This window comes from Osmia bicornis, chromosome 13 (assembly GCF_907164935.1).
Source record: "Osmia bicornis bicornis chromosome 13, iOsmBic2.1, whole genome shotgun sequence".
In the NCBI taxonomy this organism is placed as follows: Eukaryota; Metazoa; Arthropoda; class Insecta; order Hymenoptera; family Megachilidae; genus Osmia; species Osmia bicornis.
This window is the reverse complement of record NC_060228.1, coordinates 86582-158670: the sequence shown is the minus strand read 5'-3', so window position 1 is coordinate 158670 and position 72089 is coordinate 86582. Positions and strand designations below refer to the sequence as shown.

At 41.4% G+C, this 72089-nt stretch overlaps 1 protein-coding gene and 1 long non-coding RNA gene across 2 annotated transcripts; one reads left to right on the top strand and one right to left on the bottom strand.

Moving 5' to 3' along the window:
• The first annotated feature begins 20227 nt into the window (after positions 1-20227).
• Positions 20228-29588, top strand: LOC123988397. Its single transcript, XR_006829989.1, has 3 exons — positions 20228-20256; positions 29257-29310; positions 29455-29588. It is a non-coding gene; the product is annotated as an uncharacterized LOC123988397 (long non-coding RNA).
• A 14138-nt stretch (positions 29589-43726) lies between these two features.
• Positions 43727-47451, bottom strand: LOC123988411. The gene is made up of 2 exons (XM_046288431.1): positions 46063-47451; positions 43727-44125 (listed from the first exon to the last, which is right to left on the bottom strand). Exons 1-2 carry the CDS (start codon positions 47449-47451, stop codon positions 43727-43729), a joined length of 1788 nt encoding a protein of 595 aa, XP_046144387.1.
• Positions 47452-72089: the final 24638 nt, after the last annotated feature.

Here is a 72089-nt window from a genome sequence, read left to right as displayed (position 1 = left end):
GTGTAGGATACTGATGTGTGGTTTTTCTCCTTGTAATACTTCTTTCAGATTCGGAGGAAGTATCTCTTCGTCGTGTAATGTATTGATGTGATTGTTTCTTCCTTTTGTTTCTTTATCTGCGTCTTGTTGGATGTTGATGGGTTTCCTTTTCCTTTTTGATCTCTCTGGAACTTGAAGATGTTGTTGGCGTTGGTCTTATAGGATGTTGATGCCACTCCTTCTTTTTTTTGTATTCCCTAGAATCGGATGTCGTCGATGGTCTAGGACGTGTAGAATATTGATGCCATTCCTTTTTTCTTTTTGTTATTTTCTTGGATTCTGTGGTTGAAGTAGTATTTCTTGGACGAGTTGGATATTAATACCATTGTCTTTTTTCTTAATACTGGTGCCATTGTTTCTTCTTTTTTACTTCCTTTGAATCTGTGGTAGTGTTTCTGTTTTGCTTGAATCGGTAATGTTACGATCTTTTGAACAGGATTCCGGGATAGTGCGTCGGCGTTCATATTTTGTTTTCCGGGTTTATATTTGATTTTATATTCGTGTTCGCTCAACTTTAGTTTCCATCGCATTAATCTTGATGCAGGGTCTGTTAGATTATGTAACCACGTTAATGGTTTGTGGTCGGTTATTAAATAGAATTTTCTTCCGTAAATATAAGGTCTGAAGTGAGTTACAGCGTATACGACTGCTAGTAATTCTCTTTCAGCAACAGAGTATTGGGTTTCTGCTTTGTTTAAAACTCTTGAAGTGTATGATACTGGTTGATCTTTCCCAATTACTCCTTGGCTAAGTACTGCTCCAACGGCGATTCCAGATGCATCCGTGGTGATGTTGAAAGGTTGTGTGAAGTCTGGATACTGTAGAATTGGTTCCTCGCATAGTTTGTCTCTGAGGATAGTAAAGGCTTGTTGTTGTTGTTGTGTCCATTCAAATTTTTGTTCTTTTTTTGTTAAATCGGATAAAGGTTTCGTGATTTTTGAAAAATTTTTTATGAATCTTCTGTAATATTCGCATAGCCCAAGGAATTGCCTAATATTTTTAACTGTTTTGGGAACTGGAAACTCTTTGACCGCTTCTATTTTCTTTGGGTCAGGTTTCACTCCATCTTCCGTGATAATGTGTCCCAAGTAGGCTACTTCCTTTTTTAGTAGCTCGCATTTTTCTGGTTGGAGATATAAATTCGCTTCTCTCAGTCTTGCCATGAGTCTATTAAATTTTGTTTCGTGTTCTTCGATTGAACTAGCATATATTACTATGTCGTCAATGTACACGAATACTTCGACCCCTTGTAGACCATCCAGAACGTTATTCATAAGCCTCTGGAATGAACCCGCAGCGTTCTTTAATCCAAATGGCATTCTCTTAAATTGGAAGTGTCCAAATGGTGTCGAAAAAGCGGTCTTGTGCTTATCGTCTGGATGCATGGGTATTTGGTGGAAGCTAGACTTCAAGTCGAATATTGGGAAGTATTTTGCGCTTCCCAGTTCATCTAAAATGTCGACTATATTTGACAAGAGATATGCGTCGCTAATGGTCTTTTCGTTCAGCTTTCTAAAATCGATGCCTAATCTCCATGATTTGTTCCCCGTATGTCTTCCTTTTTAGGGACAATTCAGATTGGAGAGTTGTAAGGTGATGATGAATATTCTATTATATCTTTTCCTAATAATTCATTTACTTGCCGATTGACTTCTTCTTTCAATGCTTGTGGATATCTATATTGTTTTACGTTGACTGGAATTTCATCAGTTGTAATTATTCGAAGAAAAATTTTACTGTTGCTCCAAGTTTATCTTCGTTTAAATAGAATCTGTCAGCGTTGTTTATAATTAAATTTTTTATGCTTATTTTTTCTTCTTTATTTAAATGCTCCAAGCAAAGTGGCGTGATTAGTGTAGTGATGCGTTTGGTAGGTTGTGTAAAGTCGCGAAGTTCTCCCTCTCACCGAGTTCTCCGCGTACTTTTGTATAATTCAATCGAGACTGTTGATTTGGTAGAGGTTCTTACTTACCTTTCGCTGAGCGAGGATACCTGTAGAGATGAGTCGTCCTAGTGATTGGAGACAGTAGGGTAGATGTTCGAGTGAAGATCACACACTTCCGAGCACAACAAATGTTTATTGGTTTTAAGTACAATCCTTAACTTGCGCGCGTTTTACAAATGACGATTTGCTCTGTTGGATCTCTGAGTTCCGTAGCAGAGTCGTACTTCGCGGATTTCTGTACGCGTATTAGAATTGAATCCCGGATTTGCGTTAGACGGACTGGCCGATTCTGAACGAATTTTGCGGAAGTGATCTGGTCACGATGAATTCTGAGGTTGCACTCAGTTATGCTGTTTTATCTACACTGGTTCTGTACTGTTTCTGGGCGATAATTGATCTGGTCTGTTTATGCACTATAATTGATCTGATCGCGGGCGGCTTGGTCGCGTTATTATATATTGATAAACGAGGTCGACTTTTGATTTGGCAATTCGGGTGAACCACCTCGTCCGGATCGTCAGCGTTCTCGCCGTACGACGACCCGGCTGAGTTGCTCACTCAGAATTTTTGCGGAACGATGAATTTGGATGGTGCAATAGCAGTTCAAAGAATTTGGATGGCGAAATAAAGGTTTAAAGAATTTGGGTGGCGAAATAGAAGTTTTAAAGAATGCGTCACAGGACGTGACAGTTGATTTGCCGGTTGTTGAAAAGCCGGAGGTTGTCCAGTACCTTGGCGTTGACTTGTTGAATTTCGACCTGTATTGTGACGCTGGTTCACCGGGGTTTGGTTTGGTAGAACCCGGTTTGGTTGTGCCCATTGACTCCTTTGTTGGTTGAAATTGTTGTAATTATTGTTGTTATAGTTGTTGTTGTTGAAATTATTGTTATTGTTGAACCAGCAATTCTGAATAGTGTGTCCCTGGCGCTGGCAATGCTGGCAATATCTTGGCTGCCATTCGATCGAAGATACCTGCTGTTGTTGGAAAGAACGGCTACTACAGGTATTAGTACTATGGCCGTATCCAAAACAGTTGCTGCACTGAACGGCCTGGGTATATCCCTCGGTTAACAGTATTCTCATCATATTTTCCTTATGTTCTGCTTCGCCTCTAATAGCTGCATTAATTGCTTCGTCCAAGGTGTTGAGCTCGCAATTTCACATTCGACTGAAGATTTCTGGTTTTATCCCAGTCAAAAATGCTTTGACAGCATTGGCTTCTGCAGATATATTATATTACTGCGTGTGTTCAGGAACTTCAATTTCGTTGCAGTTCTGAATTAGCAGCAGAATGCTGGAGACTCGGCTACTGTAGTCGACGACTGCTTCGTTCGGCATTTGAGCCAATTTTGACATGTCTCCATACAGTTGTATTGATGAGTATAATGGAACAAATCGTGATTTCAATACCGTAATCAGCTGATCGATAGTATTGTAGTCTCCGCTCAATACTACTCTCGAAGCTTGTCCATACAGTTTATTTTTATCCGACTTCGAAAAGGAGGATACTCATTTCGATGAGTATATTTTTTTTTTTTTTCTGCCTTTGTTCACCGATTACTCCGAGATGGATGGACCAATCGGAATGAAATCTTTTGCATCTTGTAGGATATGTCTTCCGATTGGTCCCGTTATAAAAACATTTCGCATTTTTTTATTTCGAACGGTTTTCATTATTGCAAAATACGTTCTGGTTCAAGGAATGCACCGATTGCGATGAAAGATTTCACATTTCGTAGATCATTCCGCAATGATCCGATTTCCCAAAATTTATGTAACTGCTTATTGTTAATAACTATTGTTATTATAATAAAAAGCCTATTCTTTAGGGTTACCCTCCAAGGAATATACCGATCGCGATTTTTAAAATTTGTCCCTGCAAGTAAACTTCGAATACTGCTCGTTCCACTAAAACGTGTGAAATAAAATAATTTTTAACAAAAAAAAAATCCGACTTCAAAATGTACTAAAAAGTATAAAATAATTTCCATTTCATTTATATCTGTATTCCACAGCTATTAACACAATCTACTTAATCATTAAATAGGATACTAAATATATTTCAAAGTTTTCGGAGGCGGCGCAAAATTAAAAATACCCGAACAAACGGTGCTGCCAATAACGATTTGATTGTGGTATGGCAAACTTGGTAATTAATAAGTCGTAAGAGAAAAATTGTAGGTCCGGTTGAAAACATTTGTAATTGTAACGATTGTATGAGAAATTGTCAGCACTCCTGATGGACATGCACTATACTGCAGTTTACAAGAGACCATACTTAACTCGCGCCGCTCACTAGGTCTAGAGAGATTTTTAATGACGTGTGTTATTCCCCTCTCCAGCTTGCTTCTTATTATACTTTGCGATCATATAAATGGTGGGCAGAAATATATGACGTACGATAACTGAAAACCGGTGATGATATTGTAAAGTTTCACGATGCAATGAAAATTCTATTATTTTCCGGAAAAAAATGATGTGAACGCAAAGTAAGAAGCAAGCTGTAAAGGGGAATCACATGCACTATTAAAAATCTCCCTAGACCTCAGTAGGTCACTAGCTGTGCGAGTTAAGTGCGGTCACTCGTGAACTGCAGTATAGTTAATTCGTAATGGGTAAATTGATTCCCATTGAATATTGTTTACTTGAAATTATCAAATGGGTCATTTGTCACTGGTTGCCGACACCTGAACTAGGATCTTCCTAGTAGAGGAAAAGTTTTTAATTTTGCGCCGCCTCCGAAAACTTTGAAATATATTTAGTATCCTATTTAATGATTAAGTAGATTGTATTAATAGCTGTGGAATACAGATATAAATGAAACGGAAATTATTTTATACTTTTTAGTGCATTTTGAAGTCGGATTTTTTTTTTGTCAAAAATTATTTTTTAATTTGTTGGACTAGACCGTATTCGGTGTTCGGTGAAATCACGCTCCTTGCATTAACACAATTCTTCGTGAATTGGTACATGGAAATGTTGTGGCCATCGAAAGGAGGCACTATATCCGCAGCATCCCTTATACTAATTGGTTGGTTGCCCTCGGCTGGTACGTTGATATTGTCATTCACCTTGATATTGCTTATTATTATTATTTTTTTTATTATTATATATACAGTGGCGAACATATAAATAGGGAAATAGGTCCGTCAATACATATTACATTGTTTTACAGTTGCAGTTATTATGTCTGTTTTTTTCTTTGCACATATGAAGAGTATAATTCTTAAGCTCACTATGGCATAAAGTTTCGATAATTAACTCAGTTTAATTGTCAGTAAAAAAATACGAAACCTAAAATAAGGAAATATTTGGGGAGCATATAAATAGGGAAATATAGATTTATGTACAAAGTGTATTTTGTTTTTCACTGTAATCGATATAAACAACAGGATTAACATAAGTAACTAATACTTCGTTGGGCCACCTTTCTTTTTGATGACTTCAGCACAGCGACGAGGCATAGAATCAATAAGTCGAATGCAACGCTCGATTGAAATATTATTCCACGCATCTTCGATTAATTTGTATGAATTGTTTACATTTGAAGGTTTTGTCATTTTAATTTCTTTATCCACATCATTCCAAAAATGCTCGATTGGATTTAAATCGGGCGACTGTGATGGCCAACGCATAACATTATCATTATGTTCTTCCAGAAATCGCTTTGACTTTCGGGACGTGTGTTTGGGATCGTTATCAGCCTGAAATATCCACTCTTCCGGCATCTTTTCTTGAGTGAAAGGGATTAAATGTCTGTCCAAGATGTCAACATAGAGATGCTGGTCCATAATACCATTAATACGGCAAATTGGACCAGGACTGTTAATAGTCATACCAGCCCAAACCATAACAGAACCTCCTCTTCCTTTAACGGTCGACTTCTGAAAGACGATGTATTATTCTGTCGAATCGTGGCATTGTTTTTCGTGGTTTTTCACTCAGGTACGTATTTTGTTATTAATACTGTTATTCACTTTGATATGCTTCAATGCCTGATGGACAGCATTAATTGAAATTTTAAGACGCTCAGAAATTGCACGAAGTGTTAACTTCTCCTTTCGAAGACAGTGAATTTCTGCACGCTTTGTCGCCGTAATATGTTTTCCACGACCAATTTCTATGTGTAAACAGTAATATTATTAACCACATTTTTCAACTACTACCTCTATCTGCACTTTATAATTACATAAACTTACCGAAATATGCTCTTGAAATGAAAAATTCAGTTTTCCCTATTTAGATGCTCATTAAGAATGTTACCACTAATAAGACTTGAGCTCTACTGAGTGCTCGTAAACAAATGAGCATGCAATGTTTTGATACTACATTGTAGCTTGGACTAAGAGTAACTAAAGCTCAAAGAATGACAAGGAAATACAGTTAGAAACACGAAATTATATTGTGTTAAATACTGATGGACCTATTTCCCTATTTATATGCTCGCCACTTCTTTTCTTTTCTTAACTATTTTCTTTTCTTCTTCTTTCTTGCTCTGTAACGTGGTGACACCCGTGCCCCCCCCCCCCCCCCCGTTACAATCGCTGCGCTTCTCCCACCTCAAGATAACCCCTAACTCTTCCCTCACCTTACCCCTTTTCCCTGCCCACCGGTGTTGGGCAGATGGAGGCGACGAACAGAGTCGACAAGGACTACCCTCAGCAGGAGCTTCGAGGCCGGCTACAGACACTCAACCCTTCCGCGAAAAAGGAGTAACGTGAGACTTCAAAAAACCCCGATGAAGCTGCCCAGACGTTTGCGAAGACGCCCACCCGGAGCCATCTGTCGCCGAGCCCGAAGACCTTAGCCCATCGACCCCGATCACCGGTAAATCGAAGATCGATAATCGATCCATCCCATCGGACCCCTAGTCCCATCCCCTCCCCAAAAATATCCCGCGACGGTCTTGTCGTCGCAGCAGCAACGACGAGCCATCATTGAGCCTTAGGCTATCGTTGTGTTAAGATTTTCGTGGTATAAAGATTTTAAGAGAGCGTTAGACAGAGATTGAGATAAGCCATTTGCGGAGTTGTGAGTTGGCGTGTGAAGTTTTGGGTGAGTCCCTTACGACATTAATTGTGTACGGTTTGAGCTCTGGCAACGGCGAACTTCGTCCGCGTATTGTTTTGACTATCCAGTACTACGTTTTGCGAAACCCCTTCGTCCTACCCCTATCATCCCCGTCTACGATAATCCTCCTACGCGTAACCTATACGAACTTCCTGAGGACCCTTCCCTACCCTGAGATCTCTCCCAGCCCTAAACAGTCCTCCCCTGCGTACTCCCCCGTGAAATATTGTACGGACGTAAGTGCCCGAGATCCATCCCCTGTAATTACCCTTAACTCCTTTTTCCCTTTTGAGTTTGATTGCCACGAGACCTGGCTGGCGCCCAACGTTTATAATAGAGTGTTGTGAAGTAAAACCTTGTACACCGAGTTTATGTAATATAGAGTGAACCCCCGAAAGGGTCACAGCTTATATATATATATTTTTTTCCTTTTGTTTATTATATTTTTTTTTTCTTTCCTTTTTTTTATTTTTTTTTTATTTATCGATATTTATTCGGTTAATTATATCTATACTTTGTGACCCTTTCGGGAGTTCACTCTATATGTTCACTCTACCGCCTTCACGCGGACCGCGGCAGCACTCTGCAGCGCGACCGGCAGCCACCTTGGATGCCGGTCAGGCCGACCAATCAGCACGCGCTACGTCAGCGAGAAGAAAGCCAACGGTTCTCGCTGCGACGAAGCCGGTTGAGCGGCCATTATCGTTCTGTTTTCGCATACGAAGCACACGTGCAAATTTCAGTTCAGAAACTAAGTACCTTCTCAAGCTCGAATTTATCTAAAATCGACTCTCGCAACGCGGACTAGAGTGCCAACGGCCAACGCGAATTCGCGAATAGATTAGTTTGTGCAAATCCACGAAATTAATAAAATTTCGTGGTGACCACGTGTTGAACCAACACGTGGTTTGTCTACAGCTCAATCTCTTCTCCACCGCGACGCGTGTGCGAGCATAATCTTGATCAACGATCAATACACTGTAAATACTGTAAATAGCTGCATACTGTACATAACATTCTCGTTCTTGTGTTCGAAATACACGTTTGTGTCTGTGAATTCACTTGTGCATTTCTTTAACCGTCTCACTGCCAATTCCGTTAACCGAACCGGTCGTCTCGAGTAACATCGTGGACAGTTTTCATTTCAATTTCAAACACTATAATATACAATTTGGTTACAAAACTCGTTACAATCGCTGGGCGCCAGCTACTCGTGTTGGCAATCGAAATCGAAAAAAGGAAAGGGGTATCGGAGGCGCTTACAGGAGATGGGTTTTGGAGCACTTTCGTCCGTACAGTACTTCACGGGGGAGTACGCAGTGGAGGACAGTCTAGGGTAGGGAAAAATCTCAGGGTGGGGAAAAGGTTCGCAGGGAAGTTCGTGTACGTTGCGCGTCGAAAGGAATTGCAAAAGGGGAATCTTAAAAGGGGGACTGGGAAAAGGGGAGGTTTATCGAAATCGCGGAATATAATGCGCGGGCGGAGAAGATTGCCGTTGCCGGTACTCAGAATATACACAATTATGATAATATAAGGGACTCACCGGTGCATTCCACACACACACTATCTCACTATTATTCGCTATTATAACTCTTTCTATTAATCTTAAAATCGCTATCGTCGCTTCTCAATGAATCGCTATACAAAATCTCAAAATCTCTATCCGCTAGTGTAGCCTAAGGCTGATTGACGGCTCGTCGTCGCCGCTGCGATGACGAGACCGTCGCGGGATAATTTCGGGGAGGGGGATGGGACTAGGATGGGGGGCCTCTTCCGGCAACGGGATAGATCGATTATCGACTTATCGATTTACCGGTGATCGGGGTCGATGGGGCTGGCGGATGTCCTGTGGTGACGGGTGTGGGCTGAGGTCTTCGGGCTCGGCGACAGATGGCTCCTGGTGGGCTCGTTTCCGACGTAGTCTGGGCTGCTTCGACTGATGGTTTTGAGGTCCGACGTTGTTCCCTTTCTTGGAAGGGGTTGGGGATCTGTCGCCGGCCTCGAAGCTCCTTCTGGGGTTGTCCTCGTCCTTTCCGTCGCCTCCATTGGCCCGACACTGGTGGGCAGGGAGAAAGGGGTAAGGTGAGGGAAGGGTTAGGGGTTATCTTGGTGTGGGAGTGGGAGTGGGAGGTGAGAGAAGCACAGCGATTGAAACGAGGGGGGGGGGGGCACACGTGACGTCACGTTACAACTTATTTTCTAATTTGTTTTAAGAAAGGTATTAACGTCCGTTAAGAATTGTATTCTTTTACCATACTGTCGAACAGAAAACTCGAATGACCCGAATTATCATGAACAACGACTCGACGAATCCTACCCGTTACAGCGACTCGACCAATCCCACCGCTCTCACCAAATTTTTTTATATATTATATTACACGTGTAACGTTCCAGAATGTTACGTTACTGCACCGATGCGTAGGGAGAGCAGTTCCCTATATGAAGGCGACTCGTATCCGAATAATAATTTTTGAAGGGATTATAGGTTCGGGTGGTGCGCGGTAAAGGAGTGAAATCCAACGTTAATTCCTTTCTAAAAAAATTATTATGTGTTTATTAAGAAAAAGTAGTTGTTTGTAGTATATAAAAAAAGGTAAGTGAAAGTAAATAATGAATAAGATAATTATTTGATTGGTGTATAAAAGTTTTCGCCCTGTGTTTGAAATGCAAAAAGAAAATAATTGTATTAGTAGTGTACAGTGGAGTACGTCCTTGATAAAAATATACAAAGAAAATAAACAGATTAAAATGACAGTCGCGTTTGAGCTAGAATGAAATACAATAAAAGAAAATCAAATTATTAATTACAAAGAAATTCGTCCTAAATAAAAATACAAAGAAAGATAATTAAATAATGAACGCGGCTCGAGGAATCTAGATCCGATTATCAAAACTTTAACTCTACAATTTGAATTTATAAGATAATATAATATAATTTAATAATCAATTGTCGGCAATTAGCTAGGATCCGTCCTGACTCTGTAGGAGGTAGCTCGATCGGCCGCAGAACGATTTCTAGATACCTTAGCCGTAACTGATAGGCCGCTTCCAAGGAGCTTCTGGTTACGCTCGCTCGTTAAGCTTGGTAGCGAACACTGCAGGACGGTGTTGTCGCTCTAGAGCCAGTGTACTAGTAGGCCGCATCCAAGGAGCTTCTGCTTTCGCTTGCTCGTTAAGCTTGGTTGCGAACCTGACACGTATGAGAACCGCTGCGAACCGGTGGTCGAGCGCTCCGGGTCCGACGCGGAACCCTTACCGCCTTACCGACAAAACAATCTACGCTACTGAAAACCTATGCGATAATCGTACCATAGACCCGTGTCGGACTACGATCAGAATCGAAGTGAAATAGCTCTGTGCGGCACGCTCGTATTTATACCAGAAAATTGCTGATGTAGCAGTTTTTTCTACATGCACTTTTGATACCGGAAGTGTTTGGACTTTGACCTGCGCGTACGTGACTCCGCGCGTATCGCTATCTCTGTCTACGCATAGCTGCTATCTCTTTCTATTCTGCGCTCTGTTGCTATCTCTTTCTACGCGCTGTTGCTATCTCTATCTATTCCGCGCTCTGTGTCGATCTTTTATCGACGCGATAATACTATCGACGGGACAATTATCGATCCACATTTTTGGAGTATAAATATTAATAAATACAAGATTCTTCTTAGTTACCAAATACAAAGATAATTATTATTATGGTAAATCACGAAAGATACAAAAATAAATAAATGAATTGCTACAAAATTTAATTATATAAAAACGAAAAAATAAATAAATGTTTTAATAAATACTAATAATAAAATTCTTTTTATTTATTCCTCTTCTTGCGGGATAATACACTATGATAAATCACCCATTTGATAGTTTCAAGTAAACAATATTCAACGGGAATCAACATACCTATTGCGAATTAACTATACTGCACTTCACGAGTGACCGCACTTAACTCGCGCATCTCACTAAGTCTAGGGAGATTTTTAATAGCCTGTGTGATTCCCCTTTACAGCTTGCTTCTTACTTTTCGTTCACATGATTTTTTTTTCGAAAAATAATAGGAATTTCATTGTATCGTGAAACTTTACAATATCATCACCGGTTATCAGTTATCGTACGTCATATATTTCTGCCCACCATTCATATGATCGTAAAGTATAATAAGAAGCAAGCTGTAGAGGGGAATAACGTAGTATTAAAAATCTCTCTAGACCAAGTGAGCTGCGCGAGTTAAGTATGGCCTCTTGTGAACTGCAGTATAGTGCATGTATATCAGGAGTGTCGTCAATTTCTGATATAATCATTACGATTACAAATGTTTTCGGCCGGACCTATAACGTTCCGCTTTTTCCCTTACGACTTATTAATTACCGAGTTTGCCATTGGATAGCAATCAAATCGTTATTGGCAGCATCATTTGTTCGGGTATTTTTAATTTTGCACCGCCTCCGAAAACTTTGAGATGTATTTGGTGTCCTATTCAACGATTAAGTACATATTATTAATAGCTATGGAATATTGGTACAAATGAAATAGAAATTATTTTACACTTTTTAGTGCATTTCGAAGTCGGATTTGTTTTTTGTTAAAAATTATTTTTATCCTAAAAATATGCACAGTAAATAATAATATAAACTTCTTATTTCATAAAATAAGGAAGACACGAATGTATGTGCGTCTTGAAGGTACTTACCATCTTTGAACTATTTCATTTTTATACATTATTGTGCTAATTGTGTGAATATGGAACGAAAAGAAGAAAGTGAAAATATAAGAAGCAGAAAGCATTTGAAATGGAATAAGAAAATTCGGAGTTATACCACATTTGCAAAGCGTGTATCTAAAGATAAAAAGCGGCAAGGAAGGTAAGTTACGTTTTATATTATAGATTTGCATGAAGTCATTAGTTTGCGGTGCAGTAATATCATGATATTTGGCTGAACTTCGTCTTGGGGGACCAAAAATTTCTGGATGATAAGTATCAAATCTTATAGTTTTTGACCTGAAACATTCGAAAATGCAAGTTAAATGTCCAGGAAACCAATAGTTTAAGAAATACAAGTGTATAAAAATGTACGTTTTTAGTGACGTTTAACAGGTTACAATGACACCATGTTTCTTCTACCCATCTTCTGATTGGTTCGCACGAAGGTTCGCACATAAATTTGAAATCTGTTCATTTATTTCAGTAGAGGTGGAGAAATATCGGTAATGTTGACTATCGATATTATCGATAGTAAATTCCAGGACTATCGATATTATCGATAGTTTTCCGATATTTTTTGAAAAAAAAGTAAGAATGTAAGAAAAATTTAGTAAAATACATATGCAACAAACAAAATACAACATTGTAATATTGTTTAATATCTGTATGTCATTTTATTTTATACTTTTATATATCTCTATGTACTGTAACGTGGTGACACCCGTACCCCCCCCCCGTTACAATCGCTGCGCTTTCCCCCACCCATGCGCCCACCTAAAACTAACCCATAACCCTTCCCTTACCTCACCCCTTTCCCCCCGCCCGCCGGCGTCGCGTCGGGCCGATGGAGGCGACGGACAGGTCAACGAGAATCACCCTCACAAGGAGCTTCGAGGCCGGCGGCGGATGCACCCCTCCAACGAACATAGAACACCGAGGAGTTCCCTGGAATCTTGATGAAGCGGCCCAAATTGACGCAAACGTCCACCCGGAGCCATCTGTCGCCGAGCCCGAAGACCTCAGTCCACCCGTTACTGAAGGAAGTCCGTCAGCCCCATCGACCCCGATCACCGGTGTATCGAAAGTCGATCATTGATCCATCGCGGGCCGGAAGAGGCCCCCTTCCAAACCCCATCCCCTCCCCAAAATATCCCCTCCCCAAAAAAAACTATCCCGCTGCGACGACGAGTCGTTAATGAGCCTAAGGCTACCGTTGTGCATAGAAGCGTAAAGAGAGTTTTGAGAGATTTTGTACGGCGATTTAGAGAGAGCGGGAGCGGAGTTTGTTGAGTGCGAGTTGTGTGAGTGAGGCGTTGGTAAACCCTTTTCCTAATTACGATCATCAATTTGCAATTATACTGTGTGAGATTGGCAACGTACCCCTTCTCGTTTTGAACCCCCGGATCTGTACTCAAGCTACGCGTAACGTAGAGACCCCCGCGAGAACCCATCCTGACCCTATACCTTCCAGTCCCCAGTTATCTCCTCCTTGCGCGCTCCCCCGCGAAATTGTACGGACGTAAGTGCCCGCGAACCCTCCGGTGGAAACGCCCCATACCCCTTTCCCTTTTGTTTGCTTTCGGTTGCCACAATCAGTGGCTGGCGCCCAACGAAATTTTGTATTCTGCTACATCCCTTCTTTTTTTGTATAGAGTGGACCCCCGAAAGGGTCACAGTACATGATACTTTATATTACCATTTTCCAATTATGATTTAAAAATGTTAACATGTCTACGTTTTTGGATTTTAATCTCGATCGTTTTTTATCCGACTTCGAAAAGGAGGAGGATACTCAATTCGATGAGTATATATATATATATATATATTTTTTTTTTCTGGCTTTGTTCACCGATTACGCCGAGACGGATGGACCAATCGGAACGAAACCTTTTGCATCTGGTAGAGTATGTCTTCCGATTGGTCCCGTTAAAAAAACATTTTGCATTTTTTCATTCCGAACGCTTTTTACTGCAAAAAAACGTGCTATTTCATGTACGTGCGGTCTACGTTCGCCGATTACTCCGAGGCGGATGGATCAATCGGAATGAAACTTTTTGCGTCTTGTAGGATATGTCTTCCGGTTGGTCCCGTAAAAAAAATATTTTGCATTTTTTTATTCCTAACGACTTTTTTTTCTAAATGTACGTTCGCTGATTCTGCGCTCGACGTCTCCATAACCTTTCGTCGCTTGAAACGTTGCTACAACTGGAGATATTGGAATGTAACCGTCGGTATCTTTGAATCTATTTCCAATCGATTCGTCGTCAAATTTTATAAGTACTGAGTCTGGCAACTCTCCCCGTTCCAGTTGATCTCTTCGAAGTGCCGGCCATGTAAATTTCTTTACTATTCCCATTGCGCCGTTTATCAAACCATCAGAAATTGATATATTTCGTCGCAGCATGATTCGAGATCCTTCAGTTAACGTTATTGTATGTAATAGTCCGCCACAATTATTTACATTTGCAGGTATGACATTTGCTGGCGGCTTTTTTTCCATATGTAGCTGCCTCACGGGACTCGTCTATTGAATCAATGATGTACATTCGATGTGATTTTGCTAATTCATCAGTCATTTTTGAATTATATTCATCCACTAATTTTATCGTTGGGAATATTCTTAATGCTGCACCATCCTCGAACTCTCCGGTTAGGGGAATTCTTCTTCGTTCGCATAGTATTTCCAGTTGAGAAGTTGTCACTTCTCCAAACCGAAGGTTATTCAATAAATCGATAAACTCAACGTCATCTCTTTGTCGCATATTAATGGTCAGTTCGCAGAATGAAAATTGGTGCCATAAATTAATTTCTGCAGTACACCAATGTGGCTGTACAAAACACCAGGGTCCTTTTACTGGTGGCAACTGCATGACATCGCCAAAGAGAAGTACATTTACGCCACCAAATAGTTTATCATTTGTTTTGAACTCTTGCAATCTTAAATGAATTATTCGCAAATTCTCATAGGACACCATTGATATCTCGTCGATAATCAACCACTTTGTATGACGCCACTTTCGTCTCTCCTGTTCGAGCCTTTGTCCTGTTAGTCGTCGATAGGTCATTGCAGTACCTTTTTCAATAGGTAACGAGAACAAGGAATGCAAAGTTTTTCCGAATATTTGACGGGCGGCGACGCCAGTCAAAGAAGCTACTTCAATGAAAGATGGTTTTATCATCGTATCAATTGTAGGATTATAGCAGCGTTTAACATGTTCAACAAGTAATTTTAAAATAAACGACTTACCGCTACCAGCTCCTCCGGTAATAAACAGCAACATTTGTTCGGTATTTTCATCATCATCATTTTGTTTAATATCTTTCTCAATTACTTCGGAAACTGATTTCAATAAGTCTTTCTGTTGAATATTCAGACTTCGAATGCTATTAAGGAATACATCTTCGGGCATTGCACGTGTTTCTTCTTGCTGTTGATCTTCATATAAATCACCTTGATCATAATATACAGTTTCGTCGGCATGAATTCTGACTGGTTCTCCTAAATGTTCATTATTAGTTTCTTGTTCGTGTACAACATTCAAAGCAACAGCCTGGGCGAGCGCCGCTTCAATAATTTGCTCTGCGTGAGTAAATTGTTCGACGGATGCGTTACCGAACATAGGTTTCAACTCGTGTTGCCGTCGAAGAAAACATTGTTCCGAGGTTTCGTTTTCGGACATAAGTGTTCTTTCGTCACGAAATGGAATGTGACACACTATTAAGTTATAGAAATATCCTTCTCTATCACTGTTTAAGGTATAATATCGGTGGCGAAGTACAGCTGGTTTTTTTCTTATTTGCATTCGGGTATTGTCCTTTAATTTTATAAACCTCGACCTCGATATTTCTTCATCGTCATTTCTAAGTTCTGCGTCTCCATCCTCTTCTGTCCACAATCCACTTGAAACTGTTTCATATCGGACAGCAAATTCCGCTAAGCTTAAATCCTCTAGATTGTCTGGTCTCTTTACGTAACGATCGAATATGTTATTGAAAAATGATGTTTCATTTTCTTCGAATCGGAGAATTCTATATCTCTGTTCAGGCCGACAGCTGTTTATAAATACAGCTTTCCTCGAGCTCATTTTAAGGGGCAGATGGCATAACCGATATGCACATTCTGTCGCACAAACCATACGTTGAGATAGAATTGCCATAGATACCAAAAATAGTTGATCGCGGACGGTGCCGCTCCGGCGTTTCGCGCGTAAAATGGCTTCTTTAATAATATTTCCTGTGCCCTGCGGCTCGCATTTACTTGCGTATTTAGCAATATAATATGCGACAGCTGTAACATTTCCGCACGGTTGAATATCCATGTTTGCTTCCCACAGCTTTAAAGGAGTTGGGTTGTAATTGTTCACCATGGTTTCATTTCCTGTTCTCTTAAGTACGCAGAACCGTCCATTGTTCGCAAGTGTGTCATCTGGACCTAAGCACATCGTTCTTTCACTTATAGGTCTGGGGAATCCGAAACGACAACAACGATTATTACGATCTTTGTAACATGTAGCAGAATGTTTATGAATTTGGACTTTTTGAACTATGTCCCTCCTACCTTGATTTTCATCCTCTAATGAACAAGATACAACTTTCTCAATAACGTGGCGGCCCTCGTTGGTAAGGAAATCAGGTACATTTCCACACCAAAGAAGCATGTGCAAATGTGGACTTCCCCTGTTTTGAAATTCTATTCTATGCCAAAAATCGATAACAACGTCACCTAGGCAATCTGAGTTTCTCAAATATTGCATTAACGCGTTCACACGCAGCGTGAATTGTCTTGCGATAACTACAGGGTATATCTGAACCAACTTTAGTCGATCTGCGAAAGTTAGGTTTTCGATTTCGGTAATTGGGCGACCATCGGCTAGTAGTAATGCTTTCAATATATCTGGCCAGTTCAGATCATTGCAAGAGAACGTAGCAAACCATGTGGGCGGTCCAAGACTTCGGACCATGGCGATTAATTCCGAACAGCAGCGTTTCCAGTATGATGCCGATCCTCTTATGTTTCTCATCGTGAGATGTATATTATCTACTAATCCCTGTGGAGTATGCTCCCCTTGGCGCATTTTACATGATACTGAAATGCTAGCTTTTGCGCGGTAGTATTCAACCACAGATAATGCGAAGAACAAATAATCTGTTCGTTGGAATCGTTTGTCACTGCTAAGAACACGAGCTTGGAAGTAATCCAGTGGTGTTATTGGGATGTCTCGATGCTCTCCAAATCCATTTTTTCCATCCGGGAACAGGAAGAACCAACACAGTTCTTCCATCCTTCTCTCTCTCTCTAGGTTCAAAGGAGGCGCTGTTTTTCTATGTATATTCGCCAGTTCTATCGGGTCATTGTCTTCGTTATTATTAGTATTACTGACTGAGACGACACTGTCGATGTTGGGAACACCTTCGTCAACCGAACGTAACATGCTTGTTTCGAATATAATTTGTGTTTCGTCGGGTTCTGTTCGATGGGTTCCAACTGACAGATGTTGCATTCTTTCCACCAGTGGAGATCGATTTCTTCCGGATAGAATTGTTATTGGTGTTAATGAATAGATATTTAATACATTGCTGTTGCCATCTTTCGCATACAAATTACGACGCAATGTGGCCTGTAAAGCATCAATAGTAGTAAATTTCATACAGCATGAGGCCCCCCGTAATGGTGCTTTATATCCTTTTGGACCTGTTGCATGGGAATCAAACAACCAATAGTAGGTGGTCTCCGACTGGTTGTTGCATGATACGGCTACTGATGTATAATTTGCTGTAAGAATTCCGTACATATACTGTTGAAAAAACCTAATCAAACCATTTCTTCAATTTGGAAATCCTTCATCACCGTTATCAACATCAATATGACCATTTACAGCCATTTCATACCCAATGTTAATATTGACTCTGTTGTTATTGAATGATATGAGTGGCAATAATTCGGTAACGGCTAAATAGTCGACATTGACTTCTCTGGGGTCAGGATTACTTCGCGCTTCAATGCAATCACGGTAATATTTGTCTCCTACTAAAAGTACATAATCAACATCACTAGTACACCACGTACTAGGGTCGAGCAAATGAAACGCAACACAAGCAACTGCAGCTATGCCAGTACATTGCCTACCGCGAGATTCAATACTGAACCGATCGCTAGCTTGATGGCACGAGCCTCGTAAAATAGCTACATTCTGTACAACATTCGTAAATCTACTATTTGATTCGTTATTTCTTTCTGCAACTTCCTTTCCGTTTCTTACAATACGAGGCTCTTCAACAACATCAGCTATTTCCGAAATGTTATTGGTAATATTAGAAAAACATGGTCGTACATCTTTGTATAAAGCATTATTTTGTAATAGCCATTGTAAAGCTACACGAAGTTTGCCAACGTCTATTTCAAATTGTTTTTGTCGCTCCAAATTTTCGAGGCTTTCCACTACAATCATTATGCCGGTTTCGTTTAATCTAAGTGGAAGTTGCTCGGCTACTTCCAACACATCGCGGGCAAATAGGACTACCTGACCTTTGCGCCAATCCTGACTGAAGCGATTCTGAATTTTCATGATTTTAAGAAACGGTACTATTCTGCACAACATTTGTTTCTCGATTTCCGATAAATCTGTTATCTCCATAGGTACAGGCATGAGTTCCATTTTATTCCAGAATGCCTGTGATGGAACTTTATGTTTTTTAAGATGATTTAGGCAACGAGAACATGTTGTTGTCTTCTCTGATTCCAACAGATTTGCAGGAATTAGACTAGAGAAAGGCTGTGTGTGTAAAGCATAACGTTGCTGCGGATATAAAGTCTTGTAACACACTGCACACATTAGCAAAAATATTAATAGCCGATTTAAAGTAGTCTTCCTGAAGGAGACGTTCTTTTCGCCGTTTCTTAGCTAGTTCACGCATATTTCTTAAACGTGTATTCCTTGATTCGACACGTTCGCTTAGTAGTACTTTTCGCATGCGATTTCTCATAACCATTAGACGTTGCGTACGTTCCTCATTGGATTCGTTCGCTAAACGGTAGCGGATTAATCCGATACGACGTGATCGTTCCGCAGGAGATTCGTTCGCTAAACGCCTGCGGATTAATGTGAAACGACGTGATCGTTCCGCGGCAGATTCGTTCACTAAACGCCTGCGTATTAATGCGAAACGGCATGATCTTTCATACGCAGATTCGTTCGCTAAACGCCTGCGGATTAATTCGATACGACGTGATCGTTCCTCCGCAGATTCATTTTTTAAACGCCTGCGGATTAATTCGATACGACGTGATCGTTCCTCCGCAGATTCGCTTTTTAAACGCCTGCGGATTAATTCGATACGACGTGATCGTTCCTCCGCAGATTCGTTTTTTAAACGATTATAAATTCTGCTTAGCCGACGTTCTCTTTCGTCAATCGTTTCGCGCGATACTTTCGAACAAGCGTATTTTCGTTTTACAGACAATCGCGAACGGCGATCGACGATAGTTTCTTCACGCCGTGCCTTTGCGTTTCTTTCACGTTCTTTAGAAAGACGTAATTGCGTGACTTCGTTAGATTCATTCGCAGGATACTTCCTTATACGGGATGCATTTTTTGTAGGTCTACCCATTGCTCCAAGCAGACGCGGTTGATTTATTATTTTACAAACAATTATTGGTCGCTCCAAGCAGACACGGTTGTTTTATTTTTATAAACAATTATTGGTCGCTCCACGCAGACGCGGTTGTTTTGTTTTTACAAACAATTATTGGTCGCTCCAAGCAGACACGGTTGTTTTGTTTTTACAAACAATTATTGGTCGCTCCACGCAGACGCGGTTGTTTTATTTTTATAAACAATTATTGGTCGCTCCACGCAGACGCGGTTGTTTTGTTTTTACAAACAATTATTGGTCGCTCTACGCAGACGCGGTTGTTTTACTTTTTAAAAACAATTGTTGGTCGCTCTACGCAGACGCGGTTGTTTTACTTTTTAAAAACAATTATTGGTCGCTCTACGCAGACGCGTTTGGTTTGTTCTTACAAACAATGGCACCTCTCAGCAAAAGTGGTCCGTATCTCTAAATAATTACCGATTTTATATATCTCACGTTCTCCTATTTGCTTCGCGAAGCTAATTTTTTTGTTTACAGGTTTTTTTTTCAAGTACATTATACTTTATAATATTGCCAACAATTCTTCATGGGGTTCAAATGAAGATTGTTTAATGCCCAGTGTACAATTTTATAATTACTACATTATTCTTCGAACCGAATACTATTCAACATTAAGAAGGTATGAATATTTCTATCATTGACTATACGCCGTTTAGTTTTTGCGCATTTCTGGCGAATAGAATATTTACGAATATTTACGTTCAATATAAACTACTACGCACATACCGAAAGGAATGTAAACATAGAGAATAATATGTGCGATCCTGGAATGTGCCCCACCAATTCTCTTCCTTTGGAAGTCAGAGATTCCTGCTCAGTTTCATACGAACAGCGATTCGATCAAGTGGTAAGTACGATACGTGCAATATTTCATTTCCGTCTACGTTGTATCTAATTATGTATATTAATATTTCTTAATGGCTGGTGGTACGGTTCATTTAGTTGCTGTATTATTATAGTCACTTTGAACAAAAAATACCTAGTTTTATTACATCAAAGAATAACTTATTATTTTCATTATTTAACTTTAGATTTTGAATTGTTAACAAATATTTATTACAAATATTATAATGAATAAAAAAGTAATACAAATATGTTAACAAATATGAATAGATATTTCCTTTCTTTTATTATCATTATCAATAATATTCAATATTGCTTTTTTTATCGGTTGAATGTGCCCTGAATACGAATGTAGGAAACATTTATTGCTATTAGAACCGTTGTTCGGGTGTTAAACAATGTACGAAATTAAATGGGGGAACAAACGAATAATTTTATTAATTTATACTGGTCGACAGTGAACTTGGTATGAAATCGCACATTCATATAATTATAATTTCTTCTACAACTTCATTTTAAAACTAATTAGAATTTCTTCTACAACTTTAATTTAAAAAAAAATATTATTTGAGTACTGATACATTTCGAATGTCATTTTCATCGCTTTTGTCGATGTTTAAACATACGTAGTTGATTGTATTTTATTACATATTTCGCAATTCAAACAATCAAAAATTTTCGTCACTAATGAAAAATAGTTTACGTGTTCGTATTCAGTGAATATAATAATAAAACTATACAGGAAGTACATATTGAGTGTTAGTTATCCTGATACACTTTAAAAAGTATAGATGTGTTTCGATATACACGGTCTTGTCGCCGTTCGTGTGACTTTCGTTCTATACAATATAAACACTATGTCACTGTTATCAATAACATTCTACCTCTAGTCATTAACTAATATTAATGTGTTACGTCCCACCTGACGGGTGGTTCTTACTCTGTTACTCTGATCTTTGGGTTCTGCCGATTTAAACGCTAAAGCGTACCTTGACCTTCCTTGCGGATAATAAAGGATGCAGGATAGGGCGTTTAGTAATTGTTGATACGTGTATAGGTTTTCAACAATATATATATTCTCGTTTGTCGTTACATACCCTTCGGTGACTTCAGGTGTTGTACGTCACTCGTTCGTTCTTGTATTCACTCACAGTTCATTCACTCGAGAGGTCTCGTTTTACGCTATGTTCGCGGTTCGGACGTTACACTAGACTCGCGGCGCGTGGCTACGACTCGACCTTGGAGATACAAGCGGTTGGTGGTGGTCCTGCACAGCACACGGGCGCACTCCTGGACTTGGTCCAATTATGAATCTGCTATCTCAGATTGCGGCGATACACTCGTGTTGAACCGTCGGCCGAGCACGTCGTTGATGATCTTCCTGGTTTCGAGTAGCCTTGTACGCGAATCTACTGTGGGTCGCGAACGGACAGAACTTCGGTCCTTGCTTTACGCTATCACGGAATTGGCGTACTTGCGTTGCACCGATAATTTATACTCCCAAAAGGGGAGTAGGTCACGCTCTTTGCTTGCGAAAACCTGGAAGCAAAGGGTTTTCGCCATCGCATTCCGCAAGTTCCCTGATTTCGTATCGCGGTCGTCGCTAAGCGAGAAAACGCTGATGGTTTGCGGATTCCAGAGCAAGACCTCTTTGGAATGGCGAAAGACGAAAATGGGTTATAACTAGGGACGTAACACCCCCCACGCTAGACACAAAATGCTCTCGCGAGGGCATTTTGTGTAAGGTGTTTTCGTCGTTCGCCACCCTCATTTGCTCAATCACACATACATTTTCATGCATTCACAGAGTATATATATAATGGTGAAAAATTTTACAATAAAAGGTGGCTGTTCAAAATATAAAAGTAAAAGGTGCCGAAGAGAATACAATGGGGCGCAGCTGTTGAAAATATAAAGAAAAGAAATATGTATATAAAGTGTCGAAGATATGTACACTCAGTCCCATCGAAGTTGTCGCAGTGAAGTTGGCGCGCTAACGCCGCCGCGGCGTGAATGCGTTAGCGCGCCAACTTCACTGCGACAACTTCGATGGGACTGAGTGTACAGGTTTTTTGTTGTTGTTCTTATGTATAAAGTGGAAAAATTTGTGCGGGAAGTGGCCACAGGGCCCCCCCCCCCCTCACGCTAAACATTCGATAATTTTGAAAAGGATGCCGAGAAAAATAAAGAGAATGGAATTGAAGCGCGGTGCACGTGGATACGCTGATTATAGACGTTCCGTTGTAGCTATTATAGAATTGCTGATGTGGTGTTTTCCGTTGCGTCCGTGGCTGTGACTAGTCTCCACGTTGTCCGAAACGTGCGGACTGGGGCTAGTCTCTCAGGATACAAACCGGACCTGTGTCCCAGAGTGGTAACGGAATAGTCGCCTTTGACACGGTTCGCGATCGCGAACTGGATCAAGGTGATGCTTAGAAGCAGGTGCCAGGCGTCCACGGTGACACGGTTGACCTATCTATAAGTCAGCACTGTTAATTAAATTACTGAGTTCCCTAAAATAAATGCCCTTTTGTTCAAGTCGGGTCGAAAGGGGGAGGCTTCCAGGTGTTATCGGATTTGTTTTCAAAGTTTTTCGAATGAGCGAGTTTTAATTTGTTAAGGTGTTTTGCAAATTTTCTTCCCTGTTCGTCCCTGAGGATTACGTTGCTATTGTCAGTTATTTTGCAAATTTTGAACGGGCCGATATAATGAGGGTCGAATTTACTAAGACGTGGCTCTTTTAATACATAAACTTGATCGTTGGGCGAGAATTGGACTTCATTACTTTTCTTGTCGTATTGTAATTTTGAACGTTCTTTGCTTTGTTCAAGATTTTTTTCTTGCTATTTGCCGTATCTCTTCTAATTTCTGTACTAAATTTTGAATGTATGTGGGATAGGTCAGGAGTTCTTCACGGGTCATAGGAGTGAAGGGGTCTCTGGCTAGCTGGCCGAAAACTACTTCATAAGGCGAAAAGTTTGTTGCTTCGTGTGTTGATGTGTTATATGAGTATGTTGCGAATGGGAGGAAAATATCCCAGTCATACTTGTTTTCAATGAAACGTTTTAAGTATTCGATGAGTACGTGGTGACTTCGCTCAAGGGAACCGTTAGTTTGAGGCCTGTAACCGGATGTGGTAACGTGTTCAATATTAAAAGTTTTTGCTATTCCTTTAAGAACTTGATTAATAAACGACGTTCCGCGATCCGTGAGGATTGCCCGTGGCGCGCCGAACATTGCAATAAAGTAACGCGAGAAGGCGTCTGCTACGGTCTCAGCTCGAATATCTGGTAATGGAATAGCCATGCAAAATTTTGAAAGTTGACATTGCAGTGTGAGAATATGACGGTTTCCGCTTGGCGTGAATGGAAGAGGTCCGACTGTGTCTAATGCTATCTTGTCAAATGGTTTTGCTGGGGTATCGGTAATAAGCATTGGTTCACGAGTTTTTATTCTTACTAGTTTCTGCTCCTGGCAGCTTTTGCAGGAACGTATGTAATCTTCTATGTTTCGATGCATTTTTGGCCATTCGAATCGGTCTCGAATGCGGCGGTAGGTTTTGGTCACTCCCTTGTGACCTCCTATCAGGCTCTCGTGGTAATGACGGATAATATCTTCGCGTTGGTCCTCTGGTGGAGTCTGTACCTCGCCCGCGCAGATTGTGATAGTTATGGGATAGTCATGAAATACTTCATATAAATGCTGTTGGAGCATTGGTATGCTAACTTGAAGTAAGGTTTCTCCGCTTGCCGGAATGCGGAGGTTATCTATGCCTTCTATTTTGGCGCTGAGTTTTAATGCGTGTAATATGTAGGGTAATTGATGTGGTTCGATTGTGTGGAAAAAATGTCTTGCTCCTACAATGCTAAAGATGCGCCTTTCCTCGGCTTGGGTAATAATTACGCGGCCTTCAGTTAGATCTTCGTTGAGTAGGTTTGTCTCTGATAGCATTCCTAGAGCTTTTAAAGTTCTGCAAATAGGGCTGGTGAGAATTTTATCGGCAGGGATAAAGTGCGCGATATTACCAGGGCCCTCCGTGAGAGGAGCTTTAGAAATTACTATTTTGCAATGAGTTGCCGTTGTTGTTGGGCCGGCGGTGACCTGAGGCTCCGGTGCGTAAATATTATCTATCTCCTTCCATTCGCGAGTGAATTTGGGGGTCCTAAACGTAGACTGCGGTATATCTAGTATTTCTGAAGGAGATGGCAAATCCCATGAGGTGCGTGTTGGTTGTTCGACGGTATCTGTTTGCGTGAGCTCGTGCGAGGATGATTCATGTTCTGAATCACCTTGATCTGTGGGTGGCTGCGTTGGTTCCCGGGTGGAGAGAGGTGACCCCCAAGATACACGTTTTCTTGGTTTTGGGGTACTACTCGCCAGTGCCTCATGCTCTTGCTCCGTGGTGACGTTGTCATCCCTCATGGTGGAGTTTGCATTGGGCTCGATTTCTTCCGGTTCTATATTCCTTATGGATTGTGTTTCATCCAGGATCAAGGATGGTGGTTCCTCATAACTTGGCCTAAGTTGGGCCGCACGGCGTGCGCTTACCCGGGTTGCGATGGGTTCTTCCGAAGGCGTTATTGGTAATGCAAAAGGTACCGGATTCCTTGACAAGGCGTCTGCGTTTGCATTTACACGACCCGGTTTGTATATGATTTCATAATTATAATCCTCTAGGAGTATTCGCCATCGGGCTAGACGTGACACCGGGTCTTTAACCGAGAATAGCCATTGTAGGGGGCGATGATCAGTTACTAACGTGAATTTTCTACCATAGATATATGTCCTGAAATGTTTGACCGCAAAACCGATCGCGAAGCATTCTTTTTCCGTTGTAGAATAGTTTTGCTGAGCCGGCGTAAGAGCTAACGATGCGTAGGCGATAGGTGGATCTTCGCCTATTTTGCCCTGACTTAGAACAGCGCCGACAGCGATGTCTGATGCGTCGGTGGTGATAATAAAGGGTTCATCAAAATTCGGATAGCGTAAAACGGGTTCTTTGCACAACGTCTGTCGTAGTTCTTCAAAACTTTTCTGGTGGGCTTCGGTCCATGCAAATGGTTTCTTGGGACTCGTTAATTCTGTCAGAGGTTTGGCCTGTTGTGACAGATCCGGGATGAATCGCCTATAGTAGTTTACCAATCCTAAAAATTGTTTGAGTGTTTTGCGCGTGTTTGGAGTCGGAAAACTTTCTACTGCTCGAATTTTCTCCGGGTTTGGTCTTATTCCCTCGGATGAGATGATATGGCCCAAATAGGTTACCTCCTTTTTCAGGAATTCTGCCTTATCTGGTTGTAATGTGAGGTTATTTTCGCGTAGGCGTTGGAATAACGTTTCGAGTCGTGTTTCCATTTCCTCCAAGGTGCGTCCGTAAACTACTATGTCGCCAATGTATACGTACAGGATTTCCCCAATTAATCCCTTTAAAACGAGTTGCATGAGCCTTTGAAAAGTGGCAGGTGCATTTTTCAAACCGAACGGCATGCGCGCGTATTCGTAATGTCCATCCGGAGTTGAGAATGCCGTTTTCTCCTGATCCTCCGGGGCCATGCGTATTTGATGAAATCCGTTTGCCAAGTCAAACACAGCGAAATATTTCGCACCTCCTAACCGGTCGAAAATATCTGAAATGCGGGGAATCGGGAAACGGTCGTCGATTGTTTTCGCGTTTAATTTACGGAAGTCTACGACCATTCTCCAGCGCACATTTCCTTTCGAATCTGGTTTTTTCGGAACTAGCCAGAGGGGCGAATTGTATGGTGAGTTCGAGGGAACTATTACTCCCAAATCTTCTAAATTTTGAATTTGCTTCGATATTTCTTTCTCCTGGTCAACGCTGAAGGGATACTGTCGCGAGAATACCGGAGTTTTGTCGTCCACAGGGATGTTGTGAACGATTGTTTTCGTATCTCCCAGGGGATCGCCGGGAATAAAAAATCTATCCGCGTAACGTGTTACGATACTTTCAACCATGCGTCGCGGTTTGTCTTCTAAGTGATCTAATTTTAAAGCTTTGTTAATTTTATGGATTCTTTCAACATCGGAGTGTTGCGTGACGACATAGTCTCCTAGGTCTTCGCCTTGAAATTCCAGCTGTTCGTCTGTCAGCGGTGTCAGCGGCCTAGGTGGGTCAGTAATGTCGGTCACGTTGCGCGTTTCGTCACTGGACTCCTGCGGATTCTGCTGGGTCAGCCGTTCGACGGCGCGGTCCGCGTCTTCGTCGTTATCGTCTGTGCAATCGGCTGACGCAATTTTCGTACATTCCTGTTCACCGAGGAGCGCTCGTGGGGCTTCCTGGTTGCGTTGAGAAGATGTCAGCGTTTCTTTTATCTCCCGTGAGTTCGAGAATCCGATAGGATGAATCGGCCGTTTGCTCGTTACTAGGGTTCTATGATGAAAAGAAATTTCGCTTTCTTCTTGTAGGAGGTACGGGCTACCTAATAATCCTATAACTCCGTCAGGGAAATCCGGGTTGTCGACGACGTAGAAGAGGGTTTGGCTTTCGTTTATTTTGATGCTTATGATACCGGCAGCAATGATGTATCCTTGCAGTCCTTTTACGCTGACGCTCTCGCATTTAATGATCGGCGCGTCGGTCCGTAGCGCGTTTGACTTAATCAAGTTCAACATCGAGCCGGTGTCTATTATAAATTCTCCGTTTCCCTTCTTTAGTTCCTTTGAGCGGATCCTGATTCGCGGCGAAGGAGCCTGTAAGAGTCCTGGGGACTCGCTTGGGGCTGGTGGTGATCGCGGCGAGGCGTAAAAGCTGCGCTCGCTCGATGGTCCGCGGGTGAACGGGCGCGATTGAAGTTTAAATTTTCCCTTTCTGGCGTATTATTTCGCGACTGTCTGTTATCTAGTCTCGGCGGAGGATCGCGCCCACGTTCAGGATAGCTATTTCCTAGTGGTCGGCGTGGTCCTTGGCGCCGATTAGGTCCGCGTGAATAATTATTTGAATAGTTTGTTGGACCTGAATATTGAGTTCCGTGTGCGTTATGGTAATTATAGTGATTATGGTAATATGGACCTTGGGGTGGTGCCCTTTGAGCGTGGCCGCGCCCGCAGAGACAAGACGGCTGCGGGGGTATGTATGGTGCACAGCCGTGTGGGCATCCGGACCCGCACGGTGGAGTTGCGTACCGAGATTGGCACGTGTTTGCCGGAGGGGCCGCGGGCTGGACCGTGTTCGCATAGCAAGAGCCACATGGATGGCTAGGGTATTCTGGTTGTACCTGCGGTGGCGGTTCTCGCCATTCAGACCAGGTTCGATTGTAGTCGTATGGTGAAGGAGGGGTTGCTGGTAAAGGATGAACATGAGAATTTGCCGGAGGGGCCAATTTTTCATTTTTGCATCATTCTTATCTATTAAAAGAGCCTCGTCCATGATACCGGTGAGCGTTGTTTTTCTTGCGGTCATTACAGCCTGAGCTAATTTTGCTGGCAAGCCTCGGATGAAGGCTCGCCCTGCTAAGATGTCAAATTTTTCGGGGTCAAAGTTTTTGCCCTTATCGTCGCGACCGCTGGCTGATGCCTTATAAAGGAGCCTGGTGAAACGGTGGGTATATTCCAAAACGGTTTCATTATCTCTCATTGGGAGATTTGCGAGTTCTAAGCAGAGTTCCTTATACGTTTTGTTAGGGGCTTATCTTTTCCGCAGCAATTTTAACAGATCTACAACGCTAGTACATTCTTGTTGTTCTACGTAAAATTTAACGTGCTGGACCAATTTATCCATCAGACCTTCGAGAAAAGTGGTCTCCTGACCGGGGGGGACTCGTGATTTTACTTTGTGTATCGCGTTTAAAAAGTCTTCGAACGAAACCTTGTCAGGGTCGAAATCAGGGATTTTTTCTAAACTCCGATCCACCTTTCTCTCCTCCCTTTCGGTGATAAACCATGATTCAATATGCGATGTCCCGGATTGACCGAGGCTCCTCGTGTCTCTTATGGACGGCGAGGCTGTCGGAGGCAGTGGTGAGTTGCGAGGGGGAATCGTGTCGTGAACAAGAGGCATAGTGAGCGTTGTGAGTGGACAACGGTTTGATCAAGTTACGGCGCGTTAAGCAACGGAAATTAATGAATTTTAATATTACGTGAATCCGTATGGTTAACGAAATATCCCACTTCTGACACCAAATTGTTACGTCCCACCTGACGGGTGGTTCTTACTCTGTTACTCTGATCTTTGGGTTCTGCCGATTTAAACGCTAAAGCGTACCTTGACCTTCCTTGCGGATAATAAAGGATGCAGGATAGGGCGTTTAGTAATTGTTGATACGTGTATGGGTTTTCAATAATATATATATTCTCGTCTGTCGTTACATACCCTTCGGTGACTTCAGGTGTTGTACGTCACTCGTTCGTTCTTGTATTCACTCACAGTTCATTCACTCGAGAGGTCTCGTTTTACGCTATGTTCGCGGTTCGGACGTTACACTAGACTCGCGGCGCGTGGCTACGACTCGACCTTGGAGATACAAGCGGTTGGTGGTGGTCCTGCACAGCACACGGGTGCACTCCTGGACTTGGTCCAATTATGAATCTGCTATCTCAGATTGCGGCGATACACTCGTGTTGAACCGTCGGCCGAGCACGTCGTTGATGATCTTCCTGGTTTCGAGTAGCCTTGTACGCGAATCTACTGTGGGTCGCGAACGGACAGAACTTCGGTCCATGCTTTACGCTATCACGGAACTGGTGTACTTGCGTTGCACCGATAACTTATACTCCCAAAAGGGGAGTGGGTCACGCTCTCTGCTTGCGAAAACCTGGAAGCAAAGGGTTTTCGCCATCGCATTCCGCAAGTTCCCTGATTTCGTATCGCGGTCGTCGCTAAGCGAGAAAACGCTGATGGTTTGCGGATTCCAGAGCAAGACCTCTTTGGAATGGCGAAAGACGAAAATGGGTTATAACTAGGGACGTAACAAATGTAACTGTTGTTGCTTATATATTTTTATTTATTTTTTTTTTTACAAATATTACTAACCAAATATTTTTGTTTCAGAACATAAGTCAGAACATTTGCGGAATAAAAAAGTGGGAGAATCTGATAACAATTGTAAGTATTATTTTTATAACTTTAATAATGGCAATTAAAGAGTACATGAAAAAAGTAAAAGAAGCTGTGCAAAATGTATGTTGTGAATATTTCAGAAACATGCCTGCAGTATATATATATATTTCTTTTTGTTTTCTCTATCAGATCAACAAATGTTCAGGGATGTTCAGCTGCAGCAGCAGTAGCAGCAACTGAGGGAGGAGCTCCTCCCTCAGCAACGAGAGGATCACCGACCGAGGGAGGAGCCCCTCCCTCAGGTGCCAGAGATGGAATCTGGCGAGGAGGCGAAGCCACCGCGAAGTATGTATTACAGATTCTTTTTTATATTATGAATTATTGCCTCGTACAGAGGAATTCACTATTGCTCTTATCAGAACATCTCTGCTGTTCAATATTAGGGAAAATATTTATAATAATAATATTTTAATGAAAAAAATATATATCTAATAATTTCAATTTTTATACGTTACAGAAAGAGGAGTGGCGGCAGGGAGATCACGGCGCCTGAGGGGTTACCGGGTGGTCAGGGTAGGGGGAGGGGAACAGGCGGAAGGGTAAGGGGAAGGGGGGGCCGGGGTAATATTGTTAAGTTATGTTTCTATTAAAACCAAATTTTTTTTTTTTTCTTAATAAAGTGATTTAAAAAACATGTTATTCCGTGTTCTGTTGTTTTATTTTTATTAACTAACAGTAATTGATCCTTACTAAACCATTCCCATTGACATATAACTGCACGGCATCCTACAAATATTGTTCGTTTCTCTGAATTCCACTAAAAATTGTGAAATAAAATAATTTTTAACAAAAAAAAAAATCCGACTTCAAAATGCACTAAAAAGTATAAAATAATTTCCATTTCATTTATATCTGTATTCCACAACTATTAATACAATCTACTTAATCATTAAATAGGATACTAAATATATTTCAAAGTTTTCGGAGGCGGCGCAAAATTAAAAACTTTTCCTCTACTGGGAAGATCCTAGTTCAGGTGTCGGCAACCAGTGACAAATGACCCATTTGATAATTTCAAGTGAACAATATTCAATGGGAATCAATATACCCATTACGAATTAACTATACTGCAGTTCACGAGTGACCGCACTTAACTCGCGCAGCTAGTGACCTACTGAGGTCTAGGGAAATTTTTAATAGTGCGTGTGATTCCCCTTTACAGCTTGCATCTTACTTTGCGTTCACATCATTTTTTTCCGGAAAATAATAGAATTTTCATTGCATCGTGAAACTTTACAATATCATCACCGGTTTTCAATTATCGTACGTCATATATTTCTGCCCACCATTTATATCATCGCAAAGTATAATAAGAAGCAAGCTGGAGAGGGGAATAACACACGTCATTAAAAATCTCTCTAGACCTAGTGAGCGGCACGAGTTAAGTATGGTCTCTTGTAAACTGCAGTATAGTGCATGTCCATCAGGGGTGCTGACAATTTCTCATACAATCGTTACAATTACAAATGTTTTCAACCGGACCTATAATTTTGCTCTTACGACTTATTAATTACCAAGTTTGCCATACCACAATCAAATCGTTATTGGCAGCACCGTTTGTTCGGGTATTTTTAATTTTGCGCCGCCTCCGAAAACTTTGAAATATATTTAGTATCCTATTTAATGATTAAGTAGATTGTATTAATAGCTGTGGAATACAGATATAAATGAAATGGAAATTATTTTATGCTTTTTAGTGCATTTTGAAGTCGGATTTTTTTTTTGTTAAAAATTATCGGATATTAATGTTCCAGTGAAACTAAATATTCTTTCACTTTCTGTTGACGTTGCCGGTACACATAAATACTTTAGGCTGCATTCCGTTATTGGAGTAGGTGTAGTACTGTACATCTGAAATAAAATAACTGTATGTGTGAATCATATATATGTATAATAACTTCTATTCTACATACCTTCCAATAGAGTAAAGGGTTCGTATCCGCTGAAGCATTTGGCTTTTTTAGGTATTGTCGTTTGTGTATTATTGCATCCGCCGTCGAAAATCTTGCTTTATTAGAAAGTCTTTCTTCCAAGAAAGAAAAAAGGGAATTACAACTTTGTCCTTTTTTAGAGGTTTCAGGTGATTGCAATTGACCTTCGTGGGGTCTGTTTTTTGCCTGTAATTGTACCATCTCAACTTCAAGAAAATTTATTGCTTCATTTGCATTAACTGTATTAAAAAATCCGTCTTTCTTAAATCGCGGATTTAAGATAGTTGCTATTCTCGGTAATGATCTCCGTTCATACGGAAGTAATCGTGTTATGACGGATGATAGCAAATTATCACAAATCAGTTTTCCGTCATCTGTATCTAGTAATGATTTTATGTTTGTTAATTGTTGGTGTATTCTACAAGTAATCGGTATGATTTGTGATATTGTGACATATGTACTTCCCGATATTTTTGTTGCTACATCAAATATTTCCAGAACATTCTCCATATCCTGCAGAAGTGAAATTTCTTCAATTGATAATGGCACAGGAGCCTTTTTTAATTGCAGTAACGACCGTGATAATGGTTCTCTTAAGAAAAGAATTCTTTTTATCATGTTCAGCGTACTATTCCAACGCGTAGGTACTTCCTGTAGTAATTTGTATGGTTCTGTTTCTGAATCAAGGTTATTTTGTTCAGATTTTAGTTTATCCATTGCTATGGTGCTACTTTTAAAAATTTTACTATGTCCCGGCATTTTGTTCTAATATTCTGAGCACAAGTTATTCGCAATGCATCTTGTACCACAAGATTAAGCGTGTGTGCGTAGCATGGGAGATGTTTGTTTTAATATTTCAGTAGCTTTTATCATATTTGCAGCATTGTCGGTTACAATGCAAATTACTTTTTGCATTATACTCCATTCTATAAAAACTTCTGTTAATGTATTTGCTATTGCTTCGGAAGTATGATGCATTATCTGTTTTGTCGACAGTACCACAGATGTTAGTTCAAAATCGGCGTTTATGAAGTGGCAAGTGATTGTTAAAAAGCTTTCAGTTCCTCGAGATGTTCATGAGTCGCAAGATATAGATACATATTTTACAGTTGCTAATATTATACACAATTTTTCTGCAGTGGAAGAATACATTGCCTTTAAATATTTATCTCTTAATGTTGATTTTGAAGGTAGGGTATATCGGGGATCAAGTACTTTAACAAAGTTTATAAAACCTTTGTCATTTACAATACTAAAAGGCTGGAAATCAGCAGCAATCATAAACATTAAAGCACTATCAATATCTTTTTTTCTCTTCGATTCTTTGTCATATAATATGCTTTTTTTAAAGAATGGACTTACTGATTTCATGCTAGATCTTGGTGAATTGCTACTGCTGTTTCCTATTATATATAGAGATGAGACAAATAATTTTAATTGTAGTGATTTGTATCGTTAAAAAATAATTGTATGTTAGTTTAGGTTTAGGTATGAAAAGTCAGTTAATTTGAACTAACATACAAAAAACGTTAAAACTAAAATGAAGAATTAACATATTACCACTGATTTTAGTAGTGGATCTAAAAATACCTGAATGTATTGAATCTTCCTCAGCAACGTGTGGTATATTACTATGGAATCGTCTTATATGGTCCCTTAAATTAGATGTATTTCCACTTGTTTTTTACTCTTTTTTACAAGTAAGGCATTTTGCCAACTTTTTATCTGCGGACATCTCAAAAAAATCCCATACATTTGAAGATTTTAATGTGGATAACCTCCGCTTTGACACCTTGACTGGTGTACATGAATGTTCGCCTTCTTCCACCTCTACTTCATTTTCTTTTTCTATTGGGTTATTGTGTGTAATAAGATTAAAAGTGTCACTTAATACATGATACTATATTGTTTTACTTTAAATTCTGTTGGGTTTGAATTAAACGAGTTTATTAATATAATGATACATTGTAGAACTCTTATATGTGTAACGTAAGAAAAACTGAACAAAAGTAAAAGTAAAGAGTGAACAACGAAAAACGAATATGGATCTCGATCGTTCCAGAACGTGCGCGCGATCATCTGCGTCATTCACGCGCTCAATTCAATTGTATGACAAATATCTAACAAATTCGTATTTAAAGAATAGAACCTTTTGTAATTCCTGTAAGATATCTCTTCATACTTAATTAAATGTATTTAAAAAATGGAAACAGACTGCTAAAATAAAATAGATAAGAATTAGGAATAACTTATAATGTACAATAACAAAAAGTAAAATTAGTTACTTACTTAAGTAGAAATGTAACAGAACAAAATATACAACAAAAAATTAATTATTAATCATGAATAATATATGAATAATACATGAATTATATATTTCAAAGTTCGTCCGTTGTAGAATAACTGTAACCAAAATTCAATACATCATAACCTGAAAATCCACGTGGCTTTAAAATTAATGATTCTGTATAGAAGATGACAAAATATGTTAAATTAAAAATAAAATTGAAATTTAATGGTACATTTTGTACAATTTTTGATATATTTACAAGCAATTGTTTTAAAATGAATATTTTATACGTCCTAAAATTCATCAGCAATTCACAAATTTTTTCGGTAATTTTAAGATTTACAGCTATCGAAAATATCGATACTCATTTCGATAGTGTCGACTATCGATAATATCGATGGTGCTATCGATAGTTCTCCACCTCTATATTTCAGGTATCATTTATTAACTCTATCAATTTTTTTATTCAACTGTTATATTCTTCATAGCGTCATTTTCAGAACCGTATTTTATTGTTGGTGTGTTTTTTGTATGTTTTATTTATTTTTTGTGTGTTTTTTCTATCTTTTATTTATTTTTTGTGTTGTTTCGTATTTTGGTGTGTTTTTTATATTTTTTGTGTGTTTTTTGGATATTTGTATATAATAATGAGTACGATAAAGTATAACTTATACAGGTATTTGAATTTTATGTATTATTTTGTTTATACATTTTAATGTTCTGTATATTTTGTATGTATTATCTGTGTTTTTTATCCGACTTCGAAAAGGAGGAGGATACTCAATTCGATGTGTATATTTTTTTTTTTTTTTTTTTTTTTTATACATGTTCACCGATTACGCCGAGACGGATGGACCAATCGGAACGAAACCTTTTGGATCTTCTAAAGTATGTGTGCAGATTGGTCCCGTTAAAAATACATTTTATATTTTTTCATTCCGAACGCTTTTTATTGCAGAAAAACGTACTATTTCATGTACGTGCGCCGTACGTTCGCCGATTACTCCGAGACGGATAGACCAATCGGAACGAAACTCCTCGCATCTTGTAGAGTATATCTCGCACTTGGTCCCGTCAGAAAGGCATTTTGCATTTCTTCATTGCTAACGATTTTTTTGCAAAAACGTAATGCTTGATTTACATTTTTCACCGATTACCGCGAGACGGATGGACCAGTCGGATCGAAAATTTTGCATCTTGTAGAGTATATCTTCTAATTGGTCCTGCAAAAAAATTGTTGTATTTTTTCATTCCTAACGACTTTTATCGCAAAATACGTAATACTTCATTTATATCTTCCGGCGTTTATGCTGCAGGGAATGTACCGATAGCGATGAAACCTTTCCCACGATATAGGTCCGCCACCGAAGAAAAATACATAGCCCGTATACGAATGACGGTCATTCTCGCAGCTTCCCCAATCGGCATCGGTATATCCCTTTAAAATTCCGTTGTTTGATTGGTATGTTTAGCAATAATTATCCGTTCCGCTAAAAAAACCTTAAAACTTTCTTGGCTGCTTCCCAGTGCTCCTTATCATAACATTTATAGAACTGACCTAATCCTGGATCCATCAGAATCCTCACGGGATTTGCTTCTGTCATGTTAAACCTCTGTAATAACTCCTTAATGTATCCTTTTTTGGTCAATGTGACTTTTCCCTCTTATATGGAAAATTCTATTCTTAGACAATAGTTAACGATACCCAAATCCTTTACTGAAAAGCACTTTGATAAGTGACTTTTCAATTGTTTTATTTTACTTAAATCTTTGGCAACGATCAAAATATCATCAACATAAACTACAACCAAGAAAGGGGCTTCCCCTTGTGTTATGTATGAGAATAATCACTGCATTGCTTATCACTATAATATATTTCGCCTTTGGTACATTCGCAATAATCGCAACCGGAAGGCGGGATCCGAATGCGCTCACGCTGGCATACCGATTCACTCGAGCACGAATTACAAACGCGGTGTAACACCCCCCTTTCTTAAATGATGTAACTGCTTAAAATGGGTGCGCTTGTGAATAATATTAGTGCGTTACGTACATTCCGTATCTATCTGGTATGGCTCTCGCTCTACTTGACCTGCGGGGTGGTTCTACGGTTTGACGATGTCTTGTCAGATGTGCTGCTGCCTCGGGTGTTTCGTTGTTTGTACTTTCCGTGCTGTTTGAGTAGTCGATATATTTCTTTAGCTTTCGTGTTGTGACATTCGGTGCGAAGGGGTATTTTCTCCAATCAATCGCATCTGGTTAACGTGACGTTTCCAAATTCGTCCATCGTCCAATTTGATAGTATAGTGTAATTTCCCTACGCGTTCTGAAATTCTACCAAAAACCCATTTATCACCTATAGAATAGTTTCGGCAGCTCACCCTCTCTCCTGTTTTGAAATGCTTCGTTTTCTTATCATAACTATTTAATTTGTTTTCGTTTACACAGGGTCGCAATAAGTCTAACTTACATCTTATTTTCCTATTAAATAGTAGTTCTGCAGGTGAGATTCCTGTTGTACAATGTGGTGCAATTGTATATTGCATTAATATTCGTTGCAATGCTATTTCTATGTTAGTTCTTCGCGTATCTGTACTGCGTAAGGTTTTCTTTAATGTTTGTACAAAACGTAATGTGTCTGGGTTATATGGAGCTGTTAGTTTGTGATTAATTCCGTTTTCTTTTAGAAATTGTTGGAACTCGTTTGATATGAAGGTACGACCGTTATCTGAAACTATTTGTACTGGTAACCCGAATCTTGAAAACGTTTCGCGGCATTTTTCTATGGTGCTTTTCGCTGTAATATCATTTACAATATAAACCTCGGGCCATTTCGAGTACGCATCTACTATTATTAAAATGTTATAACCTTTAAACGGTCCCGCGAAATCGATATATATTCGTTCATACGGAAATGTCGCCGGTTCCCAAGTATGTTTGATTTTTGGTGGGTTGTTCTTATTCGCATTGCAATCGGCGCAATTTTGTACAATCTTTTTAATATCTTCCTCCAAGCCAGCCCACCATACATGACCGCGTGCTAACATTTTCATCTTGACTATTCCGAAATGTTCTCTAGGTAATTCTGATATCTTCGCTTGTAACGCTTTCGGTATCACTATTTTATGGCCACGCAAAATAATGCCTTGTTGCACGCTGTATTCGAATTCGTCGCTACCACGTCTAGGGGCGTTCCCAAGACGTCTGCCTGTTTCTAATGCGTGTAGTATTTTACTTAAATGTGGTTCTCGCTTGGTTTCTAGCGCTAATTCTTTGAATGTGATTGGCATCGATTGAATTGTTTCAATTTGGTATACATCAATTACATCGTACGTAGTAAGGTTTTCATTTGTGATTGGTAATCTCGATAAACAATCTGCATTGCTATGTAGTTTGGTATTTCTGTACTTGATGGAATAATCGAAGCCTCGTAAAAACAACACGTAATGCTGCATCCGCATTGCGCTGTATGCCGGTAATTGTTTAGAAGGAGCGAATATGTGTACTAATGGCTTATGGTCCGTGTAAAGCGTGAATTTATTTCCGTAAAGATACTGATGGAATTTCTTGATGCCGAAAATGACGCTATATGCTTCTTTGTCAATTTGAGCGTACTTTTTCTGAATATCTGTTAGTGTACTCGATGCGTATTGTATTGCCCTTTCACTTCCATCAGGGTATGCATGAGATAGTACTGCACCCACTCCGTACGGGCTTGCATCCGTAGTTAAGATTAGTGGCAATTTGGGGTCGTAGTGCGCGAGTACCTCGTCGCTCTGGAAAGCTGCTTTTGCCTTCACGAAAGCTTGTTCGCATTCGTTCGACCAATTGAATTTTGTACCTTTATGCAATAATCTACTCAATGGGTACAATATCGGGCTAAGGTTTTTAATAAATCTACCGTAATAGTTAATAAGTCCTATAAACGTTCGAACTTCCGAGATATTTTTAGGTCTTGGCATAAGTTCTATTGCTTCCATCTTTTTTTTTGTCTTTATGTATACCGTGTTTACCGATAACGTATCCGCAATATTCTATTTGATTCGCGAAGAAATCGCTTTTCTCTGCATTTATCTTAATATTACGTTCGTTTAATTTTTTAAATACTAGTTCTAATCGTTGTAGGTATTCTGTATCGCTAGTACCAGTTACTTTAATATCGTCTAAAAACACTGTAAGTCCCGGTATTTCGCGTAGAGTATTTTCTATTTCGCATTGCCAAATTGCTGGAGCTGATGCGACTCCGTACATTAATCGCGTTGGCTTGTACAGTGCAAGATGCGTATTTAAAGTAAGTAAGGTTTGATCTTCCTTTTGTACTTCTAATTATAAGTAAGCCTGTCGTAAATCTATTTTGAAAACGTGGTACCCCCGGCCATAGACGCGAAGAGTTCGTCTACTGTAGGTAATGGATGTTCATCCATTATCACATTTGGATTCAACATAACGCTATAATCCCCACAAATTGTTACTTGCCCGTTTTTCTTTAGTACTGGACCTATGGGGGTAGCCCATTCTGATGCATTGGGTTTTACCAAAACCCCGCATGCCACCAATCTTTCCAATTCTTTTTCTACTAACTGTACGAGCTTGAAAGGTACCGAACGGTGTCTCGCAAAAATTGGTTTAGCTTCCGGTTTTAATACTAACTTCGCTTGTTTACCGTTGATGCAAGTATCATCTAGTTCAGTTATTTCTTTATATTTTCGGAAAAGTGTATTTAATTGATCGTTCCTCCCGGTGGTTACAGAGTTTATCGAGTTATCATTCAGTGTAATTTTTTGTAATTCCTGTACGTTTAGTAATTGATGCAACCATTCTCTACCTAACAATGGTGTCCTATTTACATTTGTAAGATATATATTTAATTTACATTGCCTATTTCCATGTTTAACTTGTACTGTAATGTAACCTTCCGCTCTTAAAGTATTTTCGCAAATCGTAATTAATTTAAGCTTTGTTGGGTGTATGGTTGAATTTGGAAATACTTCGCGTATATGTTCTCGACTCGCTAGTGTGACCGCCAGGCCACTATCTACTTTAAATTCCAACATTTTGCCATTTACTTGGAGTTTGGTCATGAATTTACCTCGATATTGCGACTGTTCAGCTTGTAAAGCTTCGCCATACGCTCTATGGACTAGCATTTCTTCTACTTGAAGGGCTTGACCTTTATTTTTAAAGCAGACTGCTTGGAGGTGTCCTCGTCCACCGCAAGCAGCACATCTGGCGTTGCGATTTAACGTACATTTATTGGCAAAATGCCCTTTTCCACATCTGTAACAAGTAATATTTTTAGGATTTTGCGAGGTAGTGTTAGCGCGATGTACATAATTATGTGGTAGTAGTGGGTCTATGCCGGTTCTAATTCACTTGCGTCAGCATTTTTTTTGCTGACTCAGCATAAATTTGACACCCTCAGCAGAAATATGATACCCCCCACCACCACCCCTACCCCCCTCCCCGCCTTGAACTGAAATTTGACACCTTCGGGGGTGGGGGTGGGGGTAGGGTGTATCATATTTCTGCTGAGGGTGTCAAATTTCTGCTGAGTCAGAAAAAAAAGGCTGACGTAAGTGAATTAGAACCGGCCTAGCACCCTTTTGACCTTGAACTATTTTTGGCGTCACATATAACACTCCATGACCTTGAACTGAAATTTAACACCTACGAGATCCCCACCCCGTGTCCTTGAGATAAAGTCTATTTTTGGCATCACCCATAACACCCCACCTCACCCCCATGACCTTGAACTGAAATTTGGCACCTATGAGCCCCCCACCCCATGACCATGAATAGCACCCCACCCGAATTTTTTCTACGTCTTGGAAATGAGGTGTTTGTTGACGCTGCAAATCTGATGCTGCAATATTGAACTGTAATTAAACACCGTCATCAATGACATCCCCATAACCTTCAACTATTTTTGCAGTTTTCATGTTGACGCAGTAAATCTGACACTGCAATTCATGTATGTGTGGGTGCTATCATCATTAGCACAGATTGAACCTTTTTCTCTATGTATAAGATCGAAACTTTAATAAAAATGGGAGAAAATCGGCGATGTGTGTCATATGTAGTTGGATAATCAAAAGTGCATGAATACTTAATGCGTTTGTGAAAAAGAGTGTGTCATATGTAGTTTGATAATCAGAAGTGGATGAATACTTAACGCGTTTGTGAAAAAAAGAAATGGAGACCACGTTACTGCGAGAACTCGAACGCATTGCCGAATTATTGGCGCAACGGGTAATAAACATTAATACTGAAGATGAGCGTTGTGAATTTGATGCAATGTGACCAATCCATTGAATTGATAGACGATCGATTACAAATGGGGGGCGATTTATCAGTCGAAGGACGGCGAGATATGGAAGCACACAAAGAAAGAATCGGTGCCTTGCGTAGGACATTGCATCGTAACAATGATAATCCTAGTGGTCAAAAGGCAATATTACTGAACGAACTTGCATGTATAGAACAACTTTTACCCCGACGTATTGAGGCCATAAGTAGTAACGACGACCGAGGCGCATGTCTGACGCAATGCAATCAATGCATTGATTTAATGATAGAACGATTGCAACTCGAAAAGGACTTATCAACTGGTTTGAAAAATAGTTTAACAGCCAGGATAGCGAGATTTAAATCGTTAAGAGCAGAGTTACACGGATCTGTAAAAATAGGTGAAGGTCAAGGGAGAACAGATGCTGAATCACACGCATCATCATCATCTCTTATCTGGGAGGACGTAGAATCAGCTTTCCATAACCGGATAACTACAGGAATTATAATCAACACCGAGCATATTGACCCACGAAACTTTTTGGAAGATGCTAGAAAAATAGTATTCCAACGTCTAGCGGAAGTTTTCCAAAATCATTCATGCATAAAAGTGAATACGGTATTCTATGGGGAGTTTACCGTTAATAATAAAAGCGATGTGAAAAATTTGATTGCGAAAAATAAGCAATTATTTTCTACATCGAACTTGAACGATTGGTATGACAAATACGTTATGAACTCAACCTTAACACTGCTGGAAGAATTTCAGGAACGGGACAGCGGTTGGGCGTTATCGAAAATTCTGCATTTGATGTTAAATATCAATAAATGCAATCCGATGCACGCTGGTTGTTACACCGACATACCAAAAACAATTAAGGACAAAAGAGCGGTAGTAAATGTGGCAGTTCCCGATGATACATGATTTGTCAGATCGATAGTTGCAGCATTATATCCCGTCCATGTGAATGCACATCGACCATCATCATATCCCAACTACAACACCGTTTTAAATTTGGAGAGCATTGCATTTCCAGTAACGCTTAATCAAATATCAAAATTTGAGCGTCAAAACGATGTTTCGATAAACGTTTATTTCTGGGACTTGAATATGAAAGAGGGGGTTCCGCTCCAACTTACCACCAACAAAAGATTTCGTCACGTTAACCTGCCGATGCTTGAAACCCCCAACCATAATGTGTATCACTTTGCATGGATTAAAAGTCTGTCCCAGCTTGTTTCACGCCAGCTCAGTAAAAACGAACATAAAACTTATATTTGTGACAGGTATGTATCACAACATTAAGATATATTTCAGTGTATACGTTTTTTCTTTTGTACTAATGCAGCTACTTTGTTTATATGCAGATGTCTTCACTACTTTTGTGCGGAAGAAAAGGTATTGAAACATTCGAAGGATTGCGCGAAGATGAACGACTGTGCAATCATTCTACCGTCAAATGAGGATAATTTAATAAAGTTTGATAATTTTTGTCACCGTGAACGTCATCCATTCATCGTTTACGCCGATTTCGAATGCTTGTTTAAAAAGGTTAACGGCAGCATCAATCAAGGACACTGCAATGCATACCAGCAGCACGAAGCATACAGTGTGGGATATTATTTTCACTGTTCGTACAACGCATCGGTGTGCGAGTATCGCACGTATCGGGATCCTGAGTGTGCTGCATGGTTGGTGAATCAACTTGAGAACATTGCAAGAAAAATTGCGCCATTATTTAATACGATTGTGCCCATGACAAATTTGACGGGTGATGAAAGAGAAAATTATATGAATGCAACGCATTGTTATATTTGCGAAAAACCGTTCGACATCGACGACACAAAAGTTCGAGATCATTGCCATTTCACTGGTCGTTACCGAGGACCTGCTCATCAGGGATGTGATTTAAATTATAAAAATAAACGTTTTATACCGATAGTGTTTCATAACTTATCGGGATACGATGCACATTTTGTAGTAAAAGAATTATTATTGTTATTATTATTATGTCAGGTTGAGGCTAGCCGGGCCTTGGGGACCATTGTACCCGGGCCGCTAGGCAGCCTCCTTACTGGCTGTACCTTGGCAGCTGGGCTTCTGTTGCAAATTTCAGAAGCACCGGCACCAGGCCAGCCGAAATGCTTGATGATGAGGGTTCCAGGGTCCCCAGGATTAATCCTCTTAGGGCCCTCAGTTCCCTGCATCTGAGAAGTGCGTGGAGAGGTGTTTCGTCCTTCTCCTCACACCTCGGGCATATCGACTCCTCTATGAGTCCCATGCGCGCGAGGTGTTTCCTCGTGTACCAGTGTCCTGTCACTAGGCCCACGAGCATGCGCAGTTGCGCCCTGTCCAGGTGAATTAGGGTGTCACCCAGCTTTTGTGACGGTCCCTTAAGTAGGGCCCTCGTGTGTCTCATGCCGTTAGCGTTGTGCCAGAGCCTGGTGAATTCCTGGTTTAACCAGTCTTTAGCCAGGCCTTTCAACGCATAGGTTGAGACACCAATGGGGTACTCATGGCATGGCTGGGAGCTTGTCGCCCCCAGTCGTGCCAGTTCGTTAGCCCTCTCGTTGCCTGGGATACCAGCGTGACCTGGTACCCATAACAGCTTAACTCTGTTGTTCAGCTCCCTGACTAGCTTCGACCCAATTTCCACTTTGTGGAGGGCTCTGAGTGCGGCCAAGCTATCACTGCATATGTAAATGTGTTTGCCTGAGTGGGCCCTTTCCAGATTGTATTTGGCGCAGGCCTAGATGGTAAAACATTTATGCTTGGAAGACCGTAACGTGGTGGCCCAGCTTGTGGGTCATTTCGACGCTTGGGCTCTCCCCCGCTACCCTGACTCCGGTGCCAGATCCGGTCTTGGAGCCGTCTGTGAACCAGACCAGCCCCCCGGAGTCAGGATGCCGTTAGGGTCTTCCAGCCATTTCTCCTTTTCTGGTATGATTAAGTCGTATTCCCGTCTGAAGAAGTACTCCGTCTTGCAGCAGTCTCCACCGTGGGTCAGAACTAATTCCGATCCCGGATCCCTGAGGATCTCGGTGTGCCCGCCGCTCGCCGGGGAACATCCTTCAGCTTGATGGTGGCGGATGGCCGCTCTCCAAGCCGTTGCCATCACTGCTAGATGGGGTGGCTTGATGTCAAGCAGCGCACCCATTGCCATGGTAGGCGTAGTGGGGAGCGCACCTGTTATCCCCAGCAACGCTATTCGGTATATTCTTTCTATAGCTCTTCTGTGTGCTCCCCTCTTCATGGAGGTCCACCACACAATCGAGGCATACGTTATGATAGGTTCAAGGATGGCCTGGTATATCCACCTGACCACTCTTGGTTTGAGTCCCCATGTGTGGCCAAACATTCTACGGCAGGCCCAGTAGGTGCTAATTGCTTTCCGGGTCTGCCTATTCACATGGTTCTTCCAGGTGAGTTTTTTGTCTAGTATTACACCTAGATATTTAACCTCATCTGTGAGTTGTAGTTGCGTCCCAAAAAGGTGAGGAGCCTTAAAATAAATGCGTCGTCTCCTTGTGAATAGGACCAACTCCGTTTTGCTCGGGTTTACCGAGAGCGAGTGTGATCAACACCAAGATTCCACGAGTGTGATAGCCTTTTGCAACCTCCTCGCTAAATCCAGCGGGTGTCTGCCTCTGACCATGATCGTACGGTCATCGGCGTAACCCTAAACCTCGAAGCCTTCTATGGTGAGTATACGTATGAGTTCATCAACCACAAGGGTCCACAGCAGGGGGGACAGGACTCCTCCCTGCGGGCAGCCCCTCGCGACTTCAGCCCTCACCGTTTCCTCTCCCAGGCTTGCTGTGACTGTTCTGTTCGTCAGCATATTGTGGATCCATCTTACGACGGGTTCTTAATGTTGTATCTCATCACAGCTTCCTATATAGCATCATGAGGGGTGTTGTCAAACGCCCCCTCGATGTCGAGGAAGATGCATAGTGCTGATTCACCGTTCGACAATGCTTCTTCGATTGAACCTACCAGGTTGTGAAGTGCCGTCTCGGTGGATTTGCCGTTTTGATAGGCGTGTTGAGAGGGGTGCAGCGGTTTGCTGGTCAGTACCACGTCTCTGATGTACCTATCAACCAACCTTTCCAACGTTTTAAGCAGGAAAGAGGTGAGGCTGATGGGTCTGTACGACTTAGCAAGGTCATAGTTGTCCCTCCTTGGTTTCGGGATGAACACTACCTTGGAGTATCTCCAGGCTTTGGGTAGATAGCCCTTCGCTGGGCAGGATTTGAAGATCTGGCCCAGGCGCCTGTACAGGTCCCCTCCACCCTGCTGGGAAGATCCCGTCAGTGCCTGGGCTCTTGAATCTTGTAACGGGGTCGGTCGGTTCGGTGCGCACGGCGTTGCGCACCGCGGTCGGTTTCCCCCGCGCCAGGGTTCGCAAGGGAACAGGCCGGTAAATAACGAGGCAGTTTTAGGTAGAAAAATATATATGTTTATTCATAAAAAAAAAGGAACTGCTACTGATGACTACTTTACATCGGCGGTGGCTAACCTCGCCGAGCTGGTGGTCGGGCGGTGCTCTCCGGCCTCGGATACTAAAATCATAAGATAGGCTGGTGGTTAGACGAGTGGAGCCGCTTTCCTTAAGACTAGTGTACAGATCTTACATACTACGGTCGGAACCCGGTCCGTCACAAAAGTTACGCGGATCTTAAACCTACCGCTCTTAATGCTACTGCGGTCGCTACCGCCTTACAGCTAACGAATACGCACTGTAACCGATCGATTAGGCCATCGATACGTCACATAGTGTAGGGGTCCGTAGGGCCGGCCCCACTATCATGTCACGGTACGAATCGCGCAAGCGTAAAATTCCCCTTCGCTGCCTAGAGCACCGAGCGAGGTGCCTGCCGATCCGCGGAACGGGCACTTGTCGTCGAGACTCAAATGCGATCACACGCATTTTCACCTACCGCAGAATTGTCCAGATTCACGCACTCACCGCAAGCGAATCGACAGCTACGAGTATCGTGCTCTGATCTCGCTTTCGAGATTGCTTCCGCGCCCATGAGCAACCTGTATCAGTCCCTCTAATCAACCGAATTCTGAGGAATTCGCGAGAAAAGAGACCTTGACAACGCAGGCCATGCGACGTGTGAAGGAGTCGGTGCCCGCGTTCAAATAGATAGTTCTAAATAGAAAAAGAACTCGACGGCAGGTCTCTACGCGTCGTTCAAGCGTTGTGTGAGCGTGTATATGTGAGAAGTAAGTACGTTGCGCTCCGCGTTCAAATCATGTGTTCATTGTGCGTCCGATCCCAAGGACGACCGCGCCGTTAGATGTTTTCACACCGCGCGCCGTATTTGACGATCACGGGCGAGGGAATTACGTCCCGATGTACGCGACCTTAGTCGTATGAAGAAGTAGAATAAAATTATTGTTCAATTTTCCTCTCTAGCAATCTGAGCGTTTCCTTCTTATCGCTTTCCCCTTCTCTCTCCTACGATAACGTGCTCCTGAGAAAAGAGCACGGTTACAGCACGCTGGTGTACGCGGAGCGCGGGCGCAAGCGGAGCGCGAACGCGAACAAATCAGCGAAAGCGACGAGGCACTATCGAGCGCCGAGAAAGTCGGGAAAAGGGAAAGACCCGATTGGGCCGACGGTATTTTATTGAATCGCGCTGCGGTGTTTCGCGCTGCGGTGGAGTTGTTGCCCGTTTGCCTCACGCGGCTCGTATTCTCGTACGCCGAGGTAGAACCGAGCAGCGAACGAGACGACGACCAATCCTGGCCAGCCTGGGAAGCGCCACGAAGCTGGACGGAATCGGCTGCCAAAGGCAGAATACGGTGCCGTGTAGGCTAGCGTTCGGAATCCTCGCGGAAGCACCAGCAGAGATTATGAACGCGCACTAGCTTGGTCACCCCGGGTCAACCACGGGACTGACGAGGCTAGGCGCCTACGGCCGCTGGACCTATAGGAGCTGCCAGGTCGTAGCGTAGTGCAATGCTACGGCCCGTTGGCCAGAGATCTCTTCGCCAGGAAACCCATGGCGTCGAGAGCTCTGGTGCTCCGGTCCGGATCTCCTAGGAGGTCCCCTCGGGGCCGAAGCCCCGAGGCAACTCATCGATCATCGCATCGATCGGTCCTACTTATAGTCTAGTCGCACGGGAGTGGGGATGCCGCCGTGGTGGGGCCCGCGATGCGCGACGCCGATCCGCGGCTGTCGTCGCAATCTTTTGAAGGAGTTGATGGCCCACCTCACCCTGTCCGTGTTTATCACCTTCTCAGCTATTCCCCAGTCTACTGGAGCAGGGTCGGTGCGCGCGGTATCGCTACGGCGCCGCTCCCGATCCTCTGCTACTGAGCCTGGGAAATGTGTTTGAATAAGGTGTTCTAGTGTTTCTCTGTGGTTGTTCGTCAGACTTCCATTTGGGAGTCTGAGGCGATCCAACCTTGGTGAGGGGCCTATCGTGAAGACCTTCCTTAACCTGGCAACTACAGGCAGTGCCTCGGTTTCTTTGCAGAAGGACTTCCAGGCCGTCCTCTTACTGGTTCTTATTAAGTTTTTGTAAGCTTGCTGGGACTTTTTGTAGTTGTCCAAAGCTAGCTCCGTTTTGGCTTTCATGGCTTTATTCAGTAGTTTGCGGGTGTCCTTCCTGGCTTGTTCCAATTTCTTGTTCCACCAGGGGACCCTTTTGCTACTGTTTCTGATTCTGGCCGGGCAGGCAGCCTCGTAGGCTTGAGTAATGGCGGAGCTCAGTTGCTCAATTTCGCCTACGGTCCTGGGACGCTGACAGTTCTCCTTCAGCCTCCCCTCCAGGCCCTCTCTATAGAGTTCCCAGTTGGTGGCCTTTGGGTTCCTGTAAGCCTCACCAGTGCCGCCCTCCCTGTCGCCTATTAGTTTGAAAGTGATCAGGCGGTGGTCCGAGAGCGTGCTCTCGTCCCTTACCTGCCAGTATTTAATGACCTGTATCACCTTGGCGGAGCCCAGGGTCAGATCAATCACCTCCTGTCTGCGGGAGGTAACAAAGGTGGGGGGGGGGGAGCCTATGTTAAGGATCTCCAAGCCCGTGGTGGCGAGGTACTCCAGCAGTGCTGTGCCTCTGCCGTTGGTATTTGTGCTGCCCCATACGGTGTGGTGCGAGTTGGCATCGCAACCAATCACCAGGTGCAGACCGTTGTCAGCACAATGAGCTATCAGGGCCCTGAGTTCCCTCGTAGGTGGAGGTTCCTCAGAGTCGTACGGCAGGTACGCCGAGCATACCACCAGCTCTGACGTGTTCCCACCGAGGTTAAGTTTGACCTTAACCACTGAAAGGTCAGCTGTACAGAATTCGTTGAGTTTCAGGGCCGCTATCTCCTTCTTGACGTAGATGCAGGCCCTGGGCCTTGTGGATATGGCGTCGTAGTAGAGTGAGCCGCACCCTGTGTTTAGCCCTCCTACGCGTTCCTTGTAGATCCAAGGTTCTTGTATGAGGGCTATATCTGTCTGCCCCATTGTTAGGCGGCACAGGAGAATATCCGTTGCCGCCTTGCAATGTTGCAGGTTGATCTGCGAGAACCTGGTACCATCTGGCACCTTGTTGGTGTCAGATTTGGTCCGGTCTCGCTTAGTCGACGTAGGTGGAGTTGGTTCCTCGCCGGGGCCCATTCCACCTACTTGTGAGGGGGGCCCCTTCCGGGGCCTATCCCTCTTTTTCCCCTGGTACCGGTCTTCAGGGTGTGTGTTAGGGTGCGCTGATGCCCCTTCTGCACACCTAGAAGCCCGGCCCTTTTAGTAGCCTCCGCCGTGGTCGGCCTTCCCCTTGACAGTCCTGTCTTGGGGATGCTCCCACTGTGCGGAGGCTGCGAGTCGGCGACTTTCGGTCCTTGCGAGGGTCCGGCGGCCGCCAACTGTGTGTTGTCTCGGGGTGGGGCAGGTGGGATGGCATCAGTGTGGGGGATGGGGGCCCCCGAGGGTGCCACTGTCGACGCCCTGGGTTCCCCTTCACCTTTGTCCACCTCGCTTGCCACCTCCTTCCTCGCATCCGTCCCCGCGGCTGATTGTCCCGATTTGCTGTTTGTAGAAGCTTGGCTTTTTCTGGGGTCCTCCGTGGTCCCGGCAGGTCCCTCTCTGAATAGGGCCCTGCGCAGTCCCACGTGGACTTCAAAGCCTTGCTTCTCAATGAGGCTGTGTGATGTTGGATCAACCCCCAGGAGGAGAGTGACCGAATTTGGTCCCTCTCTCCTGCTCCACACTCTCCAAAGGTTTGTGCGGAGCCCTGGATTTTGACCCTCCATCAGTCTGAGTAAGGCCTCCGTCGCCACCGGAGGGCCGGGGATGACTGTCACCATCCTCTTTAGCCTTAGGAGGTGCTGACCATCCAACACCTGGAGGTCCGCTCCCTCCCAAGGCCTGGTTTTTGGTGGCAGTAGCCCTCAGCCACTCCACCGCTCCGGTGTCCGAGCAGGTCACAAGAAGCAGGCCTCCCCCGAACCGGCACTCGTCGAATCGCGGTATGGTGCTCCCTCCCCTTGTGGAGGGTCGACTCCGGGTAGTTGGCCGGCGCGATTGCCAGCCTCCTCTCCGTCGTCAACGCCTCCCTGAAGCTTATCGGCGAAGGGAAAATCCTTTGCCTTTTCTTGGCGCAAGGCTGGGTGTTTGGGGAGATGGATGGCCGGGTCCTTTTGAGCCCCTTGCCCTCCATAGCTCCCTTACCGCCCGTCTGCGACGTCTTTGCGCGGGGTTTCCCGATAACCAGGCCTCCTCTCACAATGGCCGTCGCAGGGGCCAACCCAGCCTTGCTTTTGGTCTCAGCGGTGGCCGTCCCGCCAGAAGTCCCTGGTTGCGCTAAGCGCGCCCTACGGGCCTTCTTCCTGGCGGCCCCGCTGAGCTTTACCTTCTTCCATGCTTCCGGGTTCGGTTCCGGGATTTCTCCCTGGTCGGCCCCGGTCGCACCGGAAGAAGGCTCTTCGTTGAGGGTGAGCATGGCTAAAGTCGGCAAGGTTGTAACCTCGCCTGCCGCGGACATGCTCTCCCCAGAACCGCCCGTCAGCGGTGTTTCGGAGGTGGTCCCCAAGGTTGGGCCCCTTCCCTCCTCAACCAGCCCGCTTCCGGGTGGGTTCGTGTTGATGTTTGTTGTTGTGTTCGTGTCCGTGTTCGTTTTCGTGTACGTGTCCACGTTTGTCTGCGTGTTGTTATAATTTTTTGTTGAGTTTTTGTTATTGTCCATGTTTGTCCCACGAGTAATCGGGAAGTATGGGTCCACCCCTGCAGAGCCCGCTTACAGGGGTAAGGCTAGATACAATCGGGGGAAGCCTAGTACCGCAAGGGCATCTTTCGCGACTCCTTTACCCCGGTGCCATCCAGCACTCGGCACGATTGCTTACACCTTAGCTTGGAGAGCTGGTCCGCGATGGGGCTTTAGTTCCCCTATGAGGGTTTTTAGGCCCTCAGGGGTCCCTTATAGCACCCGTTGGCCGGGGCACTCCGTAGGCACACCTTCTCCGTATCCTGGTCGTCAGAGGCGTCCCGTTCTACGGTATTCGGGGCCCACTTCACGCACCCGGTCGTCCTCCTATCCGCCACCCGGAGACGCGCTCGGTTGGGGCTCAGCCTGGATCGACCGGAGGTCGTCCTGGTTCCCCGCGCCCCTTTCGGGGGTTGGGGCACTCCGAGTAATAAAAGAATTAGTAACGATTATCGAAAGTTCAACATCAGTATTGCCAATTACAAAAGAAAAATATATTTCATTTTCAACGATTGTGAAACGTTACAAAATTTCGCTTCGATTTATAGATTTATTCAAATATTTAAGTTCAAGTTTAAATAAATTGAGTTCATATTTAGAGAAAGACGATATGATGATTTTACGATCGCAATTTAATTTTTTGGATGAAATAAAATTCGATTTGCTTACACGAAAAGGCATCTTTCCATACGATTATGTTACCGACTATATGAAACTGAATGAGACAACATTGCCAACATAAGAGAAATTTTATAATCAACTAAGCGACTGTGCAGTTTCACAGCAGGATTATGACCACGCGATAAAAGTTTGGCGCAGTTTTAATATAAAAACACTTGGCGAATATAGCAATTTATATTTAAAACCAGACGTTTTATTATTGGCCGACATTTTTGACAATTTTCGAAGCAGCTGTTTGAGAAGTTACAAATTGGATCCTGCATATCACTATACTTTACCCGATTTTACGTGGGATGCAATGCTGAAGCACACGCGTATCGAATTAGAATTATTGACAGATATCGATATGCTACTTTTCATAGAGCACGGCATACGTGGTGGTTTAAGTCAATGTTCTAATCGATACGCAAAGGCCAATAATAGATACATGGATTCGTACAATTCTGAAGAACCATCGCGGTATTTAGTTTATTTCGACGTTAATAATTTGTATGGGTGGGCAATGTCGCAGTATCTACCTTACGGCGAGTTTAAGTGGTTAGACGCTAATGAAATTAAAACTTTTAACATTCATGCGATATCCGAAAATTCGGACATTGGATATATTTTGGAAGTCGATTTGAAATACCCGCTAGAATTACACGATAAGCATGCAGATTTACCTTTTTGCCCAATACGCGAGAAGCCTCCTAATGCCAAACATAAGAAACTACTCGCTACAGTTCAGGATAAGCAACGTTACTTCATCCACTACCGCAATCTTTAACAATGCTTAAATCATGGTTTAAAAGTTTCTGTAATTCATCACGTTTTAGAATTTACACAATCTCCATGGCTTCGCGAATACATTAATTTAAACACGCAACTTAGAACTGTAGCTAAAAATGATTTTGAAAAGAATTTATTTAAATTAATGAATAATGCAGTCTTTGGTAAAACTATGGAGAACATAAGAAATCATGTAGACGTTAAATTAATTAGAAAATGGGATGGTAGATACGGGGCCGAGGCCCTAATATCAAAACCAAATTTTCATAGCAGATCAATATTTTCGGAACATTTGGTCGCAATAGAGATGCGAAAGTTGGAAATTAAATTTACAAAACCCATTTATGTTGGTATGTGTATTCTGGATATATCAAAAACATGTTTGTACGAATTCCATCATGATTATGTTTGGCCAAAATTTAAACATCTTTGTAAAATATTATACACAAACACAGACAGTCTTATATACGAACTGGAATGTGATGACATATACGATGTAATGAAACGCGACATACATCGGTTTGACACAAGCGACTATACCGATGACAATGTTTACAGTATGCCGCGAGTAAATAAAAAAGTACCGGGATTAATGAAGGATGAAAATAATGGGTGTATAATGACTGAATTTATCGGACTTCGGTCGAAAATGTATGCTTTGCGCGTAGAGGGCAAACGGGACACGAAAAAAGTGAAGGGTATCAAAAGTAACGTAATTAGGAAAACTACTTCCTTCGATGATTATATACGTTGCTTGTATGATTGTTTAGAAGTGCATCGTGAACAGAGATGTATTCGTTCAAAATTGCACAATGTATATTCTATATGTGAAGAAAAGAAGGTGCTTAGTCCTTACGATGATAAGCGATTCATAATTCCACAATCCACAAGAACATTGCCTTGGGGACATTATAAAATAAATAAATATTCGTAAAAACATAATTTATTCTTTGCTCCGCGAGTAAAATATTACTAATTTCCAAGTATCTTTATAAGCCTGTAGGGTTTCGAGCTCATGCAAACCTTGCAATTTCATGAGAGAGAGACCGGAGTTTTTACTCATCTCAACGTGATCACCGACCTTGTACTTGGTCGGAGCTGCAATCCTTATGTTAGAATATACGGACGATAAGAGTTTGTCCGCGTGTTCTGGTGTTACGTCGACGGGACGCATTCTAATCGTACGATGCCTTCTATTGTTATAATCTGAGACCAGCGTCGGTAAGACGGTTGTCCACGCGTAGCTTCCATTAAGCGTGAACTTTTTCCACATTTCGTTTTTCAACGTCCTATTCCAACGTTCTATTATCGATGCTTTCATTACACTGTGCGTAGAGTAATGATTTATATCGTATTCTTTCATAAGATTTCGGAATTCTGTATTATAAAATTCCTTTCCCTTATCCGTTTGAAGATTTTTTGGTTTTCTTCCATCATTCAAAACGTTTAAAAATGCATCCGTAACGTTTTTTCCATTTCTCGCTTTCACTGCTACGGCCCAAGCGTATTTAGATAAGACATCGATGACGGTGAGTATGTAATTGTGGCCATTGTTGATTTGCGCATACTGTCGCATCTCTACGAGATCCGCTTGCCAGAGATCATCGTAACCCCGTACAATGACTCGTCTACGTCTAAAGTTACGTCTCGCTGGCGCGTGCAACTCGTTGACCAGCTGTATCATCTCGTCCGTGATATGATTGCTCTTCACCTTCTTCATGTTTGTAAACTAACATCATGCTTTACGAACGTGTCAATTTATAATCAACCCGGCTTCTCGAAGTTCTTCGATTATAGAAACGATCTCGTTGTCATGCCCCGTATGTCCTGCGGATTTCGAGGATACGAGAAGACGTAATCTATCGACGAGCTCGTTTGGGTCATTCCAGTGCACGTAGTCCACCGCGTTATCGTTAACCGCCATATCGAACGGTATCAGATTACCTCCACGCCGCTCGCTCTTAAGCAATTTTGCAATGATATATTTATACTTGTAACCCTTGTTACTTTTTACAAGCCCTGACGAGATATGGCTGCGTCTATGAGCGTTCGACGACTTTGAACAAGGTGTCATCAGGCATTCTCATGAATAGTAATTCGAAAAACCAGTTGTTCCTCTGTACTTCACCCCATTAATAATCACATCGTCGTTTTTGTTTACGTCGAAAACTGAACTTCCAAGCATTAATTTGTTGCGTTGTACGTATACTCCACACACGTCATCTATCTTCTTCTCACGATCGGTAAAGAGTAATTGAATGTATGTAATAAAGTTTATCTTCGGTCCGATTGGTAGTAGGATGATCGAAATTAAAAACGTAACTGCGCTTCTCTGTAAGACAAAAGTTTTTAATTACCCTACTATGTACAAACTATCTTACACCTACCTCATACTTGTAAGACAAAAGAAACAACATTTACAGCCTTTATTTCAGGTACGTTATTTCCCTATAAACTAATTTAATTTGTTTTATAATGAGTTCTCTCTTATCAACCGATTTGTCTTTATGTCTCGAGACTCTCTATCTCTCTCTCTAACGCGGAAGATTCGAATCTAAGAAGAGCAACGACACCAGTATACGGGTGTCTTGATTCTCTTTACATGTATTTAGCTGCCAACGGGCCCAAATTTTCCGTGAAATGGCTACGTATGTTTTCGCTAGGCTTGTTCAAAATTCGCTGCATAGAAACATTAAGATTCTCGTCGCTGTCGCCGTACGTTTCAACGGCATGTATCGATTCTTCACGATGAAAATCGGGACGATCTTTCGTCACATTCACCGTCTGTTCACTCAAAGATGTACCAGGTTCGAAATAAATGCGTGCTCTTGCAGTTTGTGTGTTTTGAGGGTTAAGAAAAGGAGTTGACGTCAATTTTTGCGGTTCTTTAATATTCAAAGTTGGGAATGTCGACTCGGATTTTATATTGATCGTGTCTGAACGTGGCGATACCGCTGACATATTCTCGATAATTCGTTCCAGCGGTTCTACCACGGGTCTCAATCGTTTTTCGATGACTCTCTCCTCGTCGATGCTGTCCGATTTGAGAGATCTGCGTTTTTTGCGTATAGCATCGCTTGTTTTAGCTATAGCATTCGCAACATTACACGATTCTTTAATATTACTATTATCCATTGCAAAGAGAAGACGTCTACTCGCTAAGCGTTCTATCGATGGACTAAATGTTTCAGAAAACGGCAAATTCGTTAAATCCTTTTCTGTAACGGCCATGTTCCATCGAGCTGTCCTTGTCGATTATTACGAAACCACATTTCTGTTCTCAACACTGTGCGCACAATTTACAAAAGTTTTCGTACGACATGTCTGTATTTACATGATCATTATAAATGTGGTGTAGATTCGTGCCATTTTGTTTGAACACGATCAAAAGGTTGGTATTGTCGTGAATTAGGTGTTTCGGTATTCTCGCGTAAGTCTGACAGAGATAAAAACAGTCCACGCGCGAGTGCCTACCCATAGCGAAATATTCTCTTATCACGTCTTGCTTGTCGCACGCAACGTGATCGAATATAAACACAGAATCGGGCAGCGCCTCGTTCGGTGGCACGACTTCGGCGTTATTTGAAAATGAAAAGTATCCGATTTCAGGAACATTTGTCAAAATTCGTTTGAGATATTTGTACTTTGGTTGTTGCAATGATTTTGAGTATACATATACGTTATTGAATCTTACACCGTTTGGGCTCTCGATCAGACTGATTACGAGGTTCGTTTTACCGCAGTTCGATGGACCGCAAATTATACCACGTGTCGTAATCGGCAAGATGGGCCCGTGTCGTCGTCGGCGATCGTCCAAGCGTGTTGTCCTCTCGTCTAAATCGAGAATAAGGATAGACAGGGACTGCTTTGCGAAACGCATATCGTCTATATAATAACCATATATTTAATGATTCAGCCTCTTTATAGGTTGCGGAAAAGCTGCTTGTCCGCGTCGTGAACGCGCTTTAACCGCGGCTGCAGATGAGCTTTAACCGCGATTAGCCCTTTTTCTCAGCGGCGATAACGCGCTTTAACCCGGGATTAATCCTTTTCCTCCGCGGCGGCGGCGGGGCGGTGGCAGGGGGCGCGTGGCGGCGGCGGCGGTGGTGGAGGGCACGCGGAATGCAATTCGTGACCGAGCCATCAAATACGCATCCCAGCAACAACGTGACCGAAAGTCTGTCTCGACGATGCTCTCTCTATCTGTGCCAGATTGCACATCGACACGTGTCTGCATGTAAACATGGATTTCGCCCTACTCCCTCATGTGTTTGAAATAGAAGAACATTCCTTTTGTATCTCCAAATTGGAATATGAAACACAAACGTTACACATACAATCGTTTTAGCTAAAACAACATTAAGATGCATAAAGTATATTTTTACTAAATAGATTTTATTATTTTACAGTAATGAACAAAATTAATAAATGATATTAAATGTTTCGTGTTTTAAGACAAATGTAACAATTTTTCTTTTTCGGTGGAGGTCCATCTATGTGCGTGTCATCCCCCGGCCGGTTATAATGTTCCATGCACAGCTCTTCATCTTGCTCCTTCCTCTTTTTTAACCACCATTCTTTTAATATCGATACGTTTCTAATAGCACAGGCTCCGTTGTGCGCGATGCATGCCATATGTTTATCCATCCATCCATCCTGAATATGCCGGCTCTTGGTTGGCAAATTCGGTAGATCATCATCTTTGTTCAAAACCTCTATATTAATTGGACTGACTGAAGGATAAAGTTTCTTCAGCCATTTTTCTTTCTCAATGCCCTTGACGTATACAGATCCATGAATACTATCTTTCAAACACGAAGCGGCACACTCTTGAAGGCGTGAATACGGCATGGTACCATCGTCCCACTCAAAACCGTGATGATTTTGCGTCAACTACTTTATTTGTCTTAATTCTGCTTTCGACAATTTTTTCTTAGCAAATGGTGGCGCAAAGATGAAACATTGTACATGATTCCCATTCTGGAAGCTGGCAAGTTCCTTTACGAAAAACTCGTTCGTATCGCTTTTGAAGCCTTGAATGTCCACGAATGTTGGCACGTTCATTTTGATTAATTGAATTTGTGGTGAAAAATGACTAGTTTTGCTGCGGAATGATCATATAATCCCTCTTCCACTTAAGAGAGTTTGCGCACTACATTGGTCAGTGGATTGTACTGCACGATACGATCGTGAATGATCAAACAGTAAGCGCTAGTATTTTCCGGAACGTTTTCACTACACACAAAATCGATTCTTACATCGATTGTAGCGCTTTTTATCGATTCGTTTTGATGCGAGCAATCAATGACAACGAACGGGCCGTAGCCGAAAAAGAGTATCTTATCGTATAGAGCTCCGTCATCACCATTACTGCACATCGCGCCGTAATATGACTTTCTGAATTTTGCATACATGTCGTAAAGGACTGAGTATCTATTTTTAATAAAGTCAAGATTCAAATTGTCATACGGATATGATTCCGAATTTAAATACAATCGAAAATCGGTGAGTTTGCAGTCATCAAATTTGGTGATATGTCTATTGAGCCTATTTTTTTTATCCGTTTGTAATGCAAATATTACATATCGCGGTTTTTCTAATTGCGTAGCTGCTTTAATGCTCCATGTATGTTTAGTGGTTGCTTGTAACATTGGATACTCGTATAAGTCCCAGGAACGGTAACTCATAATTATCGTTTGACCGTTTTCAAGGATACGCAACAATGAAACTTTGTGTCTTTCTTCGAGCGTGACATGTGGCATCCTCCACTGTACTTTGTATAGTTGCAGCGTGTATTTTGCACCATCTGTTCCATAAACAGCATTTTTGTCGTCTCGCGATCGAATCAGAATCAATTCATGATGCGCATTAATCATTATTCGTTTGTAATCTTCGCAGAAACCGAGCAGCATATTTAGAGGAACACAAAAGTCAAAGTAGCCTCCTGCATTGGGTATGTCTATCCAACCAGCGTTTTCAAGCATTTTTGATTTTGTCGTTGTCAACGATACTCCATTTTTTTTCATAGTTGTTATTCCAACGTTTTTGCAACGATCGATCTCCACGCCGTTTAATTCATATCGAATTTCATCAAACATAAATGCTGCGCAATTCATTTCTAGTTCCTGCAACATTGTCATTGTTGAGAATGAGTTTTCCTTCGACGTAAAGGTAACTCTCACTAGGAAATGTGTACAAATCTTGTTGTTGAATGGGAATTCGTATTTCATCATTGTTTCCGAACGTTGTGTTGGCGTATGGGCTGTAACTATGTAATTCGATCTTTGTAATTCGATCGTCAAAAATCGGTAAACTGGCAATGTTCAATGGGTCCATCATTTTCGTTTCTTAATCACAAAACCCAGCGATTGCAGAAATTGCGCGTTTTTGTCGCTCAAATCTTGCGATTCAGTTTGGGGATATTGTATTTACTAAATGATTGTAAAGAGTCATCACCGTTTAATACATGATTATCATTCCTCCAACCGTGGTAATTGCTGCTGCAAGTACAATTTGTCTGTTTGTGATTGAAGTTCTGGTTCCATCCATTTTCTAACGATCCTTTTAGCAACTCGTTCAACGGGGTGCCCAATAATGCATTCGGCGGATTGTTGATCAGTTGAGTTTTAGCATCTTTGTACAACAGCATTATTTCTAGTAATGTTTGGCAAAAGTACTGCTTGTTCTCTTGAAAGGCTATTAAATGAATGGATATTTAACGTATATTAAACGGTCGTGTCGTCGGAGTGTTCGACGATGTGCTCTTGCGATGTGTCCGATTTGGATATATTCCCTCTACTGAATGATTGTATAATTGTTGTCGTTTTTACATCATTATCCTTACTACAGCTGTCGTAAAATGTTCAGCATGGCGTTCGAGCCGTTCAACTAGCCGTTCGAGCCGTTCGAGCCGCTCGAGCCGTTCGAGCCGCTCGAGCCGTTCAACGGGCTGTTCGAGCCGTTCAACGAGCCGTTCGAGCCGTTCAACGGGCTGTTCGAGCCGTTCAACGGGCCGTTCGAGCCGTTCGAGCCGTTCAACGGGCTGTTCGAGCCGTTCGAGCCGTTCTATGGCAAGCCGTTCGAGCCGTTCAGCGGGCCGTTCGCAGACCGTTCGAGCCGTTCAAGCCGTTCAGCGGGTCGTTCGCGGGCCGTTCGAGCCGTTCAATGGAAAGCCGTTTGAGCCGTTCAACGCGCCGTTCGCGGGCCGTTCGAGTCGTTCGAACCGTTCGCGGACCATTCGAGCCGTTTGAGCCGTTCAACAGGCCATTGATTATTATGTGTATATTCATGTTATTTTTTACACCGCCTAATATGAAGCCTCACTGTCACTTCTTCTCCACGGAAATTTATCAGATTATCGTTTTGATCGGTAATGCGTATATTAAGGTGATCAATGGCTCTCACGATAACTGGAAGATAAATGACGTTCGTAGGACTTTCCGAAAGTTTATATCCTGGTGGCACGCGCGGTGAAAACTCATGAATGGTATGAACACATTGACCGTTGCTATACGCGCCAGTCGTAATATTACATTCGATCCTCAGCACATTTACTTTCATAATATTTACGGGTATATCCGACTCGTGCCATTGCCCTGGTGGTAATATTCGATATGTAGAAAACCCGAGAAGCGATCCTATATTATTTGGTTTGGTAAAATCTATTGTACAATCACTATATATTTCACTTTTCAAAGTGCTGTTATTTGCACGAAATAAAATGATTTTTGTCTTGTCCATTATTTTCTCTTGCAAGTATTTATTTAGCGCTTCGAGTTCGTACGAACCATCCGGTATCGTGATCTCACCATCGGCATCAAAGTAAAATTTATTGTTTGTAAAGTCAACGTTCGGTATTGTGTTGAAAGCTTGAAAATCAGCGAGTCCGAGTTCGTAATTATCATCCTTCAAGTCTGTAAGTGGAAAGTAATCAGTGCTAAGCACAGAATTTTTTCCGCTTAACGCAAACGTCAACGACATCTTTGCAAGTGTGAAGATTATGTGCATCGAAACTGTTTTATACATTTCCAGCTAAAAAATGCAAGCAGAGTTGTCCGCATACACTCGTATTGAATTTTTGATACTGCGTGTGATTGTATAAAATCGTTACATGGTTTCCGAAGTAGTTTATTAACTCTGTCGGTGGTCTCAGATTTCCAAAAGAATTGACATATTTAACACAATTACCCCGCTTTACGTAAGCTATCCAGTGTGTGCCAAGACCTTCCGATTTATCTAAATTCACGATACCGCATTCGTTTATGAACGATTTCGAGGGTAAATTTGTACGCATGAAAACACCTCGAAAATATGGAAAGTTCAACTTTCGTGGAAAGTTATATAACTGTCCATTTGTCATTGCGCCCTGTGGAAGCGTTACAATTTGCCGAAGCGCTTCTTTTTTCTTCTTTAATTCCTTTTCCCCGTTTATATGGTGCAAGATAAAGTCCTTGTCCTTCCATAACACGATTGTGCCGTTTCACTTCCTCCAATGTTTTCCGTGCTGCAGATGCATCGTTGACTGCCTTGGCGATACTTGCTGCACCGCCAGCCACCGTGCCCAAAGCTGAAAGGCCTGCAAAAATAGATACAAGTGCTGGAAGAAATCCCCCACGTTTTGCAACTGAAAGTTTGCGCGACTTCGTCTTCTTTTTCTTGTTACTTTTCCGCGGTGCTATTACTTTCTTCTTTGGCTAACTCTTTGGCCAACAATATTCCAGCAACGCGCGCAGACAAAAGTATTTTCCAATTTAGTGCGAATTCTTTTTGTGCTAATTCGAAGATCATCTCAAACGTTTTTCTCATCATACATATATATATATATATATATATCTTTGTTGAACAATTTAAGAACTTTTTCACCATATAGCACTCCAAATGCAACGCCTACATCGTTAAAGTTAATATTGTCACGTGTATCTGTTGCATCTTCAAAGAAGCTGCGCACGTTGTCTGCTTCAGCTACAATCTTACTATGCTCAGCTCCAGCTGGTTGTTGCGGTTGTCCGATAATATGAGTTGGGGATAAAACTTGTTGCCGAATATATTTATTCCAATTTCCAAATGCTTCGTACAAGAATCTGTCAACGGATATTTTTGACCCAAAATTTGGCATGATCGTTGAGGTTTGATTCTAGAACAAATAAACGCCATTTAAGTATGTTATTAGAACAAATAAGTACCTTATTCCAGCTTTAAATGGAATATGTTTCGAACACTTACTTTACATCATCCTGATGTTTTGTTATTTTTCCGCGTGTCTCATCTTCGATAGAACTTGGGTGTTTCCTTTAGCAAAAAAAACTCCTTGAAACTTTGAGAATACATATTTCACTTTTCACAATACAATCTCGCGAACGATGCACTTGCGGTGATGGTCAATTTGGTTTTGAGTATGCTTGAAACTTTAGCAAAACCCTTACCTTCTATAGTCACGAATTGCAACGTCAGATTTGCTGGGTCAACAAAAAACCTCATTTCCAAGACGTAGAAAAATTCCGTTTAAGATGGGAGGGGGTCTTGTGGTTGTCTTCCGATAAGAAGAAATAGTTCCAGGGGGGTGGGGGTTTCATAGGTGTCAAATTTCAGTTCAAGGTCATGAAGGGTGCGGTGGGGCGTTATAGGTGACGCCAAAAATAGATTTTATCTCAAGGTTATGGGGTGGGGGGTCTCGTAACTGTCAAATTTCAGTTCAAGGTCATGGGGTGTTATAGGTGACGCCAAAAATAGTTCAAGGTCAAAAGGGTGCTAGGCCGGTTCTAATTCACTTGCGTCAGCATTTTTTTTGCTGACTCAGCAGAAATTTGACACCCTCAGCAGAAATATGATACACTCCACCCCCGAAGGTGTCAAATTTCAGTTCAATGCGGGGGTAGGGGTGGGGGGTATCATATTTCTGCTGAGGGTGTCAAATTTATGCTGGGTCAGCAAAAAAAATGCTGAGGCAAGTGAATTAGAACCGGCATAGTCCCACTACTTGTGGTGTATAGGAAGTTGAAGGTGGTTGTCCATGTGGTTTTCTCTGCTGCTTCGCTTTTTGTAGGTGTGCTCCAGTCTTGTAGTGGGCCTGCTTCACATCCGCCGCTTCGCCCACTGCCGGGGATCCCTGTAATTGGTCAGTATCTTTTGCTGACATTTCCATACCGGATGCGAGTTGTACTGCCTTGTCAAATGCTAGGTCCTTGATTTCGAGTAACCTCGACTGGATTCTTGAACTCGTAAGACCGAAGACCAGATAGTTTCGTAATGCTGTATTCAGATAATTCCCGAAATTGCAATTTAAACTTAACTTCTTACGTATACTTGCCGTTACGTATTGCAGGATTGTTTCACCCTCCCGTTGACGTCGCTGGTGAAAACGAAAATTTTTGGCGATTTCCAACGGTGTTGGCGCGTAAAATTCTTGCAATTTATCCGCCAAAGTTTTATAGGTTGACTCGTATGGATCCCTTGGTGCGCATTCATTACTTATCACATCGAAAGCTGCGGCACCGATGTAATGTAAAAGGTACGGCACTTTATTCTCACCCGGAATTTTAAAAGGTTTGAAAGCGCCTTCTAACATGCATCAATTTGATTTGTTAGACAATTTATTGCGCAGGATCCGCTATTATCTTATGCAAACGTTGACCCTTGCACAGCTCTAAATCGTAAGAGATAGGCATGCGCAGTAAATTTTTACAAAGAAAGTAATCAAAGAAAAAGTAGTCGAAGCACCCACAATGATGACGTAATTAGTTTTTATGTATCCCTTAAAAAGTGTCCCTTAATAAGGGTTTTACTATACTATCATTCTAAGAGTACACACTTAATATTTTTCTGCCTTGTTTTCGAGCATGCGTACAACGTCTCAGCGTCACTCGCGGACATGTTTCTGCGTTATAATATGACGAGCATGCGTACAACGTCTCAGCGTCACTCACGGACATGTTTCTGCGTTATAATGTGACGAGCATGCGTACAACGTCTCAGCGTCACTCACGGACATGTTTCTGCGTTGTAATATGATGATGGAAACGTTGACCCTTGCACAGTTCTAAATCATAAGAGATAGACATGCGCAGTAAATTTTCACAAAGAAAGTAATCAAAGAAAAAGTAGTCGAAGCACCCACAATGATGACGTAATTAGTTTTTATGTATCCCTTAACGAGGGTTTTATTATACTATCATTGTAAGAGTGCACATATAATATTTTTCTGCCTTGTTTTGGAGCATGCGTACAACGTCTCAGCGTCACTCACGGACATGTTTCTGCGTTATAATATGATTTCGGTGTACTCGATTGAGAAGATTCACCGATGTAAATGGATATTGTATTTGTACGTACGTACCTCTCGTAAGCAATGTGGTCCTCGACCACGTGGCAGTGTACTGTAGAGGTTAGCTCTCGTTTTTCTTTTATTTTTGCCACTCTTCTTTTGTGTGTTTCACTTACGAGTTGTTGTATGACGAATCCTCGCCGCCAGTTCTTGTTATGTATGAAAATAATGACTGCACTGGTTTCTGCTTATCACTATAATATATTTCGCCTTTGGTACATTTGCGATGATCGCAACCGGAAGGCGGGATCCGAATGCGCTCGTCACGATCTCCGTCGCAGGCGTCCGGATCCATCGTCAAAGCCCTCACGCTGGCATACCGATTCACTCGAGCGCGAATTATAAACACGGTGTAACACCTTGATTAATATAGTAAACGCAAGGATCGAAATTTGATGATTTTAAACCAAACCCTTTTCGGAGGAGGCGCAAAATTAAAAACTGTTCTTCTACTCGGAAGATCTTAGTTCAGGGATTAGCAACCGATGACACGCCGGTTACCGAATTACCTATTTGATAATTTCAAGTTAACAATTGTTACGTTGCGCGACGCGAGGCGAGCGCGCAACGTAAAGTGATATGGAAATTTACTAGGAAGGAAAATTGGAAAAGATCGATTGTTAATTTTCCTTAATTTGATTAATCTTTGCGATGAGAAAGGTCTCGCTGCCACCAGCTCTGACCGCGTATGACGCGTTAACGTCCTCTACGATCAGAACAATTTTTAAAAGACGGAAATTTAGAATTTAGATAGAATTTATTTCCGTTGGGTTCGTCAGTGTTCTAGGTCCCATACGGGTCCCTCCTTGAAACGTTGTGTTGGCGTGCGTAGATTTAATGTAAAGATAGGCGTTGTAACTCAAAGAAATAAAGTAGACTGAATCGTGTTCAACAAATAAAAATGTAATTCAAAACTATTGAAAGTAGTACAACTGAAAATGACTATTGAAATTAATGCTATTAATGCTTGATAATATTAATGATTACTATTAGATAAATTCAATTCAAAAATAATACTGGTTTGACAAGGGTAAAGATGCTTAACCTATTTCATATAATAATGACTATTGTTTGTCTGAAAATCGTGTAAAATATAGATTGCCTTTGATTAGCAGTTGGACTTTGAATATATTTTAATTTTAAACGTGTTATCGAATCTAGGTGTAAGACGACTTCCTCAACCAATTAATATATTAATTGAATGGAAAATTAGCGGTGTTTGGCCGCGAGGGAACGACCTGAATGGAGAAGGCCCTCACAACCCCCGAAAGGGCTTTACAGGTCGCCCCTGACAAAATATCGTAGTCTAGAAATCGTCATACACACAAAGTCGCGATAAATCAGAATTCAGAATTTTAGAATAGCGTATTATTTATAATTCGGTACCTGAACGTAAAAATCGAGACGATCTAAAATGGAGAGACTCTCATAACCCGAAGGCTTAATAGATCGCCCGTTTTGCCTTGTTGAAATTCAATGATAATGCCGTGCTCGACGAATTAGTAATTGACAGGCTTACCGTGAAAATGTAGTTTATAATATATGGTAAAATCGTTGAAAAATCGCTATTGGTTCGTTGAAAGATCGCTGTTGAATCTGGAACACCAAGAGAGAGATGAGGAAACCTGTCGCACTAGCACTTGTCGCGCGCCCGATTGCCCTTTATTGCGTCACAAACAGAATCTAAACGACACGATCACAAACGATTACGATTTTTCTTGGAAAAATAGAATTATTATTAACACGAGTGAATTTAATACGGAGATACGCGATCAAACGGATTAAAATTGAAAGAGAAAAGATAGAATTTTAAGAGTATGAAGAATTAACGTGCGCGTCACTGAGTCTTTGCAAAATATTCCCGAATTTCACCCTCGCGACACTCTGCCTAATCTATAGGTCTTGCCGCGCAGCTAAATTACGCGAAGTATTATTACAACTCTATCTCTAGACGCACGGGCTCCCGTCACGACTTACTCGATTGTTCGACGAAGAGTGATCGGAATCGATCGCGATCCTGGCCGGAAGGGCCCGTCGCGAGGATGATGTCCTGCGTGGGGACATTCCGACAAATCATAGCGCGTGACGACAGCGTCGCGTGCGTCGCTATTGGTCGAAGACGCGTGCTAGCTAAATTCCTCTAGACTATGTTCTTGCTCTCTCTTGGTGTTCCATCTCTGTCTAACGGCTTTTCGGTGTTCCTACGCCGTAGATTTTTCTGGAATATTCCATTTCTCGCTTTCGATAATCAGATATAACGAATATCGGCAATTATTTAAATCTGAATCAATGTTTAAACCAGAACCATTCAACAATGAAGCGAATAATTATGAATAAAATTTATATCCATTATACCATTATATATTAATAATTTGATCGATTGGCAATCGCACGATTTTAACTAGCAGTCGGCGTAAACGATTAGCATTATCGGTAATTGTTTGTTCATGAATCGCAACGTGAGTTTCGCCGGCGCGCATGTTGTAAAACATTCGATGTTTGGATGAAATTCTCGATTAGCTAACATATTCCTTGATTATTAAATCGAATATAAGTTATTTCATTAGCAGCGTAGCTAGTTCTAGAACGTTCTTGCTATTTGAAAATTACCGTTGGGTCTTGGTTTCAGGCAAATTCTCGGAATTCGATACAAAGACTTTTATTGCCCCGTTCGACCCTTCGCCCCTAAACAGTCGTCGAACGCTTGCTAACGCTTGACTGCGAGGGTTCTCATTCCTCGTTCATTCTATCAACCAAATGTTCAAATAGATGGATTAATCCGCGCTTCCACTCCAGCACTCATCTCACGCATACGATCGAATTAGGAGCCGACTGGCGCCCACGCGTGGAAAAGAGAAGAGATTCGGTTGAAATTCGAATGATAAATTGATCTTTACGCTTTTGCGCAGTTAACCTGAGGAGACCCCTATAATGCGAAGCACTGGCTAACTGCGCAGCGAACGCTGTTTATGATACCTCTCCTCTGTCGAACCCGAGTTTTTGTATAGTTCGAAATCTGTTACTACGCAGTTGAGCACGACGATAGTTTCAAGGAGGGGTAATAATTAGGGAAAAGAGTTGAGAAATATAAAGAGGATAAAGGATAGAAAAGACAAAATAGAATAATTATACGCTCAAACTCTTCCCTGTGCCTTTCCCACATGAAGAAGTCTCTTATAACCCGAAGGCTTGATGGGAAAACACAGAGTCGAGGAGAAAATTGAAAGAGATGAAGTAGTAATTCGCCCTCCCCACGTCCCTTACATGAGGAGACTCCTATAACCCGAAGGCTTGATAAGGAAACGTGAGGCGGACAAATTTGTAAAATTTTCCAGACGTAACACAATGCGAATAATTAATTACATGTACATCATAAAATAATTTTTAACAAAAAACAAATCCGACTTCGAAATGCACTAAACAGTATAAAATAATTTCTATTTCATTTATACCAATATTCCATAGCTATTAATAATATCTACTTAATCGTTGAATAGGACAGCAAATACATCTCAAAGTTTTCGGAGGCGGCGCAAAATTAAAAATATCCGAATATACGATGATGCCAATAACGATTTGATTGCGGTATTGCAAACTTGGTAATTAATAAGTCGTAAGAAAGAGAATTCGAAACGTTATAGATACGGCAGAAAACATTTGTAATTGTAACGATTGTATCAGAAGTTGGTAGCAGTTCTGATGTACATATATACTGCAATTCACGAGAGACCGTACTTAAGGTGATGCGAGCGTCGAAAACTTTACCGACAGTCCCTAGAAAAATCCCTAGAACTTTAAACACAAATCACGTCGTCATTACTGAACAGAATGCAACAAAATTTGAGAGGCGTATTTAGGAGGCCCTAAAGAATGGCGCTCTGGTCCTTATATTATCCAAATCGTCAAAAAGTTATAAAATATTGAAATTTATGTCTGTCAACGGTGATGAAAATGGCGGATCGGACTCACCTGCATCAATTTATTCGTAATATAAACATTTTTGCGAATCGTATGTCCAAATAGAGACCAGAGTGCCATTCTTTGGGGCGCACTCATTCGCAGCTCGTATATGTGAATATGTGTGCGTCGACCGAACCGTTGACGACGATACAATGTATCGTGGAGAATGCGAAGTTCGAGCCTGGAAGAGGCGATGAACTCCGACGCGTGAATTTCTTTTTTACGCGACGTTCTATCGATTACGATATCGATTTTCAACCCACGTCTCAGGAGATGTACTATCATTATTTTTTGTTGCTCGATCTGTACTGGAGAATGGTGAAATACTGATTACAAAAAATATTCCGAAAATAAATCTGTTGCCAGAGTTATTAAAATTTGTTTAGACAGATAAGTTAGTATGTTTTTTCAGCATAGAATGTGATATTATGCTGGACTCTCTTGATTTTGCGTTACGCCAAAATATTCGATGAGTAGGTAACGAAAATGTGACGCTGGAAGAACGACACGGACAAATAGCGAAAGAGAAAGAAGTCCGAGAATTCAAGGTCCAGAGAAAAATCATTTGAGTGAGACAATATTAATTCAACAATACCTTTTTTATTTTTCATTTTTTCTAAATGAAACTTTCAGCAATGTAATTGTAAGGTTCTATTGATTAAAATAAGGCCAAATACCATATAATTTGCATTATTTTTACTTATTTAGATATAAATAAGTAAATCAATAATTATAATTCAAATTATGTCATGTTTGATCTTTTTCTGATCTGAAAAATCTCACAAATACGAGAGTCTTCTCCTGGTATTTTTTTTATTTCCCAATTGTGGTTATTTATTTCACAAATGCTTGGAAATTTTATCAATAATATATATGTATGGCTTCTATGCGAAGACGTCTTATATATATATATGTCTTCTATGCGAAGATGTCTTATATATACTGAGCAACAAAATTAGCGCAACAAAAATTTTTATCAAAATTTCACTTAACTTTAAATAATCATAACTCCGCGAGAAATGACCGTATCATATAAATTTTTTTTTTATTTTATAGCTTGAAGTCTCCGCTTTCAACAGAATCATATTTTGATTTCCTCCTTCCCCCTCCCCGCCATCTCCTTTAAAATGAGGTGATGTTTTGTTTTAAAAAGTTTGTACACTTTGACGCGTTCCACGGGGTGCAATGAATTTTTCCCGCAAATTTCAGAAAAATTGCCGCAGAGTATAAACTATTCTGCACAAATTCAAAAAAAATTGAAGTATCTACGATTTTTTTTGGCGGAGTTATGAGTGTTACAAGTTACCCATGCATTTTACTCAGTTTCTGATTGTTACCGCCAGCATTAGCGTTACCCAATGCACACCACGAGGAGGTTGCTGGCCAGATTTTGTGCATCGTGTGTATGTGTGAGCGCGTGTGCATGTGTGTATATGCGTGTGCGTCTGTATGTGCGTGTGTTACATTTAATAGTGTGTGTTCCCGCCTCGTCTTTGATTAACTTCCTCAAGACGTTCGTGCATATTAATGCAGGATCTTATTGCATATTGAGGAATTTCGTGCCATATCTGTTGTAATCGCGACTCCAGTTGCTGGACGCACACGCATATACACACGATGCACAAAATCCGGCCAGCGACCTCCGCGTGGTGTTCATTGGTTAACGCTAATGATGGCGGTAACAAACAGAAACTGAGTAAAATGCATGGGTAACTTGTAACACCCATAACTCCGCCAAAAAAAATCGTAGAGACTTCAATTTTTTTAAAATTTATGCAGAATAGTTTATACTCTGTGGCAATTTTTGTGAAATTTGCGGGAAAAATCCATTGCATCCCGTGGAACGCGTCAAAGTGTGCAAACTTTTTAAAACAAAACATCATCTCATTTCAAAGGAGATGGCGGGGCGGGGGAAGGAGGAAATCAAAATATGACAAATTCTGTTGAAAGTGGAGACTTCAAGCTTTAAAATAAAAAACAATTTATCTGATACGGTCATTTCTCACGGAGTTATAATTATTTAAAGTTGAGTGAAATTTTGATAAAAATTTTTGTTGCGCTAATTTTGTTGCTCAGTGTATATGTATGTCTTCTATGCGAAGATGTCTTATTGTTAGAAAGAAATAAATAACAACGACAGCCATGGCAACGCTCTAAAAAGAAACGAAACGCCAACGCGCTCTCGTTTTCCAATTTCACTGGTGTCGTTGAACTTGCAGCGTGCACAAGGTTTCGGAGAAAAATGGAAAAAGGCGACAGTAAGTGTTCCTTGTTTTCTTTGCTTCGCGAGTGTCATTGACAATTATAATAAGGTGACCATCTGTAACAAAAATATTTTTTGCTTTGTCTCATATACAGTGGGTTTATGTGAGCCTATAATGAAAATTTAAAATATGTGTTTCGTAGATTAAAATGAGTTATATGTATGCTTAAAATTTCGACAAATATAACAGACGATTATTCCAACAATTATTGCAAGAATTCTTGCAGAAACCGTTGCAATAGTCGTCTGTTTCATTGTCTCTTGGACACGCGTCTAGAAAAAGTAATTTTCTCACTTTTTCATTTCAGCCTGTGATGAAAATTTAAAATATGACACTTGTAAAAAATATGTTATGAGGATGCTAAAAATTTAATCGAGATCGGTCAATTTCAGAGAATTGCGAATTCTTACATGAAAAGTCAGGATTTTCAGAAATAAATTACTTGTAACTTCACAGTGCATTGACCGATCTCGATGAAATTTTTAGCATACACATGACATATTTTTTACAAATGTCATATTTTAAACTTTCATTACAGGCTGAAATAAAAAAGATAGAAAATTGCCTTTTCTAGACGCGTGTCCAAGAGACAATGAAACAGACGACTATTGCAAGGGTTTCTGAAAGAATTCTTGCATTGGAATAATCGTCTGTTATATTTGTTGCAGTGAAGTTGGCCACACATACATTCACTAACAAATTCACGCTTTTGTCTTCCGGAGTATCACCCATGTTTAGTTTCTATTTTTATATTATTATATATGTATCCATTTCTATTTCATTATACAGGGTGTTCGACAACAGGTGGGTAAAATTTTAAGGGGTGATTCTAGGGATCAAAATAAGACGAAAATCAAGAATAACGAATTTTGTTTTCAGTAATTGTTTTTCAGTAATTAACGTTTAAAAATTCGAGTAAAAAGCGCCTGAAACCTGCAATCCGCCCAGCACGGATGAGTAAATGTCAGGTCAGCAGGGGAAGGTACAGTCATAACCAAGAATCGTTGAATAGTAGAAACTTTCCTCGTGCTATTCTGTTTCTCGGTACTGCAGCATTCGGCTTTGATTCTTGGTTATGACTGTACCGACCCCTGCTGACATGACGTTCAGTCGTCGGTGCTGGGCGGATTGCGGGTTTCAGGCGCTTTTTACTCGAATTTTTAAACGTTAATTACTGGAAAACAAAGCCGCAAACGCTATTTCGTTATTTTTGATTTTCGTCTTATTTTGATCCCTAGAATCACCCCTTAAAATTTTGCCCACCTGTTGTCGAACACCATGTATACATATTTTTTTTTAGATACTAAAGAGTACAAAGAGGAAGCTGAGCAACCTCAGCCGGAAATACTGCTGCAGCTGCAGCAGCAAGTACAAGAACTGCGGCCGCGGAAACCGCAGCCGGACCTGCTGCTGCAGCTGCAGCAGCAAATACTGGATATAAAAAAAAACATCGAAATGTTAAAAGGAAAACATGATGGATATATCGTAAGTCGTTTTTTTTACGTTCATGTTTGTACGATTTTTGATATTCTTTATTTATATATAATAACATAATTTTTTTTCCACAACAGACGGCACAGGCACAGCGGTCGCCGCTCTTAAACTTGTATGAGCCTGATGAGCCACATGAGCATATAGTAAGTCGTTTTTTTACGTTCCTGTTTCTACGTTACTTCCTTCTTCTATCCACTGTTTATGAATAATAACATAATATTTATTTTTCTACTCAATCAGGTCCATAGAGCGGCTGAGAATCCGTCAGATGCGCAGAAAATTAAATAGGCTGCGGCGGCAGAATATACCAGTACAAGGTCGCGGTCGCGTTCGAGGTCGCGGTCGCGAAAGAACAGGAGATACAATTAATTTCAATTATTATCAATTTATTTCATTATGTTTATAAAAAAATATATAATATTTAACAAAAATTACGTTATTATCATTTATTCCCATATTCCTTTTCTTGTAGGAAGTAAACGGAATTTGTGCCCAAAATACGATAATCTTTATTATTCGCCTTTTCACGTATACCCACCCACAATCGCTCTAGTTCTCTTTCTGCTTATCATTATCTCACATCAATCACTCTCCTCTCGTTCACACTCTTTCTCGGGACATATTATTTTGTAGGAATTCGGGGTATAATATCGGGACATATAAAAAAAATAACTTTAGACATAAGATTTGTAGGAATATTCTTCCCTTGGTTATGTTATATTACAAGAAATGTATATATAACATTTGCCTGAAGGAGTTAGGTCATTCATATATTTCATAGGTCATGTGTACAGTATCGTATTTTATATTTTAATATAGTTATCGTAGCATCCGTGTCATTTCGGTGTATGCGAAAAGTGACGTAGCATTGCATGCCGTTAGTTGGATGCTATAACTGAGGTGGCGCTGAAATCAGTTTCTGTTCGACCTAATTTTCGATGAAACGTTGACTGTTTTACCAACGCGGAGTTCGGAACTTTTTGACGATTTGGATAATATAAGGACCAGCCGCGCCATTCTTTACGGCCTCCTGAACACGTCCCTCAATTTTTGTTGCATTCTGTTCAGTAATGACGACGTAATTTGTGTTCTACGTTCTAGGGATTTTTCTAGGGATTGTCGGTAAAGTTTTCGACGCTCGCATCACCTTAAGGGGGTAGACACGGGTAATGCAGCGAGGTGACATTACCGGCAAAAATGGGCCTATTAATGGGTTTACGGGAATCGGTTATTTGTCCTTATATGAAAACACTTAGGGCTGGGAGAGGGCTCATTCGAAAGAGGAAAGTCCAATTCAGGGGGCTCAACCGATGGTTTAACGAGATTGTGTTGATATCTAATAATATGAGTGTCCAAAGTAGCGGTAAAATCGAGAAAATACGCCCGCTGAATCCAAGTACATTTTAGGTAACTATAAGAGTTTTGTAACTAAAACGATTTGTTAAGCCCCCTTCATTGAACCTTCCTCTTTCGAAAGAGCCCTTATTCAGCTCAAGATCTTCTCATATAAGGACGAATAACCGATTCCCGTAAAAGCATTCCCAAAGACGAGTTCCGCCATTATCTGGATCCTACAGAGTAAGTCACATGACAAATTTAGTTCAGCTAGTAGTTATAAGGTGGCGTCTAAGTAGAAAGGCTGCCGATTTGGAATCGTAGTTAGAATCAAGCGTTAACTTGATTACGTCACTCGATTGTGCTGCGAAGGCAAGCGAAAAAGGCAACATCGCCCGAACGCTGAGTGAGACGCACTACAGTCATGCTCTCCTTCTTTCATTCTGAATGTTGAGATTGTCCCTTTTTGCTAAGATTTGACTACCGCTCGCCTGGATTTTTCACCGCGCCCCATTCAAACTATATCGTGTTTGGTATCATTTTAATTAGAAAAATTTCACCAATGCGCTAGTAAAAGTTTCAGTAAAAAAAAGTAAAAAATAAAAAAGTTTTATAATTGAATTAGGATTAGTCACACCGATACGTTTCGGCTCTTTCCCTTGAACATTGGACTCTCTCTCTTTCCTCCACTGTCTGTCCCTTTTTACGTTCGCGCTTGGCTGGTCGTCGCATGTAATCCGAGATTCGACACCTCGGCTGGATATATGCAACGTCTGGTTCCCAATTTCTGCTGCATATACATATTCAGCTTTTACTGGATAGACGCAAGGTCCCTCCACTTATTAGTTCTAATAGTACCATAGTACTTTTTTATGCAGAATGTTTCAAGGAGCTGACACAAGTAAAAAAGAAAATGCAGTTCTATTTAAATAAAAAGTGCATCTGCATTTTTTTAGTGCATCATGAAGAAAATAAAGTCATAGAAAAATAAACATTATCATACCATTGAACTTTTACATGAACAGCTTTTTCCTATCTCTTACCAAATTCAAGATATAACCCGTCCCAATTGCATGACATATCTTTTGTACTTTTATTAATTAAAATACATTTATTTAATGAAGTTAATAACTTTTTCTAAAAATTATTGTCAGGTAGCACGTTCCTTCGGTTCTTCAGAGTAAGCATATAAAATCCACGTGTTTGGTCAGTTAGAACTTATCGGAGCGGGACAATT

What these genes read in the sequence shown, in the direction of transcription:
- LOC123988411 (XM_046288431.1), bottom strand. Translation starts at nt 47,451, where the DNA reads ATGGGCCCCGGCGAGGAACCAACTCCACCTACGTCGACTAAGCGAGAC. An exon ending in AGGTGATAAACACGGACAGG is followed by an intron (nt 44,126 to 46,062) that starts GTGAGGTGGGCC and finishes TCTTCCCAGCAG; the next exon opens with GGTGGAGGGGACCTGTACAG.